We start from the raw sequence: 61,266 nt of genomic DNA, 5'->3' as shown, positions 1-61,266 counted from the left end.
TTTTATTACAAATACCTTAAAAATTAAGCAAAACTGACGAAAATATGTTGTACAGAAGTTACACTATTGTATAATTGAATTCAGCATGTCGCGTTTCCGTCATGTTAGTTTCCAGCTTGATGTAAACAAATAATGATAAGAAAATACCAACAGATCAACGTAATCATCAACCAATCTCAAATGCAATAAAACCCTTGCTCAATCCAAGAAAGTAGTACCACATTCTCAAATGAGAACAAGGTATTCATCAACGGAACCAATAAGCAAATTAACGAGCATCTAATACGCCCAGCCTCATATTGCACAATGAAATAGAATATTTCTCACTGAAATCACTATGAAGATTGTAGTCTTTGTTACGAGTTTGTCTATCTGTTGGTGACTTCTAGCAGGACAAAAATCGTGCGTATGGGGACAGGACCTTGCATATTGAATCATCTGAGACGTGTAAAGACCAGAGGTTGGGGATGCAGGAATGTTGATATCCAGAAATAAAAGTAGGATTTTAGCACCACAGGAATGTCCTGTCGATACCTTATCATCTTTTAAATCTTTTTCCCATGGAAAAAGTATTCCAAACCTCTCATGAAGATGACAGTGTCATTATCGAAAAGTCACACATAATTTTAATTGGATGTGATATAAGAACGTTAACACTGCGTATAATTACCAGTCTGACACAAATGTGTCACGATCTCAAGCAAAATTAGCTTAAACAAGACATTTATCAGAAATACGAATCAGTTGCTCAGGAACAAATGTTGAGAATGCAAGTAGCCGCAGCATATGTACATGTTACAATGAGTTTTAATGGAAACCGGTTTGTAATACTGCTCCATATATATAACATGACCTTCGTACAAGATTACGAAGATACTTCCTTCTTAAACGGGTTCCGTAAAAGTGTTCCATGTCTCCTCCCGCGAATTTGATTTAAGTTTACTTGGTAATTTTCTTTGTTTTCCATCGATGAAGCATAAATAAAGAGCTCATATTTACGTGCATAGTTATTTCTAAGTAAGTACAATAGCAGTATAGCCTAGGAACACATCTCATGTTTTTACAAGGCTGTATGTAGATACATATACTTGAGCGTCAGTCTGTAAACAATTTTAAAGTACCTACTTTCAGACCTCTGGAGGAAGAGGAACAGAATAAAAACGTCTCCGACAAACATAACTCCTGTAATTATTATTATCAATATCTGGTCAGGCGTTTGAATACAAATTCGGTGAGTCGTCCACACGTAATGTTGTTAGATATACGATTGTAGTATTAACTTTCTGTGTTGCATTCGTCTATATATAATAACTACGTCAAGTTGTAGTAATTGAGACTTTATACTATAATATACATTGATTCAGTCGATGTAGGAATTTATAAATCTAGACATCTCCCTCATGAACAAAGCTGGCCGCCGGTCACTTTCGGTACCAATATACATTGTACTGACATATGCGCAGCTGTTTGACTTAAATAGGAAGCATAGTTTTTGGAACAAAGTATTAAAACAATCCTGTCGCTCATTTATACTTGGAATTTCCTTTGCAACATCTTGGTTTGTGTCTATTTTCAGGACCAGGTCCGAATATCTAGAATGAAAGTTCACTTGTATACAGGCCTAAAACCAGAGTTGATTTCAAAGTTAAAAATCTTGTTAATATATTATTTTGTCATCTGTCCAATCAGAACGTAAAGTAACCCATAGTCTGCATTTAAGAAAGATATTTTCATTTGAATGTCGGTAACATTCTAAATAATAGATCTAATTACACAGTTCTTCCCACCACACACATAGTTATGAAAAGAAATGTCATCACCATGGTATTTTACATTATTTACATGAAAAAAGAAAAGAAAACAAAGTACAAGTCTGTCAAAGACAAGTTAGGGAAAATAATTGATCAACTGACCTGACATTTCTTTTGTTCAACAACCCGGAAGTATAATTATAGCCTGCATGGATACATAAATCATTTATATATAAAAAAAGTTTTGATTTGTATCAAATCTTGTTTTGGTAAAATAAGTATGGCAAAACAGATGTCATTATTGTGCTATTTTATCACGTCTGGCATAAATAAGTCAGAATTTTGTTTTAATTTACCTAAAACTTCCTTGTATACTTCAAGTGTACAATAACCCGGAAGTAAACCTGTCGTTTGATGGCACAAATAAAATGTTTTGTCAAAAGTATGAACATATATACCTCTGTACTGTAGTGTAAACAAAAATCAATTGTGGTTGAACTGTATTTCAGATAAAAGAGTTTTGTTATTCCAACGAAAAACAAAGAAAAAGCATGTATATAAGGTATTCAAAGGTAATCAAATAGAAGGTCTTCTTGGTCGTCCTTGCATTTCCAAACTCTTAGATATACAATTACACTAATGTAAACAGTTAATGACTGGTTGATATTTTGTCACAGCTTTGACGAGGTATACAGGTTTATAGACACTACCATTTTTAACCCATTAACTTTTTAACCTAGGCCTTTTCTAAGTTTTCATACAGCTATGCAAATGCTACAAATTGGTACATGGAATCTCACTCGTTTTGTAGCACAAGTTTCACTATTTGTCACTTTGACCCATTCAAGGCACTTGAGGTTAGGGAATAATTGAATGTCAGAGAGGTTCTGGTCCAGTGAGTGTAAAATAATTATTTATTCTGCCATTTGATGAATAGAAAAACACATATTTTGTCTGGGGTCGATTTCAGACATCTGTGAAAAAAGGAACTAAAAAAAAAATCGTTGACGATAAAAAAAAGATGTTCATTTTGTCCGCCTGGACATAATAGCAAAACATGTAGATAAATATTGCTTTTCTTTTAATTTCAACACACGGAAAAGAAATATTTTGAAAATGACTATTTTCTACGATTCCTTTTATCGTGCTGTTTTCATCACACCATTATACGCGATAAATAAATTTACTGACAGCATGTATAAAGCAGTCCCTACCAACCTAGTACATCACGCGATCATCATGAGAGTCTACATTAATTAGTACGTGGCCACTATATCTTGCCAGCGCATCCTATAATTGATGCGTTTGGCGAAATATACTTGATACACAATTTGGTATACCTTATAGTAAATGAAAAAAGCTTTTTTTTCCGTGAATTTCGTTTATGTTTGGATTTCATTAAAAGATGATGCAGTAATACGCAATATAGTGATATTTCGACTCAGTATTTTAAGAAAATCTTAATGATTGTCACAAGAAAATTAATCTAAGACAGTTGCAATAGCAAGTGTTTTGCTTTAATGTCTCGTGATAATGGGTGTGTTCTGGCGATTAATGAAGCAAGCGTTTAATGCTATAAACATCACCGTTGATGACGACGAATAATAAAAAAATCAGTATTGATACACAATGCTTTGTTAGTAAAGTAGACATCATCAATAACCATCGTTGTCATGACAGCCTTTCACGGTTACAATCAACGAAGAGAAAGTTGACTCCTTAAGCACACTAAATCATGTTTCATGAAGTTGAATTAAAGTATTTAAACATTTGGTGTAACGTAACAGTATCTCATCCATGTCAACATAATAAAACAAACATAAGCCTAATGTAGCGAACATGCTAGATAGTCATCAGACGCTGTGGACATTGAGAAATCATAGGAATATATAAATGTAAACAATGAACATTCTATATCAATACGCTGATAAACAAACAAGCGGAATGCTAATAAGAAATTTACATGATAATAAGATGAAAAAAGTAAAGCATAACGTTTTAAGGTCTGTTTGATTGTAAGGATGTAAGACGTTGAGGATGATATGTAATTTCTGTGAACTTAAGATATCAACGGTACACAATAAACAGTAGACTGAAGCCGTAGATTGTCTAGGATGCATTGTAAACGGCAAAGTCAAACGTAATGAATAGATCATTTAGCAAGATGTAATGTATTAAGCTCTTGACACTAAATCTCTGCCTTGAATTTTGCATTGCTACAAACATCAGGTATTAACATGGTGTAGAAGAATTGAGTTGTGCAATATAAATCTGAAATGGCAGTCGGTTGTATGAATGTGACAGTCCAATTATTTGACGATCATTTCATAGATGTGAGGCGCTTCTCCCTGTTCATTGGAAAGAGACGTATAGTTTGGATCTGGAACGGGTGATTCTGTAACATTAAAATCAAAGTGTGAAAGATAGACAAATGACAGACACTCAAATTACTTTATTCATGGATTTTGAGAGTAACATCTAATGAATAAATACCAAATGAAAATGTATTCTAAAACATTTCTGTCAGTTTGTATTAGTTTACACTTAAAAAGGTGTATTTTGTCTTTCTTCCTCACCTTTATCCTGATCTGGTGACTTTTTTCTGATTTCATTTCTTCTGTGTAAACTGTATAATAGAAAAATTGATAATTGTCGATAAGAGGAAACACTATTGAACCCATGCAAATCGATCAATTAGATTTTATATTTATCATTATCATGTGTTTCAAGCTTTTGAAAATGCAAAGTCAGATACCAACCAATGACCGAGAAATATTTTCACAGTTCCCTATCAGCATCCAGAGACATTTCACAGACATTTCAAGCGCCTTAATCTTGTCATTTCTCTATTGGGATACCTAACTATCCAATGTATATATTTAACATATTTCAATAACTTATGGATCGTCGTTCTTAACGCAAATTTGTTATGCAATTTCATTTGTTTAATACATCAATACAATAAAAATTGATATGTTTGATGAACTCTTATTCCGTTTGTTTCCAAATGAAAAATGTTAAGTTCAAGCTTGTTTTAAATTCAACATTTTACTCTGACTTTCCTATTGTTGCTATTGATGTTGTCGTTATGTTACTTACCGAAGTAGACATATAACCGTTGTGATGACCACAGCAATCAGTAGACCGCAAAGGACAGCCATTATGATCAGCTTAGCATCGGCTGAAATGCAACATCATAATCCGTGCGTTATTAAATATGATATTGTTAATTAGTGTAATGTAGATATATTGACATATTTATATGTAGAAATCACCATTTCGTCTAAACCAAATCTTGGCAGGTTATGTCAAGTTAATAACTATTAATTATCAACGTTGGATTTTTCTATGACAGTGCTTTTGTATCTAAGTCGAAATTCTACAATTTAAAGCCTATTCAATATGTGCGTATATCGTGACAATGCATACAATGATTAAAGAAATTAAAAGTGACAATGCACTCAAGAATAGGATTAGAATCTGAAGGATCTAGACCAGAAGTTTAGGAAATGTTATATAAACTAATGAATTCAGTCCGATTAAGATGAAATCAGTACCTACCACTTTTTGATCTTTATTTGTTCTATACCGTTAGATATTTTCATTTTCCCTCCGTTTTTGCTTTTAGTTAGATAAATATTTCAATTCCATTTAGAAAAAGCGATATTAATCTATAGTATAATTGTCAAAGATAATTGCCGGTCAGGCATTTTTGCCTTTCTAATCCGTCGCAAAACCAAGAGGACACAGTAATAAGACGGAAAGGAATCAATTGATTTACATATAAAATCTGAGAGAAACCTTGAGCAAGAAATTGCAGTAACACACTTATAGTTCCAAAATCAAAGGTGCCTTACTTTAAGTTATTTTGTTTTCCTAATCTGTCTCAAAATTGAAAGTGCACAACTATGGGATGGGGGGTCCATATATATATATATAGAATTTAGGAAAGGCCATCATGTAAGATCTCATCAAATGGCGATAACAAACCTTCCTTGCTAAAATCTTCTGAAGGAACAACGATAACAATAGTTCATAGTAAAAATCCAAGATGGCCTTCTTTTCGCCATTTCGCCTTCTGATCAGGCATAAAAACAGACAAGCACAACAAGTGACACAGAGGAAATTTTAGTATGATCAATTCAGCACTTCCTGAGAAATAGCGATAACAATCTTTCATTTTAAAAGTCGCCTGTAGGTCATTGCGTACTGCTGATCAGCCCCAAAATCTAACAGGCACAACTAAAGACCAAGGCCTATTGAGGACTTCTCAAGAATTAGCAATAGCAAATTTTGCTTATGAATAGACAGACTACCAACAGACCACGGATGTAGGGCGATTTGAATAGTTCACAAGAAAGAATTAACTCACTCCACCATGTGAAACCTCACAAGATCAAAAATGCAAATATTAATTTGTCAAAATACTGTACAAAGTCATTTGAATATGTTCTGGTAATCTAATGTTCGGTAATACAATAAGAAATAGTGCGTCAAATTGGTTATGTTAATAAAAGTATCATGATATTAAACCTTATTTATTTCATAGTAATTAATAAACCAGCTTGAATCCAATATCAATCACTCTTGTTGGTCAAGATGGAAGCACGCGAGAGGTCTTACTGTAGGAAGAAACTGGAGTACTTGGGGAAAATCATACATTTTCACGTCAGTTCCGGTAATCGAACTCCGGGATCCTAGGTGAAAGGTAGTGTGTTACAACTGGAACTTAATCAATAAGGACCTTGCTTCCTTATCGTATCAGTACACACACAATTATTCACTTGGTTTCACTTACCAGCGCTAATGCAATGACCGTCATCCTTGTTACACGTGTTGTCAGTACAAGTGTCCGGACAATCTGCACCACACACGACTCCATACTTTCCCGGATAACATTCTGCACACAAGCGTATGATGACTTAATTATTTGAAGATGTTACACTTGTAACATGCGCTAATATGAGATATGACATATTGTTTTACGTTAAATATGATATACTTTTATCGTGATGTTGTTTTCTCCTTTATCTAAAATTTGCTACAGATAATCACGTGAACATACATCAACGTCAAATAACATACACCAATCCATGCATGTGAATAAATTTTGCGTTACATTTTATCCTGTTTTCTACAATTGTATAGTGTTTTATTTACCCAAGCATTGGCCAGTTTGTTGATCGCACACGAAATCTTTACATGTCACAGGGCACGTTAAGGAACATGTTGCACCATACGTTCCAATAATACAATCTACAAGTAATTTTTTCAAGAAGGAATAATACATGAATATTTTGTATTCGATAAATAAACTGTCACTATATATCTGTAGCATTGTTTCACTTGCCTTGTTTTAGAAATCAATGATTTTTAAAAATTATGCAACGTATTCAATCATTTGGTCAGTGTATATCCTCACGTGACAACATCTGTTCCCGTCGCTTGACGACACCAAGGAAAATAAAACAGCTGTATTATACATTTTAAGTGAAGTCGGTGTGACCTGTTTGGTTAAATCGCTGAGAGATTGTGGTTAAACATTGGATGGAATATACAAGGACTTGTTAGTCAATATTATGTGACTGAATGGGAACCTTTCACAGGAAGTATGAAGGCTATGATATTACAATATGGTGGCGTTATGAAGTGTCAATTAGTGACCCAATTATAATTTTATTTCTGACTATAATTCTGGATGTTGCGGGGACGTAGAACTGCAAACTATTAATTTTTTTTATCTCCAATCGAATAAACTGACTATGGTTGCTGATATCAAAAGTGTGCTATCAGTTACAAAAGGAACGGTCAGTGGTAATGCTGGAATCAAAAGACTGTACGTTACCCAGTGTACTATCAGTTACAAAATGAAATTGAAGTGGTAATAGTTGACAAGGTAATCGCAATACTGAATCAAATAAAGATCCATCAAGACCCCAGACATTCCATCGGCCTCTTTGCCCAGCCCGTCCATGCTCACCATAAACCCCCTTTTACATAGCCTACAAACAGATGTAAGCGCTAGTAAGTTCACTGTAACACATTTGTCTTCAAAATTAGCGAGGTGAATTTAAGATCACGCATCGAAATGAAACATTAACAACTTACCATAACAAAGTCCCGTTTTCCGATGACACATGCTGTCTTTACAGTTCATAGGGCAATCAATAGCACACCCATCCCCGTATTTTCCTGTTGTACATTCTGTAAAAAAAGTCGTAATTATAATCTTTATTACCTAAGATTCATTACAGCAAATGCAAGATCATAACTAGTAAAATTGAAATTAATATTTTGGGGTGAGGTAATCATTTCATGAGATTTGGGAGGGTCTGACAATGAAGTGACGTCTCAAACCAGTCATAACGTTATGACTTACTAGTGGAATTATATCTGTGGAGCTAGGATGATTCCAAATTTACTATTGAAAACTAATTTTCATACCACTGTAACAGACTTGAAGTCGCTTCCCTCTCATACAAAATGGAAAATCAAGAAAGATGTCAAAGGTGGTTTATCATTTTCATAAACCCGCACATGTAATTGCTATTTTTACCTCTGAAAAAGTGTTTTCCCACAAATATGACAATAAAACTCATCTTATCTAAAACATTTCCATAGCAGGGATTTAAAACGCCATGGAGAGAGTGGAACAGTTTGGAGACATATTTATGTTTAAAATGTAACAGTTTTGAAGTCGCTTTCCTCCCATATGAAAGGGAAATTCAAGAAAGATTTCAAAGATATTTTTTCATATACCCAGACATGCAAAATACTTTTTTCAACTACGACAATGGAACCTATGTATGTTTGCATGAAGTTAATTTTAGACAAGAATGGTAACATTTTCCGGTACCCTGTCACAAAACTATCTCATAATTATCTGATTCTCATAATTATTCTGATAGCAGGTGGTAGACACTGCAGGATGACTTTAAGTTCTCGAGGTTTTATCGTACCATTCGAGTACGGTACGGTTCAGAATTTACATATTTACTTGATATTGGTCTAAAATTATCGGATATATAAAAATTACGAAAATTACTTAACAATATGACTGCTGCACCTCCCCGTTTATATATTGATTGATCACTTTGGATTTTCAAATTTATTCAGGCTCGTAGCATCACTGACGAGTCCTCGAAGGACGAAACAGCTTTATGATGCAGTTTAATTGATTGTATGATTCTACTGTTATGAGAGATTTCTGTTGCAAGAAAGATGAACGCCAGTTGTGAACTATACTGAAGCAAATTTCGAGAAAAATACTTCCGAATGAAAACAGCAAAATACGGAGGACGAAATTATGAAAATTAACCGAGTTTCTGGTTTCTCGTGTTTGGTTCGATTTTCCAGTAATTTATAAGCATAGCTATGACATCTTATTGTGTCCTCTCTTGGCTGACATTTGAAAAGTTGTTTCATCCCATTTTCAGATTTATCGATAACGTCTTCTCTTGAAATAGCAAGATGCTTATTGACCACGTCCCTCGGATATAACATCATGGATGCTTTTAAACAAGCTATATGAAAACATAATGATTTCCATTTCTCTATTGTGAACATTTCATTTATTGATTACAGCTTCCTGTATCCCCAACCTACAGTGTTTACGTGCCGCATTTGAATCGATATTCGAAGGCCTGTTCCAATTATCACGTTAAACTCTTCACGTATGGTTTCTAAAGAGAAATATTGTATTTCTTTGTGAAATGTTCTTGTTAGTTTGCCTGCTGGTTCATTTTGGCAAATGTCGTCGATGAAGCAGAAGACAGTTACTCTTTCCCAACTTCTGGTCTTATTATTCTTGTACTTGTTTAGGAGTCTTCATGTAAATCTTTCTTTTCTCAATATTCTGCCTTAGTTTTATTGGATTTGATTTTGGATCATGATTATGATGTGAAGCTGTTTTTTCTTGTTTTTGAGTATATTTGTTATGTCAGTGATATTGAGTAGGCAATAAACTATCAGGGGCGACAGCTTAAGAAGCGATCGCGAAACTAAGCTTATTGCATGTTCTTCGCTACTTGACCTGAGAATTTGACAATTTGTTTATAGCAAACGAATTCATTACATATCACAGAGCATGTTGAGTAATACATTGACCCATACGTTTTCTAACAGCAAAATAACATATGTAAGGATAATCTAAACTCATATTTATTTCAATAACAAATATGAAGTATAAAATTATGATACGCCTTTTTTATGGATTGTTTTTTTACTATCGTGCTAATCATTTAACCATATAAATGAAAGCATTTCAGGGACAAAAAATGATAAGAAATTAAGATAATTTAAAATAACTTTTATCCTCTAAGTTGTATTAAGGATTAACTATTGCGTATATCGATTTCATGGGATGATGAATTGAGTTGGTCTCGAGACAAATTTGACTGCAGTTCATCTTGAATTTGTCTCAAGACCAACTCAATTCATCATCCCATAAAATAGACATAAGCAAGATTCATTTCTTGTATTTCAATTCACGCTTCTTTTTCTATAGCATGGGAACTGACGCAATTTATCTTCTACTTTCATTTTCGGTTCTTGTTATCATATCGCCGGTTCGCAAACGAAGCGGTGTCGGCCATTGTTTTACAGGCACCGAGCCAGGCTTCAGTCGCTTCACATCTTTTGAAACGTAAGGTTACAATTATTAAATGTTGAATTAATTTTTTATTTTGATGTTTTTAAATCTCATACTTGTGGTATATTGCCAGACTAGTAGAAGTTGGGGAGTTTTCTCCCCTTACCTAAAATTTGTATTCATACACACTGGCAATGTTAATCTGATCAAATTCATTGGTTAATGAAACAGATCACATTTAGTAGTTCCATTGAGTCTGATTTGGGTAGAAATTGAAATATTAGTATATGAATTAAGTTTGGACAAATATCACCCAGACAGCTTGGAGTCGATATATCATAACACAAGAAATTGTTGGCGAGCAATGTGACAGGTTTTGTACCTACAATTAATCCTTGGTTATTTATCTTCAAACTAGAAGTTGGTTAAAAACGTTGTTATCGTTGGTTGAAAAGTGAAAAAGTCGAACATTTAATAACGCTTGACACAACAGCGACGATTTTAATTAGGCATAATAAACTGTCCAGTCAACGGCTTTTTAAGTTATGGCCTTTTTGTGAATTTGACATATGACGTCTTTGTCCACATATTTGAATTTATTTACTTTGAAAACAACGTAATAACACATTTAATCCACGTCCTATTTCATACACTGCAAACTGTGATTATCATAACATTAAGAGGACAAACATACGAAGGAAGTTAAAAAAAAGACTAAGAACAAACATAACGCAACCAGTAGGTCTTTTCATATAATGGCGAAAAGCCCTAATGATATGAAATATAACAATGTCTTTTCACCGAATGATGAAAAACCCTAATTAGACGTAGCTCGTTAGCATCACGGATTTAAAGCGGAAAATAAGACATAACATTTTAGTCAAAGACCTTCTCGGGCGCACTGATACGCCATTGATCCGTGCGTTAATTGTTACACCGTTTCTTATCTTTGACATATCAAAATTACACGAGATGTTTTTTCCTACACTTCTATAGTATGCAGTGATTTAAGGTGCATTTTTCTCATATCATCCATTGTGTCAATTAAAACCAATTTTAACCCATTAATGGATATACATTATCATATCAAACTGTGTCAGTAATTTAGATATAGTCCAGCTTGCTAGTGTGACATTCCTACTGAGGATTGCAATAAGTATTTCTGTTACCGTCGCTATGTTAGATATTCCTGCTTGCTAGAGTTGCTCTTATAAAGAGGAATATAAACACTACTTCTCTCGTTAACCCTGTTACAATAGGTAATTCTTCTTGATATTGCGGTTGTAATGTTTGAACATCTCTTCAACTAATGGAGTCCTAACAAAGTAACTTTTTATATGGAAGCATGGGCGATTCTAAAAGAGGTAAGACACACAAACAAACCATTGAGATATTTTAATTTACATGACGTTATATGTCTAATTTCACCCATGGCAAATAGATGTCACCACCTAAACGAGTAACTTGGAGAATTAACAAATATAACATATAACTTACCACTACAATTCCCCGTTTCCTGCTCACATGTATTTTTACAATTCACAGGACAGTCATCTTCACATGTAGTACCACGTTTTCCGGAAACGCATCCTGATAATATGAAATACATTCCATGAACTAATTCCTATTCAATTTAGTAATCTAGATAGAGTAACAACTTTCCTTTAAACTCTACCTTGTATTACAATTAGTTTAACAACTTTGTCAAAATTTGTTCTCATATTTTCAAGAAGACTTAAAAAAAAATCGCATCAGATTAATGAAGAATCTAATATCTGAAAGATGTAGAGTAAATTAAATGTTTTTATAGATCTTTAATATTTTCTGATAAAGATGTGAGGTCTTTTGTTTTCTTCATTTGATTGTTTCTTTGATTGAGTGGTGTTTACTGAGATATTGGAAATATGCATGTATACGAACGAAGGATGTCCGTTTCAATAGGACATAATATTGATGATTCAGACAGGCAGGAACACACCGGAGGAAATACTGACATGAGTGCATAATCTTAATTCAAACTCAAATTAGAATAAATTATGACAAAATATACCATAAACGGAAGTACATGGAGTACCATGTTTTCCGGAAACGCATTCTGAGAATACAAAATACTGACATGAGTGCATAAGTTTAACTCAAACTCATATACGAATAACCTAGGGTTAAATGTGCACGAAACACATTTGCATGGAGATTCATGAGTTCAAAGTGAACAAGACCAGATATCGGGGAAAGGGAAGCGCCTACTGCTCAATCGACGATACTCGCCATGTAAATTTTTGTTAATCCAAAAATGATGTGTCACGTTCTCAAATGAGAACAAAACAAAATAATAACGGAATCACCAAACAAACTAACATCAGACATGTCTTACTTAATATCGGAAAAGGAAACAAATATTTTCCAATGAGCTTATTAAAACGATCGTAATCATTGTCTCTCTGAATCTGGTGTTGTCAGTTGACGAAATATATCTATTTCATATTAAGTTCAAAACGAATTTCATTCTGTTGAATGTTAGAAATACCAATGCATGAACTTGTTAAAAGATGCATACTTTTATCCAGATTAATTTATATAGTAGTTCAAGAAATCAACCAATTAAATATATAGTTTACCATTACAATTTCCCGTATCCTGTCCACAGGTATCCTTACAATTCACAGGACAGTCATCTTCACATTTGGTACCTTGTTTTCTGGAAACGCATCCTGAAAATACAAAATACTGACATGAGTGCATAAGCTTAACTCAAACTCATATTCTAATAATCCAGGGTTGAATATGCACGAAACAGATTTGCATGAAGATTCATGAGTTAAGAGTATCCTTACAATTCGCAGGACAGTTCTTCTTTATATATATTATTATGCTTACCAGAAATGCATCCTGAAAATGAAAAATACATTCAACCAAAGCTGTTTTCGGCATTTCAGTAATGCTAGAAAAGAAGAACGATATTCTTATGCCTGTTTATATTTGAAAATCAAGCAAAATAGCTATATATCATTCCAAATTTGTGTTGGAAGAAGCTCATCTTTTCGATAATGCAAGTGGAAAACACTACTGAAAGACTTTATAATCAAGATGGCGCCAGCAGAGGCAGAGTGTTAATATGGACAGTGGTGAACATTACAGAATTTTGTGTATTTTTGTCGTTCTGGACAATGTGCAATTGTTGCAAATAGACAGCGATTCGTTTCAAGGATGGCGGAGTTTCGGTAAAGGTGAATTTCGTCATGTGAATGTGCTGTATTAGCCAAAATAGTTTGAAATTGAAATGTGCTATTGTACTATATTATATATATATGCACACGTTTACCTGTACGTGAAATCGAACTCATCGAACCCACGAGTGTCGTGTTGTCACGCTCTACCGCGGCTCGGCCTTTACACACGATGTATAAACCGTACAACGTTAAATTGGTAAATCACTACAACTCCAGTTCATGAGCGATTCATTTCGTTATTTATGCGGCGCAATTAAGAGTCTTTCAGCTTTTAATATATCGCAGTTTGCTAAATCTGAACTTTACTTGTGATAATTTATGATTATCATAATACCTGTGATATACTTACGATCGACGGTTTGTCATGCTTTATCGGATACTTGTTTGGCCGGTCGCTGTTACTCACGGGGAATAAAGTGTACTGCCAATAATGGACAAATACTGTTATGCTTTAACAGTACACCTGTGAAGGACTCACCGCAATCGCAGCTGGACGGTCTATCAGACGCAGGCGATATGACCGCAACACAAATAGACAAAAATATATATGCACTGCTTACAGAGCTTATTGGTGGACTCGATAAAGATAAGTTCAAGAAAAAAGTGAATAGCCTGTATAAAGGGAAAATTGACAGTCTTTCTTTTGTGAGACAATCGCTTTATGATATGTCGCTAACTAAACGGATCGAAACCCCTATAGGTACACTTGTAAGGAGAACAAACGCAGGGAACTCGTCGGCTATTGAAAACTATCTAGAAGACATATATCAGTTATACCAATACCTAAATGGTAGTGCCGATGTAAATGACATCCGGAATATCCTGTGGTATAGGCACAGAACCCGTGTTGACAACATGGACGACGTAACCGTTGTTGAAGATGCGGTTAAATTGGGTACACCAATCAAAGGAAGTAAAACCAACGCGTCACTGAACGGAAACAATGTCAATTCGCTATTCGGTAACCAGACAGACATCATTAGTGATGGAGTCAACCAATTCGCTGATTTGATGCGGCTCATGATCGGTATGAGAAATGAGATTATGGAAAGTGTGTCATTCCTAACAGATGAAAGCCGGCAGGAAATAAATAGTCTAAAGTGTGCAGTTTCGGAACTGCAGAGCGAACTCAAGTTCAAAGATAAGCAGATAACAGCGTTAAAACAAGAGCTTAGGTTGCGCCCGAGTAAGGATGTTGAATCATCGGAAGCACCCTCATCCGTTAGGAGCGATAGCAATCCTCCTAGTCCACCTGTATACTATAGCATTGGCAACGCGACCGGTTCTCCGTGTCCTTGGGTGAATGACAAGTCGCAGCAAAACGATGTAAGGCGAACTACGACATCTCCTACAAAAGCACCAACGACAGGAAAAAGGATGGTTGGTATGAAAAGTAAACCAACTAATACTCCAGACCAAAATGCTGATAGCCGCACCACTGAGGAATCGAAATATGTGTTTCAAGGTGTCACGCGAAAACCAAAAGTAAAACGCCTGCTGATGTCAAGGATTAAAGCAAATGGAACATCAAGAGACGTCGTAAACTCGATATCAACGTATGCAGCGAGGAATGACGTGAAGGTCACATTTGTTAGACTTCTGAAATACTGGGATGGTTCTGATCCAAAGTACACAGCTCGTGTAAATGTGGTAGCTGAAGTCGTTCTGGCCAAAAGGAGTTCTTTTACGCGAGTGGTACATTCGTGAAAATTCGCCATTAATGCCGGACCGCTCCGGGGATATGCGTGGCAACGACGGCTATCGACATAACAGTCGCTTTGATGGGAAAGCCGATGATCGATATCTGGAGGATATGTCGCACAAACGTAACAAGCGTGACCGCGGCTATGAGGACGCTCGGCGTGAATGGAATGAGGCAGAATCTGATGGCTATTAAGATAAGGACCCTCTTTTTATTTTTAAGCGTATATCTTATTATGCGAATCTTCAGTTGGAACACACGCGGTATTATGTTTGGCACACCCTGCTTATGTAATGCACTGGATAAAGTTGATGTGGCTTTTCTCTGTGAACACTGGTTGATGCAAGAACAGTTAGACTTCTTCCACAGTATCGACAGTAAATTCCACGCTTACGGCAGATCTGATGCTCAATAAAACGTTGATCCATCCAAACGTTAAGGTCGTTGGTGCGGCGGCGTCGCACTTATGTGGAGGAAAGCTACGCCCCTACTTCAGGAGGGAGATGATCGAATAATTGGGCTATGTGTACGTGCATCTGGCATAGATATCTATATATTTGGAGTCCTAATGCCGTCATCAAAGTCGTCATTGGGAGCCTATTCAGAAAGCTTAGAACTCCTGTGTGATATTTATGATCGATACGCAGAAAATGGTGTTGTCATACTAATAGGTGACTTCAATGCTCATTTGTCTAAAGAATTTGGTTCAAAAAATCATGTTTACTTCAACGATCGTGGAAAACGTCTAGATCAATTTATGAGAGACCGATTTTTGGTGTCGCTGAACTCACAAAGTTGGGTCAGTGGTCCTGATTATACCTATATGTCTGGAGACGGAACCTGTGCAACGATGATCGATCATATACTTCTATCTGCATCCAAACTGGACTTTGTAAACGAATGCATGATATGCGACGATCACTACTTAAATGTATCCGGTCATATTCCGGTTCGCTGTATAATATCGGTTAAATCTACCAAACATGCTACAAATGTGTCACCTCGTAGCGTGAACTGGAAAAAAGTCTCCGATGAAAATGTTAGGGAATACAAAAGGCTAGTAGATATTATAATGAAGGATCACCATATTGACTCAACAGTAGTAACAGCATCAACCAAGCCGTTAAAAGTGTTGTTGACATACTAAATAATGCTTCGTCTTCTGCTCTCCCTAGTAGAAGGTATCGACATTATCTAAAGCCGTACTGGAAAGATTACAATGTAAAGTCTCTACATAATACTATGAGACATTTGCGAGCAATCTGGATAAACGAAGGGCGACCAAGAGGTTTTCAATTCGTTTCATATCGGAACTATAAAAATGCTGAAACGATGTTTCGTACTGAACTTGTTAAAGCACGTGAAGAGTATGAGCGCAAGCAGTTCGAAAAACTTGAAGAAGTTGCTGTATTGACATCGGAACGTTTCACCAGGCCGTCAGAACAAAGAGGAAGCTGTCTAACAATAGCAATGTCACATCACATGAACTTCGTGTTGACGGTAAAATTATACGCGACCCCGATGAAGTGAGGAATGCGTGGATGCAAAATTTCAGTGAATTAGCCAAACTAACATGTCAACCGCATTTTAGCAAAAGTTTCAAAGAATACGTAGAAGGAAGTGTTGAATCCATGCACACTGCTAGCTTCTCCAATGACGGCAATATTTGTAGCTACCCCATAACCTCAGATGAACTTAAACGTAATCTTAAAGATATGAAAAATGGAAAGGCTAGTGGTCACGACTCTATCGTGACGGAGCACATCAAATTCGCCAGTGACAGTCTGATAGATGCCATAGTCGACATATATAATGGGATGCTAAAGTTCGGAGTGTACCCAAGCCATTTCAAATTGGGTCTTGTCATAACTCTGTTCAAGGGTGGGAAGCGTGATCGACTTGATATGAACAACTATAGGGACATAACACTTACATCTGTGTTACAGAAATTATTTGAAAAAATACTGTATCCTCTTATCCCGCAAAGGTACTATATTTCCTCACCCGTTACAGCAGGGCCATCGCGAACAATGTGGTAGCTGCTTTTGCCGTGAAAGAATCGATCGCGTACTATCTTGAAAGAAAATCAAAAGTTTTGGCCACCTTTTTGGATAACCAGAAGGCTTTCAATAGTGTTTGGACCCGTGGGCTGATGTTTAAATTGTACCACCTGGGCATCAATGGCAAATGCTGGCGACTTTTATACGACTCTTTCATTGATGTATTTTCTACTGTCTTGTACGACAGGAGGCGAAGTGATCAGTACCCAATCCAGCAAGGCATCGGTCAAGGCCGAGTGCTGTCAGCGTGGTGATTTTTGGTAATGATAGAAGACCTCGCATTGCAACTTGACGTTGGGCATTCTGGTCTGCTGATAAGTAACATCCACATACCTTGTATATTGCTGGCTGATGACACGCTGGTTCTTGCTGCATCAATGCAGTTGCTACAAAATGAACTGGATATCGTTTACAAATACTCTTGTCAATGGAGACTTATATACAACTCCAATAAAAGCTCTTTGATGGCATTTTCCGCTAGCCGATCGCGTGTAGGATCTCCCTCACGGACGTTAACTCTTGGAAATGAGGAAATACAGTGGAAAACAACAAAAACCTATGTTGGTGTAGGACTTACCTCGAATCTCAATTCGACTTGTTCAATGATTGAAGCAGGTGAAAAGAGACGGAAATCACTAAACTCATTGGTAGGAATCGGAATCCATCAAAATGGAATGCATCCGTTAATTAGTGCAAACATTGTAAAACTTGTAGTATTACCAACTATGCTGTATGGCTGCGAATTATGGAACTCTTACACAAAAAATGCTATTCTAGAGTTAGAGAAAACACTAAGATACGCATGTAGACGATGTCTTGGTCTTCCAAAAACATCATCAACCACCCAATCACTTGGTATACCGTCAATATGTAACGCGATAGAAACACAGAAGTTAATGATTGGGAACAAGTTATGCAACGGTAGCATTTCATATATATGGAAGGCAATATTCCTTGTACGTCTCTTGGATGTCATATATGGCCCTTGCTATAACCTCCGAATAGGCTTCATACCTGACATACTTCAAATCTTTCAGAAGTTTGGAATAGTTTCCTTTGTGAACGATTTCATATTCAACGAGTTCGTACCTCCCAAAGCATGCTGGAGTCGTTTTCTGAACCGTTTTTTGAGCGACTTTTACGATCGGCAATGGCGCGAAGATATGACATGTAGACCGGAGTTGCACAGATACGCAAAGATTCATTCTTACCAGGGAGTGAATCCGGTGTTACAGCTAAGTAAGCGAAAATCATCTATAGTTGCTTGGGAAATAACTGAAATGGTGAAAAGGTCGTTTCTGTATGTGACAGAGACGTTGATATGTCGGTTGTGTGGAAAGAAGTCAGACGATATAATTCTTCATTTCCTGATAATATGTCCAAAGTTATACAAAAGTAGGGATTTGTTATTTGATCAAGTAGTTAACATTATTGACGTCAACGACTACATTGTGTTTTCCAACCTGGATGAGCAGGAGCAGTGTAGTTTTCTTTTAGGAGATCGCAGTGTTATACATCTTACAGATGATATCTGGGAGAATCTGATGATCAACCTCTAACAAACTATCAACACAATGTCTAATGAAATGACTGACTTTTTAGTTGCCGAATGAAAAAAAAAAGAGAAAAACAATAACGACGCAATGCATAGCGTTAATGAAATAGTGTGAAAAATTTTAAGAAATTCACAAATACTGTATATATGATTTCAAATGTGTTTAAATATAAACCAAGACGTATTTTGTAAAATGATCTGACATGATATGTAATCTCTTAATAGAGGAAATAAAGAATGTCTGTCTGTCTGTCTTGGTTATTTACCTTCAAACTAGAATTTGGTTAAAAACGTTGTTATCGTTGGTAACAAACGTTGTACCTAAATCCGTGAAGATGCCAAGAAATATGTAAGACACACAAATACTTGGGGTTTTTTCGCTAAGTACTGAAATACACAAAGTTATATCAATGACCGTGTACCTCTTGTTTATTGATACTAAAACATTTACATTCTAACAAACTTGATTCTTATGAAAGTAATCAAGGGAATTCATTTTTCATAACATTCACAGTCAACCACTTCTGCATATGTTGTTTTAAATAGCAATACTCTAAGGCTTGTATAGCCTGAAAGGAAATTCAGGATTATGAATCCTAAAAAAACCGGAAGATAGCTTGCTACACGATATATCTTTACGGTTTTATCTTAGCAACTATTTGAAGTATACTGCTGACACTGCCATGTGTCTCTCGCTTACTTCGGAGTTTATATAGTTTTAGATAGTTTGCCCTTTTGAACAGTACTCAGGGCAATGCCATACATTATCAAAACATTGATCGTTCATTTATCAAACATGTAACATATCAAATATTAAGACTCTACACATTTCTTTAAAGTTTGCCACCCAAAATAACACCCTAACCATACCGGAAACCGGAATTTCAATCCACTTATTTATATTAAGTGAAATTGAATAAGGCGGTCATTTTCCAAAATGCTACCACATGTAGGATATCTGTTGTAAATCAGACATTTCACAAATATGAAAGAAAATCTTTCATATGACAAACACTCTCGATGGTAAACGTTACAGAAAATTGAAGGTATCCAATTCATCGGATTGACATCAGCTATCGATTGCAGCACGAGTTTCTCCACAAAATTGAAAAGTGAAAAAGCCGAACATTTAATAACGCTTGACACAACAGCGACGATTTTAATTAGGCATAATAAACTGTCCAGTCAACGGCTTTTTGATTTATGGCCTTTTTGTGAATTTGACATATGACGTCTTTGTCCACATATTTTGATTTATTTACTTTGAAAACAGCGTAATAACACATTTAATCCACGTCCTATTTCATACAATGCAAACTGTGATTATCAAAACATTAAGAGGTCAAACATACGAAGGAAGCTAACAAATAGGCCTTTCCATATAATGGCGAAAAGCCCGAATGATATGAAATATAACAATGTCTTTTCACCGAATGATGAAAAACCCAAATTAGACGTAGCTCGTTATCATCACGGGCTTAAAGCGGAAAATAAGACATAACATTTTAGTCAAAGACCTTCTCGGGCGCACTGATATGCCATTGATCCGTGCGTTAATTGTTACACCGTTTCTTATCTTTGACATATCAAAAATTACACAAGATGTTTTTTCCTACACTTCTACAGAATGCAATGATTTAAGGTGCATTTTTCTCATATCATCCATTGTGTCAATTAAAATCAATTTTAACCCATTAATGGATATACATTATCATATCAAACTGTGTCAGTAATTTAGATATAGTCCAGCTTGTTAGTGTGACATTCCTACTGAGTATTTCTGTTATATTAGATATTCCTGATTGCTAGAGTTGCTCTTATAAAGAGGAATATAAACACTACTTTTGTTAACCCTGTTACAATAGGTGATTCATCTTGATATTGTAATGTTTGAACATCTCTTCAACTAATGCAGTTGTGACGATCCAGTATATAACCTTTTCAAAATATTTTTAATCAAGCACAGTACCAGCTGTCTTTAAGATACAATATTACCTTACAATTATCTGATAGACTAAATCCAAAATTATCGTCAAACTTTTTAGGAGTCTTAGAATTAATATCAAATCAAATTTAAATACATGTAGGTATCTACCAATAGCTGTAAGGTCTTTTGTTTTTTGTTTGTTTGATTGAGTGCTGTTTACGTTTTACTCAGTTTTTTTTATAACACCTATAAAATTGAAAGACATCTATTCGCCTTTGATAGTTGATGGTATAGTTATTATTTGTATGCTATTCTGTGTAACAATCATGATATACAAAGGAAATGTTGATGCCCATGAAAACAAAGTTACTTTTTATATGGAAGTATGGGCGATTCTAAAAGAGGTAAGACACATAAACAAAACATTGAGAGATTTTAATTTACATGACGTTATATGTCTAATTTCACCCATGGCAAATAGACGTCCTCACCTAAACGAGTAACTTGGAGAATTAACAAATATAACATATAACTTACCACTACAATTCCCCGTTTCCTGCTCACATGTATTTTTACAATTCACAGGACAGTCATCTTCACATGTAGTACCACGTCTTCCAGAAACACATTCTGAACAACACCAGAGAAATAACTGACATGAGAACAAAATGTTAACTTAAGCTCAAATGCGATGAAATAAGATTTTCATACCATGTCAATATAAAATACAGTATAAACATGTTCGACAAAATGACGAATATCAGCTCAGAGAATCAACAAAATAAAATTGATATCTCACCATTACAATTCCCGGTATACTGCTCACATGCATCCTTACAATTCACAGGACAGTCATCTTCACATGTAGTACCACGTCTTCCAGAAACACATTCTGAACAAGTAAAATGCTTTCAATCAATGCAATTCTTTTTAATAAAGCAGCCTACCAACAACGTAAAAACCTATTCTTCAAATACATCGTTACGTTACAATTGTCAGACACATCTTTTGTTAATTTAATGTCATATTTTCCAGAAAAAAAAGCCTGGAAATGTATCAACTTTTGTTTCTTTCCTCATTAAGACAATCAATAATGCTATTTGATAAATGCAGGTCAAATTGAATGTTTTATATGGTGTTTGATATCTTCTGATAAGAATGTGAGGTCTGTTGTTTTCTTCCTTTTCCGTTTATTTGATTGACTGGTGTTTAATGAAATATACCCATCTCGTTCAGAAAGTCAATAACACATACATGTTTAGTAAATGGAGGACGTCAGCCTACATAAGACATAATGTTGACGATTCAGAAAGAAAAACACCAGAGAAATTACTGACAGGAGAGCACAATGTTAACTTAAGCTCAAATGCGGTGAAATAAGATTTTCTTACCATGTCAATATAAAATACAGTCTTCAGATCCTAGACAAAATGAAGAATATCAGCTCAGAGAATCAACAAATATTATTGATAACTTACCATTACAATTCTCCGTATCTTGCTCACACATATCCTTACAATTCACAGGACAGTCATCTTCACATGTAGGACCACGTTTTCCGGAAACGCATCCTGATAATATGAAATACATTCCATGAACTAATTCCTATTCAATTTAGTAACCTAGATAGAGTAACAACGTTCCTTTAATCACTACCTTGTATTACAATTAACTAAACAAATTTGTCAAAATTTATTCTCATATTTTCAAGAAGACTTCAAAAACCGCAATCGCAACAGATTAATGAAGAATCTAATATCTGAAAGATGTAGAGTAAATTAAATGTGTTTATAGATCTTTTATATTTTCTGATAGAGATGTGAGGTCTTTTGTTTTCTTCATTTTATTGTTTCTTTGATTGAGTGGTGGTTTCTTTGACTGAGATATTGGAAATATGCATGTATACGAACGAAGGATGTCCGTTTCAATAGGAAATAATATTGATGATTCAGACAGGCAGGAAACCGGAGGAAATACTGACATGAGTGCATAATCTTAATTCAAACTCAAATTAGAATAAATTATGACAAAATATACCGTAAACGGAAGTACATGGAGATCCATGACAGAGTTTAAAGTGAACAAGACCAGGTATTCCGGAAGAGAGAGCGACTCCTGCTTAATCGACGATACTCGCCATGTAAGTTTTGGTCCGTCCAACTAAGGAGTGTTCCAAAATGACAACAAGGAACATATATAGAAACGGAATCACTAGACACACTAACTAACACCAGACACGTCTTACTTAATATCGGAAAAGGGAACAAATATTCTCATTTCACGAAATCAACAAATTAAATATATGACTTACCATTACAATTCCCCGTATCCTGCTCACATGTATCCTTACAATTCACAGGACAGTCACCTTCACATGTAGTACCATGTTTTCCGGAAACGCATTCTGACAATACAAAATACTGACATGAGTGCATAAGTTTAACTCAAACTCATATACGAATAACCTAGGGTTAAATGTGCACGAAACACATTTGCATGGAGATTCATGAGTTCAAAGTGAACAAGACCAGATATTAGGGAAGGGGTAGCACCTATTGCTCAATCGACGATACTCGCCATGTATTTTTTTGTTAATCCAATAATGTTGTGTCACGTTCTCAAATGAGAATAAAACAAATTAATAACGGAATCACTAAACAAACTAACACCAGACATGTCTTACTTAATATCGGAAAAGGAAACAAATATTTTCCAATGAGTTTATTAAAACGATCGTAATCATTATCTCTCTGAACCTGGTGTTTTCAGTTGACGAAATATATCTATTTGATATTAAGTTCAAAACGAATTTCATTCTGTTGAATGTTAGAAATACCAATAATGCATCACCTTTTCTTGTTGTTTAAACATGCATACTTTTATCTAGATTAATTTGTATAGTAGTTCAGGAAATCAACAAATTAAATATATAATTTACCATTACAATTTCCTGTATCCTGTCCACAGGTATCCTTACAATTCACAGGACAGTCATCTTCACATTTGGTACCATGTTTTCTGGAAACGCATCCTGAAAATACAAAATACTGACATGAGTGCATAAGCTTAACTCAAACTCATATACGAATAACCTAGGGTTAAATATGCACGAAACAGATTTGCATGAAGATTCATGAGTTAAGAGTATCCTTACAATTCACAGGACAGTCCAGTGAAAAATACATTCAACCAAAGCTGTTTTCGGCATTTCAGTAATGCTAGAAAAAAAGAACGATATTCTTATGCCTGTTTATAGTTGAAAATCAAGCAAAATAGCTATATATCATTCCAAATTTGTGTGGGAAGAAGCTCATCTCTTCGATAATGCAAGTGGAAGACACTACTGAAAGACTTTTCGTTCCCGAGTACTTGACCTCCTTCTGCTCTATGTGAAATAGTTATGCGCCTAGTTCTATTTTTAGATTTAGACTTTCTTTCGACCAATTTTGATTTTCCTCAGTCACCATGTTTTTCCAAATCAAGGCATTAAGAATCACTGAGGAGTTCTAAAACTGCGAAAGAGCTGTATTATAGAGTTTATTGTATAATTTGACTTACATGTATGTCATTCTACATTTGTTTTGAAAGATGCTATAATCTTTGTTTCTTTTGATTGATAGTAATAATAAATATGATATCAAATGAAATTGCTCTTTTCATCGACAAATGCATTTCCGTCAGAACAAATAACTGATTGCTTTGCAAATTTTAGAGTTATGATAAGAAAATTGAACTAACAAATCGCATTTTATAAGTTTTGAAAGCAATGCTTTCTGAATTTTGATATAGGTGTGGCGACTTGAAATCAACTGAGGAGGATCAAACACGTCAAGCTTCAATATATCATAAAAAGAAAAAAAAAATTTCTCAATAAGATCGCTATGGTGACCATAAAGCTTCCCCGTAATTAATTTCACCAACCTTCATATTCTAAACCCTGTACTACGAGTTTTTAAGTTAGTTGACGACTTCTTCCGCAGAAATTGTGATAATGGAAACAAGCCCTTGAATATCCAATCAATAGCGACATGCATGTTGGAAATATTGCGATCAAGATATGAAAAAATCACAATAGGAAAATGGCAATTAACAATTCATCATACAGTTGGTGGACAGCTGTCAAAGTTGGTTTCGTTGAAGGAAAAGATCGAGATAAGTAGCCGATTAGTCACAGCATTAGCTGCGAAGAGAAAAGTTGCAAAATGGTACTGAAGTAATTCGAGCAATAGGGTAAGAAGTGAGCACGGCCGAGAGAAGATGTGGAAACATTAAAAAAATTGCCATAGGATGAAGAAGCATGCCGTGATAGAGAGAATGAAAGTAGATCAGCAAAAGAGGGTTTTTTCACAAGAGTAAAATCATGAAAGTGAAATGTCAAAGATTTTAGATATGTATACTGAATAAAGTTCAAACTGTTATATTCTTTATCAAATTCCGAGTTGCAGCAAACTTATTTTTACAGTCTTTATCATTGCTTTCGATTTATCTCTATATATGTATAATGTATGTCAATTACATACGAAAACAAAACCCAGTGTCCTTCTCACAAATAGAGTCTCCACAGTTCACGGGACAAATATTGTTGCAGTTAATGCCATAATTCCCCGGAAAGCAATCTGGAAAGAGAATGAAATGTACCATGAACACAGCATGCAAGCGAAAGGTGTTTTATTTGGTAATACTATATATGTTGTACTGTTAATGAGCACTATATGAAGCCATATCAAATTAAAGTGGATGTACAGTTCGAATTCGTACTGCTTTATTTCTGTACATATTACCAAACATATATAATAAATGAATAATTAGATAATTAGGTAATAACGTAACTACAGATCATCAAAATTAAAAACTTCAAACTAACGAAAAATGTCATCCGACAGTTTTAGATTTGATCCAAATAGCATATCATACTTGTTGCGTTGATTAAGGTAAAAAATTGGAATATTTTCTGTTGCGGAGAAAGTGATCGTGTAATTCTAGGGCTTATATCTTGAAGTAGAAAACCATTTAATGAAGACTGGATTGTCATGTCATTCATAATGGTGATTAGGGCTGTTAACAGATGCATTGAATTTGTGGGCATTTTTTCATATTCAAGTAAACGAATTTGGCCTTGTAAATAGCATACCCGAAATTGAGCGCAATATGCAAGCGAGAAAAATATATCCTTTTTGTTATTAATCAATAAAAAATATTTACAGCTGAGCAAAATATCATGATTATTTTTAAACACAGAAATTATATGATGTTTTTTCTCTTTTATACAATCTAGGAAAATACAACTGAGAGACACTGCTTGTAGAATACTCGTCTCCGATCTTTATGTATTCTATTCCTTCTAATAATGACACAATTCAAAATATACCTGTGTACTTGACGTTCTTTTAAACTGAACAGATATATCAAATTTAATGAATAATGGGGCTATGACACCTCTAGGTTTTGGTCCTTATTTCAATCACATCGGATGTTCTTGTATCATCTCATAGATTAAACATTTAGCCTCTTAGCTTCACTGACGAGTCCTAGAAGGACAATTGTATGATAGAAAGTTTAGCTCATGCTTTGACTGTACTATATCTCTTCTAAATTTGTATTAAACAGCGGCATTCATCTGTGTATCTTTTATACAATCTAATCAAATAGAATAGAGAAGGTTATATACAGTCCAGTATAAAAACGGGAACAGTTTTCTTAGATAGAAGTCGTATGAGAAAAATACTTTAAACCACGTAAAGATCTTTGAACAACATAAAAAGTAAAATATCGGATACAAAACAAAGCACAATAGATGAAATATAGAACGCCAATCAATCGAAGAAAATGAATAGCCAAACCCACAAAAAAGGTCATAGATTGAGCAATTCAGGAGCTCATGTAGAGGTTAAGAATTTAATGGAATGGAAAATACAATAAAATGCGTTATCTTTTAATTTAGTTTTTTAATTTTAGTACTTACACAAACAAGATCCGGTCGTAGGATTACAGTTGCCGCCATAGCAATTGTCTGGACATAGATTATCACAGTCTCCATCACCGTAACTCCCTACCTGACAGCCTGTTTCAGGATAAAACAAAACGTGTCGGTGTTTTATCAGTTTTTGCGATGTTTGTCATTCAGAAAACCACAGTCAATGATGTCCCTTTTCATTAAAAAATAATTCTAAGCCGACAGAAATAAAGAGGTTACATAATAAGTGTTGTTTGTATATGGTATGAGTTTCATCAGAGTGTTGTTATTTTCCAATAAAAACACAAAAGGGGATGCCAGCTTTAGCGATATGTAAGTACATACCATAAACTGTATTCACGGTTTGGTCTGACTTGTGTCTACCACAATAAAAGACCTATTGCGATGAATACAATGGATATCAGTAGGGGCGTAATGGTATGAGCTGTATGGAAATGAAACTGATAAATATGTAAAACTGACAACCTCATAGATGTTTGGAAATGTATTTCAAATTAAATAACTGTTAAAATGGTTAATCTTCTACAAACCAATAAATTGTTTAAAATCGTTTCGTGTGTTTCAATTTCTGTGAGTACATGAAACGCTAGTTCGTCAACTTGTGTCAGCCAGCCAGCCAGCCAAACGTGTTTAATCCATATGTGGTTATTTGTTTGGTTTACACCTTACTTTCAATGATAAATTCGTGTCTTGAATGCTAAATTACTTCCACATGATATTGTACAAACCTTCAAACACCATTGATTAATTTTTTTTCGGTTATCTGTTCAATCGATCTCAGTCCGGAAGAACTTGAAGAAGTTATAACGGATATTTTATGTATAGGTAATCTAGCCCTCGTATTCCGGCTAGATTATGATGTCGAAGACATTTCAATACACGTTTTGAACTTTTAGTTTACGCTCAAACATGTTTGAAATCATACCAAAACAGATATGACTGAAAGTTTGTTTCACCTCAGACCAATGCAATTTTATCAATATTCAGGCAAGAAAAGACCTCCCTGACTTAATTCTCAAGTACGTAGAAATGTTCGATATTCTGATAATACAACATCTATACACTCTAGACATCAACAACTACACTTTTAGTGTAACGTTCATCCATATATGATGTTTTAAACGTGTAAATTCATTTCTATTTTAGTGTAAAATTTATGGTTACACCATTTCTGATGTAAAGTTAATCACAACAAAGAAAAGTGTATAGTATACCGACATTTTGTGTTACTTCAATCCTAAATCGGTGTAAATGCGTTATCTAACACCGAAAGGGGATGACTTTACACCAGATTTTCACCTAAAAATGTTACTTTACACCTTAAAAGAGTGACTTTACACCAGGTTATCACCTAAAAGTGTTACTTTACACCTTAAAAGAGTGACTTTACACCAGGTTATCACCTAAAAGTGTTACTTTACACCGTTAGAGAGTGACTTTACACCAGAATCTCAACAACAAGTGTTACCCTTACATTGTGAACACCAAATCGAACTAATACCGCAAGGTATTTACACCAAATTTTCACTTAAAAGTGTACTTTATACAGTTGACATTTAAAATCAGTACTGAAACCTTTGTGGAGCGACGTTACACCAGATACCTTGACATTACTGTTATCATAACCATGTGTTAAGTGTGCATCAGTATAATTCCAAAAGGAATTGTATATCGATTTAAAAATTCATGTTCCTCATTCCCCATAAGCAAAACTTATATGTTTAGTGGAAATTTGATTGGCACTACCAAAATTGAGACTTCCTTGGTTCCTACTCTAGCTACACTGCATGTACATTCATTAATGTATGATTTGAAGTATGGTAAACTTTATCTTTCCCTTATATGAATAGTGTACAAGATTTTGATTGCCCTGCTTTAAAACCTATGAATGTATACTTAGTTTTCTAACATTTAAATTTCATAATTTGACACCTTCACCACAAAATTAGATGTATTGTTTTCAGAACTGTAGCTTTTCAATATATTTGCTCTGAAGATTTGAATAATGCTGTGCATTTTAAGAACCCATGACTGAAAAACACGACATGACTATATAAGTGGTATAAGGGGCTTTTAAATATCATGTGTTAAAATTATCCAACAAAATGGCTGTCTAGACTCCTTTCATTCTCCACATTTTTACTTTAAAATGTGTCTCATTGCTTTACATGTACATGAAAAATATACCTGGTACCTTATGTAATTACTGAACATTGTAAAATGATTGGTTACCTAATGTTTTGCACCCTAGAAATAAAGACCAGAGGTATTTGAGACAGATGACTTATTACAATTTTGTTGTGTTTAGATGGAAGAGGTTTTAATATATTGTGTAGTTGGTAATATTCACAGAGGATTTAATTTCTCTCTGTTTGCGTGTTAAAGGTAGCACGTAATTAAATACCCCTATACTTATCATTTGCCTGAATACTGTGGTACTCACATACACAAGCGCAAAAAAAAAAAAAAAAAACACCAAAAAACTTGTATAAAATAGAGATTGAAATAAAAATAATTGATAAAGCATGAAGTTTACAATGGTTATAAATAAAGGTTACCCTAGTTGGAGTTTAAGTAACACTGATTAAGGATAAAGGTACCACCGGTAAAGGATGAACGTAATACTGATAAAGGATGAAGGTAATATTGATAAAGGATGAAGGTAACACTGATAAAAGATGAAGGTAACACTGATAAAGGATGAAGGTAACACTGATAAAGGATGAAGGTAACACCGGTAAAGGATGAAGGTAACACTGATAAAGGATGAAGGTAATACTGATCAAGGATGAAGGTAACACCAGTAAAGGATGAAGGTAACACCGGTAAAGGATGAAGGTAATACTGATAAAGGATGAAGGTAACACCAGTAAAGGATGAAGGTAACACCGGTAAAGGATGAACGTAATACTGATGAAGTATGAAGGTAACACTGATAAAGGATGAAGGTAAACTCATAAAGGATGAAGGTAACACTGATAAAGGATGAAGGTAACACTGATAAATGATGAAGGTAACACTGATAAAGGATGAAGGTAACACCGATAAAGCACAAAAGTAACACTTGTACATAGAAGAAGGTGTAATATTCCCCAGAATTGTACAGTGTAAAGTGATTTATATAATAGCTGTAAACAGATACCTTACTTAAATAAAACTCAATCTGATATCTTATGGCTATGAAAAGAAAAACGTGTTTCTATCAGGTAATTGATGTATTTAAGGGGATACACAAAAACGTGTGACTTTTTAGTGCCGCTTGGGTAAAAATATTTATCAAATGTGTCGAATCTTGCGATGGTGCTTCCTTTTTTAATGCATCATACTTTAAAGACGTAATATACAAATATCTTCAAATGATATTTGCATTGAAAATATGATGAAACCATCGTGCTTTGTGTCTTCTTGAGAGCGAACTGCGATTAATATCTACATAAGAGTCTCAACTTTACAAGTCGAATTTAGTCGTTGTTTGCACAGAAACAAGGAAGTAGAAGTTTGATGGTACAGTAATTTGATTTGACAGGTAAAAGGAAGCGGATGAAGGAAATATACATGAAGCAAAAATTCAATAAAATATGTTGATATGCATGTTCATCCTTTTAGATAAAGATCGAAAAACTGAGAAAATTTGACTAATCTTACACGTACTAGTCCTCGAAATTCCAATGGTTGCAATTGCTAAGAGCTGAGATCTCTACATGTGTCTACAGACCCAAACATACACATGTATATTTATGTTATATAACATTATTTATGTTTAATATATTTAACTTTGATAGATATTTCTAACATGCAGAAAACTTGTTTTCAGTAGATGATATTTAAGTCTTAGATGATCTATCCTAGATCTCCAGAGTAACCGAACAACATTTAATTACAACATTGTGTTTAATATTCTGACACATTTCAGTTGTTAGCATCATCCCGTTTTTAGAAAGCGACGTATTCTAGATTATGTCAAACGAGGTTATACTTACCAAACACCTGTACCTCGCATAACTCAAGAACAGCGTATTTAGAATACCATCCTTTCCGCGTAGTGTTGTTTCTATAGTTGTAGACGGTGACATACTGGGCTACATACGGGCACTGATGTGTTACCACCAACTGTACATCAGTCTTTTCAATACTCTTATCCTCATAACAGAGGGCACCTTGGGTCGGTGTGTCGGTGGTATTAGACAGGTAAAGATGATAACCCGCAAGTCTGTATTGAAAACCGTCTATAATAAAGATGAAAGTGTTATCATTTAATTCACAATTAAAATATATGCACATTTGTGTGTTGTGTTTGTACTGTAGGTGTGATGATTTCAAAATCCAATAAAAGTGGATAAGTACAAATGTTAACATTATTATAGTTCAGTAAACATATCCGGATTTGGCAAGCACCTAATATTTGCGTAGATAACCAGCGAAACTACCTGCCATGTACAATACAAGTGCAAAATTACTTTGATATGTTTATTTCATTATTTAAAACAAGAATTAACGCCAGTTTCGACTTGCATTAATCATGTCGATAGAGTTATTTAAGGAATGAATAACTGATAGTAAAGCACACATGTCCGTTCCTGAAAATAATTGAACCATGTTGATAAATTCCCTTTTATTTCTCTTTGAGTTAATTGGCAAACAGAATTGGAGAAAACATAAATCTAATCTGATGGAAGATAACTTTATTCCTGTTATAGTTAACATTTTCACTAAAAAGAAATCAATACTTTAAACTGTATCTAAAGCTACGTTCGAAGTACAGACAAATAGTTGTATATCCATATTTTAAACTATATTTTATACCGGTCGTTCCCTGCTCGGTACTTATTGTGTTTGTAAGTGTTTTATTTGCTAGATAATAATTGAAGGGAACTGTGAGCCTTAAATAAACCAGTTTTTGCTTGATAACTCGAAAGTAAATCGATTTCTTATTATTACCATTTTTTTCAATAATAATGAATGGATACGTTAACAGTTGAAAGCAGTATAGCTGCACCAATGATATAATTTTACTCGGTTCTTAATATAATATATGATATTTCAAGATAAAAACAATTTTGGCGAGTTGATTATTTAAGCATTATTTTGAATAATGTTTATGTCCTTATTAGTGGTATGCCTGGTAAATACGTATCTTATTTCATCATACCATGTCTATGGGCATACCAGAAATGCTTGAATTAGTTTCTGGTAAACACAATATAGGGGAGGTAGTTTGTCTTAATATGTCAGTTGCTCGTATGATCGTTATGTTCCCTGTATTATAAATCATATAGACATTTGTCAACACAACGGATATAGCTCATGTAAGTTTTAGTTTGTTCCCTGATACCTAGTTTTTTTCAATTAAATCTTTATAAAATGAAAATGTCTATCTTATTAACAGCATTGTGTTTGGTGAATGTGTGGCTTGTTTGGTAACGGAAACAATACGTCTTGTTAATATGTGTCTTGTGCTTAATAAAATATGTTACTTGTCGTGTCTTTGAAAGTGTCTGGTTTATTTTGTCTCCTTTAATCATGCTTATTTCCGTTTCAGTAAAATGTCCGATAGATATGTTTCAACGAAACGACTCTGTCCTTGACAGAAATGTGCTTAGTATATATGAAACTTGTGTATTCATATATATTCTGATTTCAGTAACATGTTTGGTAAACATGTATCGTGTTATTTGTTTGTCCTTCTCAGTAATGTGTTCTGGTCAATACATGTCTTGATTAATTATTCTTTTTCCATGTCAGTAGTGTGACTGATTTATGTGTCTTGTTATGTCTTTGTATTTATCTATAAAGTATCTGCTACACTTATGTCATGTTTAACACTAAGTCTGTTCTTGAGACGCACGTATTTATTGAATATGTGTCTTGTTTGATGATGTTTTATCATTATCAGTAATGTGTATGGTAAATGCGTGGCTTGTTTAAGCTTATGTATGTCCTGGTCAGTACTGCAACTGGTAAATATGTGTGTATTGTATCGTAAAGGCAACAAGGACAATATATGGAGCTATATAAGTATTTTAATCAACTGTAAGTGTTTTGAAACTTTGACGTAACTGTATATCTGATGTATACGTTTTTAGTATAATTGTTGACTGATATACTCACGTCTGTAATAAATTTTGATTTTATCTACAGTCATTAACTCTCCAAGATCTACACGCCACCAGGCCTCCTTGTGAACTCCAGGTTTTGTATGTGTACAGCAGCCCTTTGCAATATTTGTAGCCACACAGTTATCCACAACTTTACTGGCTGTCCATGTATCGCCAAGATCGGAACTTTGCGAAGCATTCTTCAATAAAGCGAGATTACCTGCAACATTTTACGATCGATATGATTTATACGATGAAACATGTATTCAGTGTCTTATATTATTTATCTTATTAGATGTTCCAAACATAGGAAACTTATAGATCGCACAGTCAAGTACAACGTCTTTTGTGTGTACTCTTCAACAGTGCAAATCCGTAAACAACTTTATACAACCTACTTTCAGATCTGCTGATGTGGAGGAAGTATTGTATCTTAAACAATTTAATAATGTCACACCTGCGATCAGGTAAGTCAACAGGAGAGAGCAAACACATATATCACTTGGTAAGTTTCAACTCTCGGCGAAACCCTTGTCTGTTCTCCTATAGTTCCCAATTTCACTTTCTGTGGAAAGGGTGTCATTAAATCTGTTTATCATTACAAAAAGCTAAAAAAATCATTTATTTATTATTATTGATGCAAAGTAATACTTTCGTAATTCATAAATGTAAATACATATATATCTAAAATACTTTTCTCGGTAGACATCAAATGTCAAAATGACATGCAATAAACGTATCATATGGTAATTGTACAACATTTCTACAATATAATACGTTATGTTCAATTCTACACAGTACCCCCAAATACCAAGGCAAACAAGGTTTTACCCATACAGCAGTAATCTAGCTAAATTATCAAATCTATCACCGAAGTAAATCAGTCAAATTGCTATAGTCAGTCTGTCAAAAAACTTTAAATCACCTACTTTCAGATCTGCTGGTTTGGAGGAAGATGAATAGGATCAGAAACACATCCCTGGTAAACACAGCTCTTGTAACAGCCATTATTAACAAAATTGCGATTTAACAGCAACAAGGAAGTGTAAACGTTATTGCTAGACGTGAATGTACTATTCATATACACGCACATATGTTCATTGACAGAGAATCAAACCCCATGACTGTCAATAACGGCGTCTTCGTCTACCTTACACTACCCATATTTTTGCCACGCTTTGGTGCACATATTTAGTATTGACTATATATAGACATGAGTGTATGTGTGCACATAGCAAACAATCACTATTTCTGTGCCTCTAGTAATATATAATCTCTGTTTATTTTGTTTATAATTTCCCGTTATTCCTTTTAACATCATGCCAACTAAGGCTAGACAATAAAGCTGGAAGTTTCAATTAAATATGTTATTTTTAAAATTTTATCTGCTGGAAATAAACTCACGAGTTTGTTATGGTATTCCTGGCTTACCATTACCTTACACGACGTATCACGATCATTAAATTCCCGAGAACGAAGGTTGAAACGGAAGTATTGAAAACAACATACATTGGTTAACCATCTTTCTATCTTAACTATAGACATATTTTGCGGGCTTAAATATCCTGTTTCTAAAATCGGGCTTGCTGATTGTTCAGGTAATTGCATAAGTTTTTACAAATGTCTGACGATAATATAGTTTATTCCAAATAAATAAATTCGACTTCTGAGACATAAACATACATTTCAATGATATTTACCTATAATATTGAAACTGCAAAAATATCGTTCAGCAGATTACCGCGGTGTTTTATTTTATCTTCATTACAAATACATTAAAAATTAAGCAAACTCACGGAAATGTGTTGTACAGAAGTTACACTATTGTATAATTGAATTCAGCGTGTATCATTTCCGTCATGTTACTTTCCAGCTTGATGTAAACAAATAATAAGAAGAAAATACCAACAGATCAACGTAGTCATCATCCAATCTCAAATGCAATAAAACCCTTGCTCAATCAAAGAAAGTAGTGCCACATTCTCAAATGAGAACAAGGTATTCAACCACGGAACCAGTAAGCAAATTAACGAGCATCAAATACGCCCACCCTCATATTCCACAATAAAATAGAATATTTCTCACTGAAATCACTATGAAGACTGTAGTCTGTGTTACGAGTTTGTCTATTAGTTGATGACTTCTAGCAGGATAAAAATCGTGCGTATGGGAACAGGACCTTGTATATTGAATCATCTGAGACGTGTAAAGACCAGAGGTTGGGGATGCAGGAATATTGATATCCAGAAATAAAAGTAGGATTTTAGCACCGCCGGAATATCCTGTCGATACGTTCAATATTCTTTCCATGGAAAAAGTATTCCACACCTCTCATGAAGATGACAGTGTAATTATCGAAACATCACACATAAGTTTTGATTGGATGTGATATAAGAACGTTTACACTGCGTATAATTACCAGTGTGAAACAAATGTGTCACAATCTCAAGCAAAATTAGCTTAAACAAGACATTTATCAGAAATACGAAACAGCTGCTCAGGAACAAATGTTGAGAATGCAAGTAGCCGCAACATATGTAAATGTTATAATGAGTTTTAATGGAAACCGGTTTTCATACTGCTCCAAATATATAACATGACCTTCGTACAAGATTACGAAAATATTTCCTTTTTAAACGGGTTCAGTAAAAGTTTTTTATGTCTCCTCACGCGAATTTGATTTAAGTTTACTTGGTCATTTTCTTTGTTTTCCATCGATGAATCATAAATAAAGAGCTCATATTTACGTACATAGATAGTTCAAAGTAAGTAATATAGCAGTATAGCCTAGGAACACATCTCATGTTTAGATGGATTGGATATCGACTTAACAATACACTCTGTTTTTTACAAGGCTGTATGAAGATAAATATAATTGAGTGTCAGTCTGTAAACAATCTTAAAGTACCTTATTTCAGACCTCCTGGTTTGGAGGAAGAGGAACAGAATAAAACGTCTCTGATAAACATAGCTATTGTAATAGTTATCATCAACATCTGGTCAAGCGTATGAATACAAATTCGGTGAGTCGTCCACCAAAATGTAATTCTGTTAGATATTCGATTGTAGTATTTACTTTCTGTGTTGAGAAATGTTTGACTTTATAATAGATTCAGTCGAAGCATAATATACATTGTACTGACATATGCGCAGCTGTTTGACTTAAATAGGAAGCATAATCTTTGGGCCAAAAACGGGAACCCGTGACTTAAGTAATTAGTAAAATGAGTCGTTTAGGGAACAAAGTATTATACAATCATGTCGCTCATTTATACTTGAAATGTCCTTTGGAAACAACTACCTCATGTATGAATACACAGGAAGAGTAAACATCTTGGTTTGTGTCTATTTTCAGGACACGGTCCGAATATCTAGAATGGAAGTTCACTTGTATATAGGCCTAAAACCACAGTTAATAATCTTGTTAATATATCAAATCAGAACGTAAAGTAACTCATAGTCTGCATTTAAGAAAGATAAAACAATGTTATCCCCATGGTATTTCACATTATTTCCATGAAAAGAAGAAGAAAAATAAGTACAAGCCTGCCATAGAAAAGTCAGGGAAAAGAATTCATCAACTGACCTGACATTTCCTTTGTACAACAACCCGGAAGTTTGATTATAGTCATTATTGTGTTATTTTATCACGTCTGGCATAAATAAGAAAGAATTTTGTTTTAACTGACCTAAAACTTCCTTTTATACTTCAAGTGTACAACGACCCAGAAGTATACCTGTTGTTTGAGGGCACATAACGTTTTCTCAAGTGTTTGTTCAAAAGTATGAATAAATATACTTCTCGGTACTGTAATCAAAAATTAATTGTGGTTGAACTGTATTTCAGATAAAAGAGTTTTGTTATTCCATCGAAAAATAACCAAAAAGCATGTATATAATATATTCAAAGGTAATAAAATATGAGGTCTTCTTGGTAGTCCTTGCATTTCAAATCTGCAAAGAACACCTCTTAGAGATACAATTTCACTAATGTAAACAGTTAATGGCTGGTTGATATTTTGTCACGAGGTATACAGGTTCATAGACACGACCATTTCTAACCAATGAACTTTTTATCCTGTCGGCCAGTATTTTGACCGATTCAATCTCCATGTAACACGTTTTTCATAACCATTTTTAAATGTTGATTCAGTATTTCAGTACATTGGTATGTAATAAGAGGTAAAGCAATCACAAAACATGGTTATATTAATTCAGCTAATGTTATTAAAGCGACAATAATGTTAACAAAACACTACGAGAATACGATATAAAACGTCTATTTTCCAATAATATATTACAAAACTAAGACTTTCTGTTAATTACTAAGACAAGAATTTATACTAGACAGGAGATCGATAGATGGCGAAAGATGAAGGAGGATCTTGGACTGAATACGGATTCGGAATTTGCGAAGCTGCTACTTCACTGGTTAGCTTAACGTCAGCCCTATATTTATAACGTATCCGCCTGTCATTGATTATAATCCAATATCTAGTGTTTGGCGCGTGAATATATTATGAAAAACATTACTAAAAGTGTTATGTGATAAATGTTGAATGAAAATAGTTGTTTATTCACTTGAATTTACTATCGACAACGCGTGTTGGTTGTTGACTGCAAGGTGGGGCCCAATTGGGGGTATTTCTTCTAAGTGTAAAAATATGACCGTGCTGTTGTTACTGTGAGAATAACGACAGTGGTGATAAACATAACCTTCATAATAAATACATAGACACATGTTGAATGGTAAACAATATATATTAATGTGTACAGACAAAGTATCATTTCCTGTGAATTTCTGCACAATGAGTTTTCTTTTCCTATTGTAATTACCCCCTATCGGGCCAAATTAGTTTAGCACCCGCGATTGACATAGATAATTCTCGCACGACAAGCCAAAACAAAACGAATTACTAAGATTGATTGTTAAAATTTATATATTATAACACTTTAGAATCATTTACTGCAAACAAGAATTAGCAGAAAGGCGCAAAAGCAAGTGTCATACATAAGACAAGTGTGTTTGTTTACACTTTCCTCGTTATCCATTTTTTTCTTTGTAGCGGAAATGAATGACTTCTTCACGTGATAAGCCATGTGACCGACTAGGCTTTCTTCGTAATTAACCGAGCGTGGACATGTTTATAAACAATAGTCAAGATAAACAATGTTACGACGCCGAAAATATGTACAAAAACAACAAATTTGACGTTGTCTGATGCAAAGTTAAAAAAAACTCCGACTTTTGCATTCATGTTTTGAAATGTAAATATAATGGGTTTTGTGGAAAGATCTACTGCTTAGATGTAATGCTAACAAACGGCAGTCTGTATTATTTAACTCGTTTTGTATCACAAGTTTCACTATTTTTCACTTTCACTCATTAAAGGCACTTGAGATTAGGGAATAATTGAATGTCAGAGAGGTTCTGTCATCATTTTCCTGGCCCAGATATTAAATTTTGTCTGGGGTGGATTTCAGACATCTGTGAAAAAAAGAAACTGAAAAAAAAATGTTGACGATAAAAAAGATGTTTATTTTTTCCTCCTGGACATAACAGCAATATATGTAGATAAATATTGCTTTTCTTTTACTTTAAAACACACGGAAAAGAAATGTTTTTGAAAATGACTCTATATCGTGCTGTTTTCATCACACCACCACACGCGATATCTAAATTTGCTGACAGCATGTATAAATCAGTCCATACCAACCCAGTACATCACGCGACCATCATGAGAGCCTACATTAACACTTGGTCAATATAACTTGCAAGCGCATCCTATAATTGATACATTATGCGAAATATACTTAATACACAATTTTGGTATACCTTAAAGTAAATGAAAAAAGCTCTGTTTTTTCCTTGAATTTCGTTTATGTCTAGATCTCATTATAAGATGATGCAGTAATACGCAATATAGTGATATTTCGACTCAATATTTTAAGAAAATATTAATGATTGTCTCAAGTCTAAGACAATTGCAATAGCAAGTGTTTTGCTTTAATGTCTCGTGATAATGGGTGTGTTTTGGCAATTAATGAAGCAAGCGTTTCATGCTATAAACATCACCGTTGATGACGTATAATCATGAATGATACACAATGTTTTGTTAGTACAGTAGACATCATCCGTAAACATCGTTGTCATGACAGCCATTCACGGTTACATTCAACGAAGAGAAAGTTGACTTCTTAAGCGAACTTAATCATGTTTAATGAAGTTGAATTAAAGTATTTAAACATTTGATGTAACGTAACAGTATCTCACCCATGTCAACATAATAAAACAAATATAATCCAAACGTAGCGAACATGCCAGATAGTCCTCAGTCGCTGTGGACATTGTGAAATCATAGGAATATATAAATGTAAACAATGTACATTCTATATGAATACGCTAATAAACAAACAAACAAGCGAAATGCTAATAAGAAATTTACATGATAATAAGATGAAAAAAGTAAAGCATAACGTTTTAAGGGCTGTTTGATTGTAAGGGAGTAAGACGTTGATGATTATATACAATTTCTGTGAACTTAAGATGTCAACTGTACACAATAAACAATAGACGAGAGACGGAAACCGTAGATTGTCTAAGATGCATTAAATACGGCAAAGTCAAACGTAATGACAGGATCATTAGCAAGATGTTATGTATTAATCTCTTGACACTAAACCTCTGCCTTGAAGTTTGCATTGCTACAGACATCAGGTATTAACATGGTGTAGTAGAATTGAGTTGTGCTATATAAATCTGAAATGACAGTCGGTTGTATGAATGTGACAGTCCGATTATTTGACGATCATTTCATAGACGTGAGGAGCTTCTTCCTGTTCATTGGAAAGAGACGTATAGTTTGGATCTGGAACGGGTGATTCTGTAACATTAAAATCAAAGTGTGAAAGATAGACAAATGACAGACACGCAAATTACTTTATTCATGGATTTTGAAAGTAACATCTAATGAATAAATACCAAAGGGAAATGTATTCTAAATCATTTCTGTCAGTTTGTATTAGTTTACACTTAAAAAGGGGTATTTTGTCTTTCTTCCTCACCTTTATCCTGATCTGGTGACTTTTTTCTGATTTGATTTCTTCTGTGTAAACTGTATAATAGAAAATTGATAATTGTCGATAAGAGGAAACAATATTGAACCCATACAAATCGATCAATTAGATTTTATATTTATCATTATCATGTGTTTCAAGCTTTTGAAAATGCAAAGTCAGATACCAACCCATGACCGAGAAATATTTTCACAGTTCCCCATCAGCATCCAGAGACATTTCACAGACATTTCAAGCGCCTTAATCTTGTCATTTCTCTATTGGGATACCTAACTATCCAATGTATATATTTAACATATTTCAATAACTTATGGATCGTCGTTCTTAACGCAAATTTGTTATGCAATTTCATTTGTTTAATATATCAATACAATAAAAATTGATATGTTTGATGAACTCTGATTCCGTTTGCTTCTAATTCAAAATTGTATAGTTTAAGCTTGTTTTAAATTCAACATTTACTCTGACTTTCCTATTGTTGCTATTGATGTTGTCGTTATGTTACTTACCGAAGTAGACATATAACCGTTGTGATGACCACAGCAATCAGTAGACCGCAAAGGACAGCTATTATGATCAGCTTAGCATCGGCTGAAATGCAACATCATAATCCGTGCATATTAAATATGATATTGTTAATTAGTGTACTGTAGATATATTGACATATTTATATGTAGAAATCACCATTTCGTCTAAACCAAATGTTGGCAGGTTATGTCAAGTTAATAACTATTAATTATCAACGTTGGATTTTTCTATGACAGTGCTTTTGTATCTAAATCGAAATTCTACAATTTAAAGCCTATACAATATGTGCATATATCGTGACAATGCATACAATGATTAAAGAAAGTAAAAGTAACAATGCACTCAAGAATAGGATTAGAATCTGAAGGATCTAGACCAGAAGTTTAGGAAATGTTATATAAACTAATGAATTCAGTCCGATTAAGATGAAATCAGTACCTACCACTGTTTGATCTTTATTTGTTCTATACCGTTAGATATTTTCATTTTCCCTCCGTTTTTGCTTTTAGTTAGATAAATATTTCAATTCCATTTAGAAAAAGCGATATTAATCTACAGTATAATTGTCAAAGATAATTGCCGGTCAGGCATTTTTGCCTTTCTAATCCGTCGCAAAACCAAGAGGACACAGTAATAAGACGGAAAGGAATCAATTGATTTACATATAAAATCTGAGAGAAACCTTGAGCAAGAAATTGCAGTAACACACTTATAGTTCAAAAATCAAACGTGCCTTACTTTAAGTTATTTTGTTTTCCTAATCTGTCTCAAAATTGAAAGTGCACAACTATGGGATAGGGGGTCCATATATATATATAATTTAGGAAAGGCCATCATGTAAGATCTCATCAAATAGCGATAACAAACCTTCCTTGCTAAAATCTTCTGAAGGAACAACGATAACAATAGTTCATAGTAAAAATCCAAGATGGCCTTCTTTTCGCCATTTCGCCTTCTGATCAGGCATAAAAACAGACAAGCACAACAAGTGACACAGAGGAAATTTTAGTATGATCAATTCAGCACTTCCTGAGAAATAGCGATAACAATCTTTCATTTTAAAAGTCGCCTGTAGGTCATTGCGTACTGCTGATCAGCCCCAAAATCTAACAGGCACAACTAAAGACCAAGGCCTATTGAGGACTTCTCAAGAATTAGCAATAGCAAATTTTGCTTATGAATAGACAGACTACCAACAGACCACGGATGTAGGGCGATTTGAATAGTTCACAAGAAAGAATTAACTCACTCCACCATGTGAAACCTCACAAGATCAAAAATGCAAATATCAATTTGTCAAAATACTGTACAAAGTCATTTGAATATGTTCTGGTAATCTAATGTTCGGTAATACAATAAGAAATAGTGCGTCAAATTGGTTATGTTAATAAAAGTATCATGATATTAAACCTTATTTATTTCATAGTAATTAATAAACCAGCTTGAATCCAATATCAATCACTCTTGTTGGTCAAGATGGAAGCACGCGAGAGGTCTTACTGTAGGAAGAAACTGGAGTACTTGGGGAAAATCATACATTTTCACGTCCGTTCCGGTAATCGAACTCTGGGATCCTAGGTGAAAGGTAGTGTGTTACAACTGGAACTTAATCAATAAGGACCTTGCTTCCTTATCGTATCAGTACACACACAATTATTCACTTGGTTTCACTTACCAGCGCTAATACAATGACCGTCATCCTTGTTACACGTGTTGTCAGTACAAGTGTCCGGACAATCTGCACCACACACAACTCCATACTTTCCCGGATAACATTCTGCACACAAGCGTATGATGACTTAATTATTTGAAGATGTTACACTTGTAACATGCGCTAATATGAGATATGACATATTGTTTTACGTTAAATATGATATACTTTTATCGTGATGTTGTTTTCTCCTTTATCTAAAATTTGCTACAGATAATCACGTGAACATACATCAACGTCAAATAACATACACCAATCCATGCATATGAATAAATTTTGCGTTACATTTTATCCTGTTTTCTACAATTGTATAGTGTTTTATTTACCCAAGCATTGGCCAGTTTGTTGATCGCACACGAAATCTTTACATGTCACAGGGCACGTTAAGGAACATGTTGCACCATACGTTCCAATAATACAATCTACAAGTAATTTTTTCAAGAAGGAATAATACATGAATATTTTGTATTCGATAAATAAACTGTCACTATATATCTGTAGCATTGTTTCACTTGCCTTGTTTTAGAAATCAATGATTTTTAAAAATTATGCAACGTATTCAATCATTTGGTCAGTGTATATCCTCACGTGACAACCTCTGTTCCCGTCGCTTGACGACACCAAGGAAAATAAAACAGCTGTATTATACATTTTAAGTGAAGTCGGTGTGACCTGTTTGGTTAAATCGCTGAGAGATTGTGGTTAAACATTGGATGGAATATACAAGGACTTGTTAGTCAATATTATGTGACTGAATGGGAACCTTTCACAGGAAGTATGAAGGCTATGATATTACAATATGGTGGCGTTATGAAGTGTCAATTAGTGACCCAATTATAATTTTATTTCTGACTATAATTCTGGATGTTGCGGGGACGTAGAACTGCAAACTATTAATTTTTTTTATCTCCAATCGAATAAACTGACTATGGTTGCTGACATCAAAAGTGTGCTATCAGTTACAAAAGGAATGGTCAGTGATAATGCTGGAATCAAAAGACTGTACGTTACCCAGTGTACTATCAGTTACAAAATGAAATTGAAGTGGTAATAGTTGACAAGGTAATCGCAATACTGAATCAAATAAAGATCCATCAAGACCCCAGACATTCCATCGACCTCTTTTCCCAGCCCGTCCATGCTCACCATAAACCCTCTTTTACATAGCCTACAAACAGATGTAAGCGCTAGTAAGTTCACTGTAACACATTTGTCTTCAAAATTAGCGAGGTGAATTTAAGATCACGTATCGAAATGAAACGTTAACAACTTACCATAACAAAGTCCCGTTTTCCGATGACACATGCTGTCTTTACAGTTCATAGGGCAATCAATAGCACACCCATCCCCGTATTTTCCTGCTGTACATTCTGTAAAAAAAGTCGTAATTATAATCTTTATTACCTAAGATTCATTACAGCAAATGCAAGATCATAACTAGTAAAATTGAAATTAATATTTTGGGGTGAGGTAATCATTTCATGAGATTTGGGAGGGTCTGACAATGAAGTGACGTCTCAAACCAGTAGCAACGTTATGATTTTCTAGCGTAATTATATCTGTAGAGCTAGGATGATTCCAACTTTACTATTGAAAACTAATTTTCATACCACTGTAACAGACTTGCAGTCGCTTCCCTCTCATACAAAAAGGAAAATCAAGAAAGATGTCAAAGGTGTGTTATTATTTTCATAAACTCGGACATGTAATTGCTATTTTTACCTCTGAAAAAGTGTTTTCCCCCAAATATGACAATAAAACTCATCTTATCTAAAGCATTTCCATAGCAGGGATTTAAAACGCCATGGAGAGAGTGGAACAGTTTGGAGACATATTTATGTTTAAAATGTAACAGTTTTGAAGTCGCTTTCCTCCCATATGAAAGGGAAATTCAAGAAAGATTTCAAAGATATTAAATTTTTTCATATACCCAGACATGCAAAATACTTTTTTCAACTACGACAATGGAACCTATGTATGTTTAAACATTTTGCATGAAGTTAATTTTAGACAAGAATGGTAACATTTTCCGGTACCCTGTCATAAAACTATCTCATAATTATCTCATTCTCATAATTATTGTGATAGCAGGTGGTAGACACTGCTTTAGGACTTTAAGTTCGCGAGGTTTTATCGTACCATTCGAGTACGGTACGGTCCAGAATTTACATATTTACTAGATATTGGTCTAAAATTATCTGATATATAAAAATTACGAAAATTACTTAACAATATGACTGCTGCACCTCCCCGTTTATATATTGATTGATCACTTTGGATTTTCAAATTTATTCAGGCTCGTAGCATCACTGACGAGTCCTCGAAGGACGAAACAGCTTTATGATGCAGTTTAATTGATTGTATGATTCTACTGTTATGAGAGATTTCTGTTGCAAGAAAGATGAACGCCAGTTGTGAACTATACTGAAGCAAATTTCGAGAAAAATACTTCCGAATGAAAACAGCAAAATACGGAGGACGAAATTATGAAAATTAACCGAGTTTCTGGTTCCTCGTGTTTGGTTCGATTTTCCAGTAATTTATTAGCATAGCTATGACATCTTATTGTGTCCTCTCTTGGCTGACATTTGAAAAGTTGTTTCATCCCACTTTCAGATTTATCGATAACGTCTTCTCTTGAAATAGCAAGATGCTTATTGACCACGTCCCTCGGATATAACATCATGGATGCTTTTAAACAAGCTATATGAAAACATAATGATTTCCATTTCTCTATTGTGAACATTCCATTTATTGATTACAGCTTCCTGTATCCCCAACCTACAGTGTTTACGTGCCGCATCTGAATCGATATTCGAAGGCCTGTTCCAATTATCACGTTAAACTCTTCACGTATGGTTTCTAAAGAGAAATATTGTATTTCTTTGTGAAATGTTCTTGTTAGTTTGCCTGCTGGTTCATTATGGCAAATGTCGTCGATGAAGCAGAAGACAGTTACTCTTTCCCAACTTCTGGTCTTATTATTCTTGTACTTGTTTAGGAGTCTTCATGTAAATCTTTCTTTTCTCAATATTCTGCCTTAGTTTTATTGGATTTGATTTTGGATCATGATTATGATGTGAAGCTGTTTTTTCTTGTTTTTGAGTATATTTGTTATGTCAGTGATATTGAGTAGGCAATAAACTATCAGGGGCGACAGCTTAAGAAGCGATCGCGAAACTAAGCTTATTGCATGTTCTTCGCTACTTGACCTGAGAATTTGACAATTTGTTTATAGCAAACGAATTCATTACATATCACAGAGCATGTTGAGTAATACATTGACCCATACGTTTTCTAACAGCAAAATAACATATGTAAGGATAATCTAAACTCATATTTATTTCAATAACAAATATGAAGTATAAAATTATGATACGCCTTTTTTATGGATTGTTTTTTTACTATCGTGCTAATCATTTAACCATATAAATGAAAGCATTTCAGGGACAAAAAATGATAAGAAATTAAGATCATTTAAAATAACTTTTATCCTCTAAGTTGTATTAAGGATTAACTATTGCGTATGTCGATTTCATGGGATGATGAATTGAGTTGGTCTCGAGACAAATTTGACTGCAGTTCATCTTGAATTTGTCTCAAGACCAACTCAATTCATCATCCCATAAAATAGACATAAGCAATATATTCATTTCTTGTATTTCAATTCACGCTTCTTTTTCTATAGCATGGGAACTGACGCAATTTATCTTCTACTTTCATTTTCGGTTCTTGTTATCATATCGCCGGTTCGCAAACGAAGCGGTGTCGGCCATTGTTTTACAGGCACCGAGCCAGGCTTCAGTCGCTTCACATCTTTTGAAACGTAAGGTTACAGTTATTAAATGTTGAATTAAATTTTTATTTTGATGTTTTTAAATCTCATACTTGTGGTATATTGCCAGTCTAGTAGAAGTTGGGGAGTCTTCTCCCCTTACCTAAAATTTGTATTCATACACACTGGCAATGTTAATCTGATCAAATTCATTGGTTAATGAAACAGGTCACATATAGTAGTTTCATTGAGTCTGATTTGGGTAGAAATTGAAATATTAGTATATGAATTAAGTTTGGACAACCCAGACAGCTTGGAATATATCAAACCACAAGAAATTGTTGGCGAACAATAGTTCCATTGAGTCTGATTTGGGTAGAAATTGAAATATTAGTATATGAATTAAGTTTGGACAAATATCACCCAGACAGCTTGGAGTCGATATATCATAACACAAGAAATTGTTGGCGAGCAATGTGACAGGTTTTGTACCTACAATTAATCCTTGGTTATTTAACTTCAAACTAGAAGTGTGGTTAAAAACGTTGTTATCGTTGGTTGAAAAGTGAAAAAGTCGAACATTTAATAACGCTTGACACAACAGCGACGATTTTAATTAGGCATAATAAACTGTCCAGTCAACGGCTTTTTAATTTATGGCCTTTTTGTGAATTTGACATATGACGTCTTTGTCCACATATTTGAATTTATTTACTTTGAAAACAGCGTAATAACACATTTAATCCACGTCCTATTTCATACACTGCAAACTGTGATTATCAAAACATTAAGAGGTCAAACATACGAAGGAAGTTAAAAAAAAAGATTAAGAACAAACATAACGCAACCAGTAGGTCTTTTCATATAATGGCGAAAAGCCCTAATGATATGAAATATAACAATGTCTTTTCACCGAATGATGAAAAACCCTAATTAGACGTAGCTCGTTATCATCACGGACTTAAAGCGGAAAATAAGACATAACATTTTAGTCAAAGACCTTCTCGGGCGCACTGATACGCCATTGATCCGTGCGTTAATTGTTACACCGTTTCTTATCTTTGACATATCAAAATTACACAAGATGTTTTTTCCTACACTTCTACAGTATGCAGTGATTTAAGGTGCATTTTTCTCATATCATCCATTGTGTCAATTAAAACCAATTTTAACCCATTAATGGATATACATTATCATATCAAACTGTGTCAGTAATTTAGATATAGTCCAGCTTGCTAGTGTGACATTCCTACTGAGGATTGCAATAAGTATTTCTGTTACCGTCGCTATATTAGATATTCCTGCTTGCTAGAGTTGCTCTTATAAAGAGGAATATAAACACTACTTCTCTCGTTAACCCTGTTACAATAGGTAATTCTTCTTGATATTGCGGTTGTAATGTTTGAACATCTCTTCAACTAATGGAGTCCTAACAAAGTTACTTTTTATATGGAAGTATGGGCAATTCTAAAAGAGGTAAGACACACAAACAAACCATTGAGATATTTTAATTTACATGACGTTATATGTCTAATTTCACCCATGGCAAATAGATGTCACCACCTAAACGAGTAACTTGGAGAATTAACAAATATAACATATAACTTACCACTACAATTCCCCGTTTCCTGCTCACATGTATTTTTACAATTCACAGGACAGTCATCTTCACATGTAGTACCACGTCTTCCAGAAACACATTCTGAACAACACCAGAGAAATAACTGACATGAGAACAAAATGTTAACTTAAGCTCAAATGCGATGAAATAAGATTTTCATACCATGTCAATATAAAATACAGTATAAACATGTTCGACAAAATGACGAATATCAGCTCAGAGAATCAACAAAATAAAATTGATATCTCACCATTACAATTCCCGGTATACTGCTCACATGCATCCTTACAATTCACAGGACAGTCATCTTCACATGTAGGACCACGTTTTCCGGAAACGCATCCTGATTATATGAAATACATTCCATGAACTAATTCCTATTCAATTTAGTAATCTAGATAGAGTAACAACTTTCCTTTAAACTCTACCTTGTATTACAATTAGTTTAACAACTTTGTCAAAATTTGTTCTCATATTTTCAAGAAGACTTCAAAAAGTGCAATCGCATCAGATTAATGAAGAATCTAATATCTGAAAGATGTAAATTAAATGTTTTTATAGATCTTTAATATTTTCTGATAAAGATGTGAGGTCTTTTGTTTTCTTCATTTGATTGTTTCTTTGATTGAGTGGTGTTTACTGAGATATTGGAAATATGCATGTATACGAACGAAGGATGTCCGTTTCAATAGGACATAATATTGATGATTCAGACAGGCAGGAACACACCGGAGGAAATACTGACATGAGTGCATAATCTTAATTCAAACTCAAATTAGAATAAATTATGACAAAATATACCATAAACGGAAGTACATGGAGATCCATGACAGAGTTTAAAGTGAACAAGACCAGGTATTCCGGAAGAGGGAGCGACTCCTGCTTAATCGACGATACTCGCCATGTAAGTTTTGGTCCGTCCAACTAAGGAGTGTTCCAAAATGACAACAAGGAACATATATAGAAACGGAATCACTAGACACAATAACTAACACCAGACATGTCTTACTTAATATCGGAAAAGGGAACAAATATTCTCATTTCACGAAATCAACAAATTAAATATATAGTTTACCATTACAATTCCCCGTATCCTGTCCACAGGTATCCTTACAATTCATAGGACAATCATCTTCACATGTGGTACCATGTTTTCTGGAAACGCATCCTGAAAATACAAAATACTGACATGAGTGCATAAGCTTAACTCAAACTCATATACGAATAACCTAGGGTTAAATATGCACGAAACAGATTTGCATGGAGATTCATGAGTTCAAAGTAAACAAGACCAGATATCGGGGAAAGGGAAGCGCCTACTGCTCAATCGACGATACTCGCCATGTAAATTTTTGTTAATCCAATAATGATGTGTCACGTTCTCAAATGAGAATAAAACAAATTAATAACGGAATCGCCAAACAAACTAATAACTAACACCAGACATGTCTTACTTAATATCGGAAAAGGGAACAAATATTTTCCAATGAGTTTATTAAAACGATCGTAATCATTATCTCTCTGAACCTGGTGTTGTTAGTTGACGAAATATATCTATTTGATATTAAATTCAAAACGAATTTCATTCTGTTGAATGTTAGAAATACCAATAATGCATCACCTTTTCTTGTTGTTTAAACAGGCATACTTTTATCCAGATTAATTTGTATAGTAGTTCAGGAAATCAACAAATTAAAAATATAGTTTACCATTACAATTTCCTGTATCTTGTCCACAGGTATCCTTACAATTCACAGGACAGTCATCTTCACATGTGGTACCATGTTTTCTGGAAACGCATCCTGAAAATACAAAATACTGACATGAGTGCATAAGCTTAACTCAAACTCATATACGAATAACCTAGGGTTAAATATGCACGAAACAGATTTGCATGAAGATTCATGAGTTAAGAGTATCCTTACAATTCACAGGACAGTCCAGTGAAAAATACTTATTCAAAATGCAAAATACAAAGCTGTTTTCGGCATTTCAGTAATGCTAGAAAAAAAGAACGATATTCTTATGCCTGTTTATAGTTGAAAATCAAGCAAAATAGCTATATATCATTCCAAATTTGTGTGGGAAGAAGCTCATCTCTTCGATAATGCAAGTGGAAGACACTACTGAAAGACTTTTCGTTCCCGAGTACTTGACCTCCTTCTGCTCTATGTGAAATAGTTATGCGCCTAGTTCTATTTTTAGATTTTGACTTTCTTTCGACCAATTTTGATTTTCCTCAGTCACCATGTTTTTCCAAATCAAGGCATTAAGAATCACTGAGGAGTTCTAAAACTGCGAAAGAGCTGTATTATAGAGTTTATTGTATAATTTGACTTACATGTATGTCATTCTACATTTGTTTTGAAAGATGCTATAATCTTTGTTTCTTTTGATTGATAGTAATAATAAATATGATATCAAATGAAATTGCTCTTTTCATCGACAAATGCATTTCCGTCAGAACAAATAACTGATTGCTTTGCAAATTTTAGAGTTATGATAAGAAAATTGAACTAACAAATCGCATTTTATAAGTTTTGAAAGCAATGCTTTCTGAATTTTGATATAGGTGTGGCGACTTGAAATCAACTGAGGAGGATCAAACACGTCAAGCTTCAATATATCATAAAAAGAAAAAAAAAATTTCTCAATAAGATCGCTATGGTGACCATAAAGCTTCCCCGTAATTAATTTCACCAACCTTCATATTCTAAACCCTGTACTACGAGTTTTTAAGTTAGTTGACGACTTCTTCCGCAGAAATTGTGATAATGGAAACAAGCCCTTGAATATCCAATCAATAGCGACATGCATGTTGGAAATATTGCGATCAAGATATGAAAAAATCACAATAGGAAAATGGCAATTAACAATTCATCATACAGTTGGTGGACAGCTGTCAAAGTTGGTTTCGTTGAAGGAAAAGATCGAGATAAGTAGCCGATTAGTCACAGCATTAGCTGCGAAGAGAAAAGTTGCAAAATGGTACTGAAGTAATTCGAGCAATAGGGTAAGAAGTGAGCACGGCCGAGAGAAGATGTGGAAACATTAAAAAAATTGCCATAGGATGAAGAAGCATGCCGTGATAGAGAGAATGAAAGTAGATCAGCAAAAGAGGGTTTTTTCACACGAGTAAAATCATGAAAGTGAAATGTCAAAGATTTTAGATATGTATACTGAATAAAGTTCAAACTGTTATATTCTTTATCAAATTCCGAGTTGCAGCAAACTTATTTTTACAGTCTTTATCATTGCTTTCGATTAATCTCTATATATGTATAATGTATGTCAATTACATACGAAAACAAAACCCAGTGTCCTTCTCACAAATAGAGTCTCCACAGTTCACGGGACAAATATTGTTGCAGTTAATGCCATAATTCCCCGGAAAGCAATCTGGAAAGAGAATGAAATGTACCATGAACACAGCATGCAAGCGAAAGGTGTTTTATTTGGTAATACTATATATGTTGTACTGTTAATGAGCACTATATGAAGCCATATCAAATTAAAGTGGATGTACAGTTCGAATTCGTACTGCTTTATTTCTGTACATATTACCAAACATATATAATAAATGAATAATTAGATAATTAGGTAATAACGTAACTACAGATCATCAAAATTAAAAACTTCAAACTAACGAAAAATGTCATCCGACAGTTTTAGATTTGATCCAAATAGCATATCATACTTGTTGCGTTGATTAAGGTAAAAAATTGGAATATTTTCTGTTGCGGAGAAAGTGATCGTGTAATTCTAGGGCTTATATCTTGAAGTAGAAAACCATTTAATGAAGACTGGATTGTCATGTCATTCATAATGGTGATTAGGGCTGTTAACAGATGCATTGAATTTGTGAGCATTTTTTTCATATTCAAGTAAACGAATTTGGCCTTGCAAATAGCATTCCCGAAATTGAGCGCAATACGCAAGCGAGAAGAATATATCCTTTTTGTTATTAATAAATAAAAGAATATCTACAGCTGAGCAAAATGTCATGATTATTTTCAAACACAGAAATTATATGATGTTTTGTGTCTTTTATACAATCTACGAAAATACAGCTGCGAGACACTGCTTGTGGTATACTCGTCTCCGAGGTTTATCGTAACATGTATTCTATTCGTTCTAATAATGACACAATTCAGAATATACCTGTGTACTTGACGTTCTTTTAAAATGAACAGATATATCAAATTTATCAAATTTACTGAATAATGGGGCTATGACACCTCTAGGTTTTGGTCCTTATTTCAATCACTTCGGATGTTCTTGTGTCATCTCATAGATTAAACATTTAGCCTCTTAGCTTCACTGACGAGTCCTAGAAGGACAATTGAATGATAGAAAGTTTAGCTCATGCTTTGACTGTACTATATCTCTTCTAAATTTGTATTAAACAGTGGCATTCATCTGTGTATCTTTTATACAATCTAATCAAATAGAATAGAGAAGCTTATATACTGTCCAGTATAAAAACGGGAACAGTTTTCGTAGATAGACGTCGCATGAGAAAAATACTTTAAACCACGTAAAGATCTTTGAACAACATAAAAAGTAAAATATCGGATACAAAATAAAGCACAATAGATGAAATATAGAACGCCAGTCAATCGAAGAAAATGAATAGCCAAACCCACAAAAAAAGTCATAGATTGAGCAATTCAGGAGCTCATGTAGAGGTTAAGAATTTCATGGAATGGAAAATACAATAAAATGCGTTATGTTTTAATTTAGTTTTTCAATTTTAGTACTCACACAAACAAGATCCGGTCGTAGAATTACAGTTGCCGCCATAACAATTATCTGGACATAGATTTTCACAGTCTCCATCACCGTACCTCCCTACCTGACAGCCTGTTTCAGGATAAAACAAAACGTGTCGGTGTTTCATCAGTTTTAGCGATGTTTGTCTTTCAGAAAACCACAGTCAATGATGTCCCTTTTCATTAAAAAATAATTCTAAGCCGACAGAAATAAAGATGTTACATATTAAGTGTTGTTTGTATATGGTATGAGTTTCATCAGAGTGTTGTTATTTTCCAATAAAAGCACAAAAGGGGATGCCAGCTTTAGCGATATGGAAGTACATACCATAAACTGTATTCACGGTTTGGTCTGACTTGTGTCTACCACAATAAAAGAGCTATTGCGATGAATACAATGAATATCAGTAGGGGCGTAATGGTATGAGCTGTATGGAAATAAAACTGATAAATATGTAAAACTGACAACCTCATAGATGTTTGGAAATGTTTTGCTTATTTCAAATTAAATAACTGTTAAAATGGTTAATCTTCTACAAACCAATAAATTGTTTAAAATCGTTTCGTGTGTTTTAATTTCTGTGAGTAATGAAATGCTAGTTCGTCAACTTGTGTCAGCCAGCCAGCCAGCCAAACGAGTTTAATCCATATGTGGTTATTTGTTTTGTTTACACCTTACTTGCAATGATAAATTCGTGTGTTGAATGCTTAATTACTTCCACATGATATTGTACAAACCTTCAAACACCATTGATTAAGTTTTTTTCGGTTATCTGTTCAATCGATCTCAGTCCGGAAGAACTTTGAAGAAGTTATATTGGACATTTTATATATAGGTAATCTAGCCTTCATATTTGGGCTAGATTATGATGTCGAAGACATTTCAATACACGTTTTCATCTCTTAGTTTTACGCTCAAACATGTTTGAAATCATATTTAAACAGATATGACTGACCGTTTGTTTCACCTCAGACCAATGCAATTTTATCAATATTCAGGCAAGATAAGTCCTCCCTAACTTAATTCCCAAGTACGTAGAAATGCTCGATATACTCATCTGTACATCTATACAATGTAGACATCAACAACTAAAGTGATTAATACAGTAGCAGTAAACAGATACCTTACTTAAATAAAACTCAATCTAATACCCCATGTCTATGACACCTAAAACGTGTTTCTATCAGGTAATTGATGTATTTAAGGGGATATACAAAAACGTCTGAAGATTTAATGCCGCTTGGGTAACATTCTTTAGAAAAATGTCGAATCTGGCGATAGTGCTTCTTGTATGACTGCATCATACTTTAAAGATGTAACATACAAATATCTTTAAATGATATTTTCATTACAAATCTGACCAAACCAACGAGAACGAACTGCGATTAATATCTTCACAAGAGTCTTAACGTAAAAAGTCGAATTTCGTCGTTGTTTGCACAGGAACAAGGAAGCAGAAGTTTGATGGTACTGTAATTTGATATGCAAAATGTATCATGGCTGAACAGGTAAAAGGAAGCGGATGAAGGGAATATCCACGAAGCAAAAATCCAGGAAAATATGTTGATATACATGTTCGTCCTTTTAGATCAAGATCGAAAAACTGAGAAAATTTGACTAATCTTACATGTACCAGTCCTCGAAATTCCAACGGTTGCAATTGTAAAGAGCTGAGATCTATAGACCCACACAAGCACACCCAACGCACAAACACATGTATATTTATATCATATGACATGATTTATAATTTTAACATATTCAACTTTGATAGATATTTTACACATGCAGAAAACTTGTTTTCAGTAGATGATATTTAAGTCTTAGATGGTTTATCCTAGATCTCCAGGGTAACCGAACAACATTTAATTACAACCTTGTGTTTGATATTCTGACATTTCAGTTGTTAGCATCATCCCGTTTTTAGAAAGCGACGTATTCTAGATTATGTCAAACGAGGTTATACTTACCAAACACCTGTACCTCGCATAACTCAAGAACAGCGTATTCAGAATACCATCCTTTCCGCCTAGTGTCGTTTCTATAGTTGTAGACGGTGACATACTGGGCTACATACGGGCACTGATGTGTTACCACCAACTGTACTTCAGTTTTTTTCATACTCTTATCCTCGTAACAGAGGGCACCTTGGGTCGGTGTGTCGGTGGTATTAGACAGGTAAAGATGATAACCCGCAAGTCTGCATTGAAAACCGTCTATAATAAAGATGAAAGTGTTATCATTTAATTCACAATTAAAATACATGCACAGTTGTATGTTGTGTTTGTACTGTAGGTGTGATGATTTTAAAATCCAATAAAAGTGGATAAGTACAAATGTTAACATTATTATAGTTCAGTAAACATATCCGGGTTTGGCAAGCACCTAATATTTGCGTAGATAACCAACGAAACTACATGCCATGTACAATACAAGTGCAAAATTACTTTGATATGTTTATTTCATATTTAAAATAAGAATTAACGCCAGTTTCGACTTGCATTAATCATGTCGATAGAGTTCTTTAAGGAATTAATAACTGACAGTAAAGCACACATGTCCGTTCCTGAAAATAATTGAACCATGTTGATAAATTCCCTTTTATCTATCTTTGAGTTAATTGAGAAACAGAATTGGAGAGAAGATAAATCTAATCTGATAGAAGATAACTATATTCCTGTTATAGATTTTCACTAAAAAGAAATCAATGCTTTAAACTGTATCTAAAGCTACGTTCGAAGTACAAGCAAATAGTTGTATATCTATATCTTAAACTATATTTTATACCGGTCGTTCCCTGCTCGGTACTTATTGTGTTTGCAAGTGTTTTATTTGCTAGATAATAATTGAAGGGAACTGTGAACCTTAAATAAACCAGTTTTTGTTTGATAACGTGAAAGTAAACTGATTTCTAATTTTTACCATTTTTTCAATAATCATAAATGGATACGTTAACAGTTGAAAGCGGTATAGCTGCAACAACGATATAATTTTACTCGATTCTTAATATAATATATGATAATTCAAAATAAAAGCAATTGTGGCGTATTAATTATTCAAGCGTTGTTAATATGTGTCTTGTTACGTCTGTGTCCTAACGTGTCCGGTAAATATGTGTCTTGTGCTTCATAGAATATGTGACTTCTCGTCACTTCTTGAAACTGCCTGGTGAGTATGTCTTATCTCATTTAATCATGTCGATTTCCATTTCAGTAAAGTGTCCGATAAATATGTTTTATCTGAAAATGACTCCTATCCTTGACTGGAATGTTTTTAGTATATATGAAACTTGTGCATTCATATGTGTGCTGATTTCAGTGTTTGGTAAATATGTGTCGTGTTATTTGTTTGTCCTTACCAGCAATGTGTTCTGGTTGATACATGTCTTGATTCATGTCTTTTTCCATGTCAGTAATGTGACTGGTTTATGTGTCTTGTTATGACTTTGTGTTTATCTGTAAAGTATCTGCTACGCTTATGCCTTGTTTAATACTAACCCTGTTCTTAAGGGGTACGTATTTATTGAGTATGTGTCTTGTTTGATAATGTTTGATCCAAGTCAGTAATGTGTATGGTAAATGCGTGGCTTGTTTAAGTTTATGTATGTCCTGGTCACTAATGCAATTTGTAAATATGTTTGTATTGTATCGTAAAGGCAACAAGGACAATATATGGAGCTATATAAGTAATTTAATCAACTGTAAGTGTTTTGAAATTTTGACGCAACTGTGTATCTGATGTATAAGTTTTTGGTATAATTGTTGACTGATATACTCACGTCTGTAATAAATTTTGATTCTATTTACAGTCATTAACTCTCCAAGATCTACACGCCACCAGGCCTCCTTGTGAACGTTAGGCTGTGTATGTGTACAGCAGTTCTTTGTAATATCTGTATTCAAACAGTTATCCACAACTTTACTGGCTGTCCATGTATTGCCATTATCGGAACTTTGCGAAGCATTCTTCAATAAAGCGAGATTACCTGCAACATTTTACAAACAATATAATTTATACGATAATATATGTATTCATTGCCTTCTTATTATTCATCTTATTTGATGTTCTAAACATAAGAAACTTAAACATCGCACAGTCAAGTACGTACTTTTTAGCATAATCTATATTCCAGGGGTTACGACCTCTTTCGCCCTCTGCACCTTTGGAACATATCATGACGAAATTGAAATAAGTGTATTCATGCCATACCCTATGTGAATATTATTGTCTTACGCTGTTTTAGAATAGACTGCTTGTCATAACTATTGCTGTAACTTCAAAATTCAATAATGCTATACCTGTGATCAATATGATAAAACATGTCAAAAGAAAGAAGGCCGGCAGATCAGAGAAAACAAACATTTACCACTTTGTTGGTGCTGTAGGCGGATGTCAACCATTAGACTCTTAGTGTTTGATAACTCAAGTGAATAACACATTTTTCATTAAAAATTACAGTTAGATACAGTAGCGACAAACAATGAATTCAATTGCATCATATAGATAATTATTCCTTCTAGGACTCAACAGTGATGCTAAAGGTCTTAATTTTGAGGCCTAGAGAGAAGAGAAGGTAAACTAAATTTTGTAATTATCTGATAACTTAAAAACAACATCAAGTACGTGTGTATTAACTAAAACATGGCATGCAAGTTACCGTAAACCGCGGGTTCAACAGCAGTGTCTACACTACCCAAAGGCATAGGTAACAGCTTTTCTTGAATTCTTTAGACAACAGTGCTTAAAGTAAAAATGAAATAATGTTTCTAAAAATAGACTTAAGAAGCAAGTAAATGTTGTCATAGTTCATGTATCTAAAGAAAAGTCAAGTCTGTCCTTGGACAGATGCCTGGACATTATATGAATATTTTTTATAATGTAATATATTAACTTCATGTCACAGAGAAAAGTATCGAATGTACTGTAAAAATATACCGTTGACTACTATGATATTATTAGTGAAGTAAACATGCTATTTATGATATTACAATGCTGTTCAACCCAGGGAAATATGACATATATAATGTCGAATATAAAGTATTAGACAACGTTTTCCATATGTACATTGTAAGTCCGTAAACAACTTTATACAACCCACTTTCAGATCTGCTGATATGGAGGAGGAAGTATTGTATCTTAAACAAATCAATAACGTCACACCTGCGATCAGGTAAGTCAACAGGAAAGAGCACACACATTTATCACTTGGTAAGTTTCAACTCTCGGCGAAACCCTTGTCTGTTCTTCTACAGTTCCCTGTTTCACTCGCTATGGAACGGGTGTCAATAACTCTGTTTATCATTACAATAAGCTAAACATCCATTAATTTATTATTATTGATGCAAAGTAATAATTTCGTAATTCATATATCTAAATACATACATATAATACTGTAGACATCAAATGTCAAAATGACATGCAATAAACGTATCATATGGTGATTAAACTTAAGATTTTCTACAATATAATACGTTATGTTTAATTCTACACAGTACCCACAAATATCAAGGCAAACACGGGTTTTACACATACAGCAGTAATCTAGCTAAATTATTAAATCTATCACCGAAGTAAAGCAGTCAGATTGCTATAATCAGTCTGTAAACAACTTTAAATCACCTACTTTCAGATCTGCTGGTTTGGAGGAAGATGAATAGGATCAGAAACACATCCCTGGTAAACACAGTTCTTGTAACAGTCATTATTAACAAAATGGCGATTTAACAGCAACAAGGAAGTGGAAACGTTATTGCTAGACGTGAATGTACTGTTCATATACACGCACATATGTTCATTGACAGAGAATCAAACCCCATGACTGTCAATAACGGCGTCTTTGTCTTCCTTACACTACCCATATTTTTGCCACGCTTTGGTGCACATATATAGTATTGACTAAATATAGACATGAGGGTAGGTGTGCACATAGCAAACAATCACTAATGCTGTGCCTCTAGTAATATATAATCTCTGTTCATTTTGTTTATATTTTCCGGTTATTCCTTTTAACATCATGCTAATTAAGGCTAGACAATAGTTTCAATTAGATATGTTATGTTCAAAACTTTATCTGCTGGAAATAAGCTCACGGGTTTGTTATGGGTTTCCTGCCTTACCATTACCTTACGAGACGTATCACGATTATTAAACTCCCGAGAACGGAGGTTGAAACGGAAGTATTGAAAACAACATGCACTGGTTAACCATCTTCCAATCTTATCTATAGACATATCTTGCGGACTTAGATATCCTGATTGTAAATATCGGTTTTTGCTGATTGTTCAGGTAATTGTATAAGGTTTACAAATGTCTGATGATAATATCGTTTATTCCAAATAAACAAATTCGACTGCTAAGATCTAAACATACCTTGTAATGATGTTTACCTATAATATTGAAACTACAAATCTATCGTTCAGCAGATTACCAGCGTGTTTTATGTTACATTTTTATTACAAATACCTTAAAAATTAAGCAAAACTGACGAAAATATGTTGTACAGAAGTTACACTATTGTATAATTGAATTCAGCATGTCGCGTTTCCGTCATGTTAGTTTCCAGCTTGATGTAAACAAATAATGATAAGAAAATACCAACAGATCAACGTAATCATCAACCAATCTCAAATGCAATAAAACCCTTGCTCAATCCAAGAAAGTAGTACCACATTCTCAAATGAGAACAAGGTATTCATCAACGGAACCAATAAGCAAATTAACGAGCATCTAATACGCCCAGCCTCATATTGCACAATGAAATAGAATATTTCTCACTGAAATCACTATGAAGATTGTAGTCTGTGTTACGAGTTTGTCTATCTGTTGGTGACTTCTAGCAGGACAAAAATCGTGCGTATGGGGACAGGACCTTGCATATTGAATCATCTGAGACGTGTAAAGACCAGAGGTTGGGGATGCAGGAATGTTGATATCCAGAAATAAAAGTAGGATTTTAGCACCACAGGAATGTCCTGTCGATACCTTATCATCTTTTAAATCTTTTTCCCATGGAAAAAGTATTCCAAACCTCTCATGAAGATGACAGTGTCATTATCGAAAAGTCACACATAATTTTAATTGGATGTGATATAAGAACGTTAACACTGCGTATAATTACCAGTCTGACACAAATGTGTCACGATCTCAAGCAAAATTAGCTTAAACAAGACATTTATCAGAAATACGAATCAGTTGCTCAGGAACAAATGTTGAGAATGCAAGTAGCCGCAGCATATGTACATGTTACAATGAGTTTTAATGGAAACCGGTTTGTAATACTGCTCCATATATATAACATGACCTTCGTACAAGATTACGAAGATACTTCCTTCTTAAACGGGTTCCGTAAAAGTGTTCCATGTCTCCTCCCGCGAATTTGATTTAAGTTTACTTGGTAATTTTCTTTGTTTTCCATCGATGAAGCATAAATAAAGAGCTCATATTTACGTGCATAGTTATTTCTAAGTAAGTACAATAGCAGTATAGCCTAGGAACACATCTCATGTTTTTACAAGGCTGTATGTAGATACATATACTTGAGCGTCAGTCTGTAAACAATTTTAAAGTACCTACTTTCAGACCTCTGGAGGAAGAGGAACAGAATAAAAACGTCTCCGACAAACATAACTCCTGTAATTATTATTATCAATATCTGGTCAGGCGTTTGAATACAAATTCGGTGAGTCGTCCACACGTAATGTTGTTAGATATACGATTGTAGTATTAACTTTCTGTGTTGCATTCGTCTATATATAATAACTACGTCAAGTTGTAGTAATTGAGACTTTATACTATAATATACATTGATTCAGTCGATGTAGGAATTTATAAATCTAGACATCTCCCTCATGAACAAAGCTGGCCGCCGGTCACCTTCGGTACCAATATACATTGTACTGACATATGCGCAGCTGTTTGACTTAAATAGGAAGCATAGTTTTTGGAACAAAGTATTAAAACAATCCTGTCGCTCATTTATACTTGGAATTTCCTTTGCAACATCTTGGTTTGTGTCTATTTTCAGGACCAGGTCCGAATATCTAGAATGAAAGTTCACTTGTATACAGGCCTAAAACCAGAGTTGATTTCAAAGTTAAAAATCTTGTTAATATATTATTTTGTCATCTGTCCAATCAGAACGTAAAGTAACCCATAGTCTGCATTTAAGAAAGATATTTTCATTTGAATGTCGGTAACATTCTAAATAATAGATCTAATTACACAGTTCTTCCCACCACACACATAGTTATGAAAAGAAATGTCATCACCATGGTATTTTACATTATTTACATGAAAAAAGAAAAGAAAACAAAGTACAAGTCTGTCAAAGACAAGTTAGGGAAAATAATTGATCAACTGACCTGACATTTCTTTTGTTCAACAACCCGGAAGTATAATTATAGCCTGCATGGATACATAAATCATTTATATATAAAAAAAGTTTTGATTTGTATCAAATCTTGTTTTGGTAAAATAAGTATGGCAAAACAGATGTCATTATTGTGCTATTTTATCACGTCTGGCATAAATAAGTCAGAATTTTGTTTTAATTTACCTAAAACTTCCTTGTATACTTCAAGTGTACAATAACCCGGAAGTAAACCTGTCGTTTGAGGGCACAAATAAAATGTTTTGTCAAAAGTATGAACATATATACCTCTGTACTGTAGTGTAAACAAAAATCAATTGTGGTTGAACTGTATTTCAGATAAAAGAGTTTTGTTATTCCAACGAAAAACAAACAAAAAGCATGTATATAAGGTATTCAAAGGTAATAAAATAGAAGGTCTTCTTGGTCGTCCTTGCATTTCCAAACTCTTAGATATACAATTACACTAATGTAAACAGTTAATGACTGGTAGATATTTTGTCACAGCTTTGACGAGGTATACAGGTTTATA

General features: G+C 34.2%; 1 protein-coding gene and 1 pseudogene across 1 annotated transcript; both read right to left on the bottom strand.

The window, feature by feature from the left end:
* Positions 1 to 4,060: 4,060 nt before the first annotated feature.
* LOC132564864 (multiple epidermal growth factor-like domains protein 11) lies at positions 4,061 to 33,892 on the bottom strand. The gene is made up of 16 exons (XM_060229481.1): positions 33,814 to 33,892; positions 32,898 to 33,104; positions 30,770 to 31,015; positions 26,778 to 26,876; positions 25,336 to 25,431; positions 23,754 to 23,846; positions 23,127 to 23,219; positions 22,294 to 22,386; positions 21,615 to 21,707; positions 21,353 to 21,445; positions 7,860 to 7,955; positions 6,912 to 7,007; positions 6,550 to 6,651; positions 4,851 to 4,932; positions 4,328 to 4,377; positions 4,061 to 4,146 (listed from the first exon to the last, which is right to left on the bottom strand). The coding sequence occupies exons 1-16, from the start codon at positions 33,890 to 33,892 to the stop codon at positions 4,061 to 4,063; spliced, it is 1,704 nt and encodes a 567-aa protein (XP_060085464.1).
* Positions 33,893 to 39,682: 5,790 nt separating this feature from the next.
* LOC132564863 (cell death abnormality protein 1-like) lies at positions 39,683 to 58,068 on the bottom strand (annotated as a pseudogene).
* Positions 58,069 to 61,266: the final 3,198 nt, after the last annotated feature.

The sequence above is a fragment of the Ylistrum balloti genome, unplaced genomic scaffold, assembly GCF_031769215.1.
Source record: "Ylistrum balloti isolate Yb309-2 unplaced genomic scaffold, AGI_CSIRO_Ybal_v1 Utg373086, whole genome shotgun sequence".
NCBI classification, from domain to species: Eukaryota; Metazoa; Mollusca; class Bivalvia; order Pectinida; family Pectinidae; genus Ylistrum; species Ylistrum balloti.
The sequence above is the reverse complement of the archived record's forward strand: the minus strand, read 5'-3'. Positions and strand labels throughout refer to the sequence as shown.

Bases quoted from the DNA above. Each gene is read 5' to 3' on its own strand.
- LOC132564864 (XM_060229481.1), bottom strand. From the start codon at position 33,892: ATGGCTGTTACAAGAGCTGTGTTTACCAGGGATGTGTTTCTGATCCTA. The intron at 26,877-30,769 runs GTAAGTATAACC...ATCCTGAAACAG, and splicing joins ATGCGAGGTACAGGTGTTTG to GCTGTCAGGTAGGGAGTTAC. The intron at 22,387-23,126 runs GTAAGTCATATA...TCATATTATCAG, and splicing joins GGATACGGGGAATTGTAATG to GATGCGTTTCCGGAAAACGT.